The sequence below is a fragment of the Carettochelys insculpta genome, chromosome 7, assembly GCF_033958435.1.
Source record: "Carettochelys insculpta isolate YL-2023 chromosome 7, ASM3395843v1, whole genome shotgun sequence".
Classification (NCBI taxonomy): domain Eukaryota; kingdom Metazoa; phylum Chordata; order Testudines; family Carettochelyidae; genus Carettochelys; species Carettochelys insculpta.
In genome coordinates, this window is record NC_134143.1 from 48,855,067 (window position 1) to 48,927,155 (window position 72,089).

The window sequence follows — 72,089 nt, forward strand, 5'->3', positions numbered from 1 at the left end:
AAGGAATGGCTACTCCTGTTCCTGTCCAGTTCTGAGAAGTAAGAGTCCAACTCCAAGCCGGTTGCTTCTGATGCGGAGGACCAGGGAGGACTGTGCCGGTGCCTGCACTGGCACTAACTATGCTGGCACATGCATCGGCACTGCAGTTGTCACCTGCACACCCAGTGTTGAAGATGGTGCCCGCATAGCCAGCTTGCCCCGTGACGAAGGCTGGCTCCATATGTGCACTGATGGCACAAAAGTCCTTGGGGGTGAGGCAGGTGCCGTCATCCCCAGGAGACTTTGTGCCACCCAGAATATCTCTAGCATCAAGGGCACCTCTGGCAAGCGGGGGCTGGGTCTCTGAGTTGGCATCAATGCTCGGCTCTCCAAGTCATGCCCTTGCTGCAGATCAGCCGTCAGCATCTCAGGCTCATCCCTTCTTTTTGGCACCGCAGGGATCAGCCCCTTTTGTGCAGGGACTGCGATCTATGCCTTCTGGAAGGGTGTGGTGCTGGCCCATCACCTATGTGCCAAGCCTCTCTGTCCATTACCAGTGCCGATGTCACATTCGGAACCAGTGCACTGCACAGAGAGGATACCATACTCAGTCCCATCGACAGCGAACGCTCTGGTTGAAGCATAACTTCTATTAAGAGGACTTTCAGGTGTTATGCTCTTTACTTTAGAATCCTTGGTTTAAAAGTCCTACAGATCAAACAGCAATCTCTTTGATGGCTCTCACTGAGGCATTGTAGACAGGCTGAGTGGGGATCGCTCTTCGGCATGTGTTTGCCACACTCTTCACAGGCCTTAAAGCCTGAAGACCTTGGCATGCCTTGAGGGGGGCACCAGCCTCCCAACTTGGAGCCTGACAACTATGTATACGGAGAACTATTAACACACTAACTAATGAACTATGAATATCTTTAAACTATTTACAGATCAGAATTACCAGCAAAGAAAAAAGGGCTGCTTGCAGGAGCAGCAGCGAGTTCTGACAACCATCACTGTGGCGAGAAGGAACTGAGCGGGGAGAGGGTCAGGCAGTGTATGTATTGGCTGCCACAACAGTACCACTCCAAGTGGCGCCACAGTGACCCAATGGCTACCAGCAAGGGGAAGAAGACTTCCAGCAACTAGGCATGGGTGAGCACGCATTGGAACACATTCGAAGAACACCAGTTACAGAAAAGTTATCAGGGGGTGGCTGTGTTCATTCATATCTGCTTTTGTGGGCAAAAAAAAAAACCTGTGAGTCTATTAGGTGCCACAGGACTTCTCATTGTCGTTATGGAAAAAGGTGACTGTCTTCCCTGCCAGGACAAGCCTCTCATGTAGACGTAGCCCTAGTGCGTACCAGCCCTCTCCTCAGGGCACGGCCAAGCAACATTGTGATTAAAGCACTTCAACAGGTTGTTGCTACACCGATACGTGTGTGCAGAAATATGCAGCCTTCGAGACCCCTCGTGTAATTTGCCTGAGCGAGAAAGTATTTCCTGGGTAATTTTTATTTTGCGGCGCTGATGCGGGTGCACGTGGAGCCGGCCTGGGCACGGAAGAGGCCAGAGGCGCACACACCCTGTAGCTCTCCACAATGCACTTGGAAAAGCCGAGGGGCTGGTTGAAAAATGTACAGCGCTGTGCCAGCCCCGTCTGCCTCCGAACCCAGCCGCTGCGTGGAAAGTGTCTGTCCTTGCGCGCGCGTGGCCAGCTGTCGCAGCCTCTCGGGCTCGGTCCCTGCCCGGCCTGGGCTGACTGTGTAGCACAAGCTGCCGGGAGGCGGGGCCGAGCCGTCCCTGTCCCCGCCCCGCCCCAGAACCCGCCCGCGGCCCAGGCCCAGACCCGGCGCGCGCGCGCCACGGCCGGGGTTGAGCGCGCCCTGGCTCGTGCCTGGGGGAAGCGGGGAGAGAGCAGGGGTCGGCGCTGGGCCGCATGGAGCTGCAGGCGCTGCACGCGAGGCGGCGGCGGGGGGCGCTGCTCCTGCACGAGCCGGGAGACCCGGAGCGCGTAAGTTCCGCCAGCGGAGGAAGCGGCCAGGCGCGAGTACTGGACACCGCTGGTGTCGAGTGCACATCAGCAGGCCGAGCTTCAGGCCGCAGCCTCCAGCCTCTGCTGCGGCGTCGCAGGCTGAGTGAGCCGGACCCAGTGCCGTGAGCGCCTGGCAGCTGCAAACCCCGCCCCGCCCTGCCCTGGCTTGCCAGGCGGCCAGCCCCGCGTACGCGCACGTTTCAACCCGTTTTTTTTGTGGCGGAAAGGGGGTGAGGTCAGACTTGTAAACCTTCTGCTTCCCCTGCGGCCGATCGCTTCCCCTGCAGCCGGACTCAGTTTCCCCAGCTGTAAAATGGGGCTGATCATATTGACCTTTTTTAAGTTATGAAAAATCAATTATTTACCTGAAAAGGATTAACTCAGCCCGGGCTTTTGAATTTTCAGCGAGTTTTGATCTCTTGTGTTTGGTCTTTGCCACGCCTTCTGCCGTCGCCAGCCACAGGTCTATGTATGACACTGCTCAGGAGGACTCTTCCTGTAGCATAAGTTGCTGTACCCAATATTAACTATAGGTTGTGCCCATTCTTGCCATGTTTGCTGACAGGTGTCAAATTTACAATTCCAGGCAGTAAACAATTCTGCTTGTAATTTTACTCATGTAGCTGCATGTAAGTTCACTGACATAGTTCCAGGTGACTAAAGTTCCACATCTGCATGTTTACAGGGTTGGAGACCGAATGTGCAAGAAGCAATTTGTGTAAAAACTTCGGGCTCAAGTCCTTAACTGAGGAAGAGCCCTACAAAGCAAGCTTTTGTACAGTAATGGGTGTGTTCCCTAGAAATTCAATAGGAGTATTTGTGTTATAATACAGTAGTTCTGGAGTTGTGTTAGTTGTTGCTTAACCTTGAGAAAATACTGATATGAGAGATTAAAGCATTGTGACCATTTTGCTCTCCAGACATTTCCTGGAGGAAAAATGGAAAAGTCTCATTTATTTGGCTGTAAATTAAGTTTTTCATTCTTTAAGTCGGGGTGCTCAAAGTGGAGAGTGCCCCCCCCTTGTGGGGGCATGAAATTTTGTAAAGGAGAGTGCAGCATGTTCAGCTGCTGGGTCGCAGGCTCACCCAGCTCATTAAAAAGTTGAAATATGTTAGTTTTTACATATATGTATTCACACTTATATACCGATTAATAAAGTTTTTATATTCTACACCAGTGGTTCCCAAACTTTTTGGCATCACTCCCCCCCTTTTGATTTTTAAGAAACCCTCACGACCCCACCTCTTTTTTATCACAGGCCAACCACCTGTCAGCTGCCTGCCTGCCTGAGCCCCTCCCCTGCCTCAAAGCCAGGCACTGCCAGCCTCTCATCTAACTCCATCCTCCTCCTCCCCACCCCCCCCCCAACCCACACTCACTCACGTTTGCAGGAGTCAGCTGGCTCCATGTGGGCCTTCACTGGCTGCCTGCTTTTTATAGCAGGTGCGGCAGGTCGCCCACGTGAAATGGCAGGGGCTGAGAGCCGGAAGCAAGGGCTGGCTTTTTGTTTGGATGTGGGGAATGACTGGGGAGCTGGATTGCCTCATGCCCCCCCTGGAATTTCTTCAAGCACCCCCAGGGGGGCATGCCCCCCCAATTTGGGAACCCATATTCTACATGCTTATTTACTTACATATTGAAAGGTTTGGGGTTTTTTTCATATGAACATAGCTGAAATTTCTGTCAGTTTGGATTACACTAGACAGGATGGGGGGCGCTGCTAATTGCAGTGATGAAAAGTTGGGCCCTGACATAAAAAGTTTGCTTACCCCTGGTTTAAGTAAACACACTATATAGTTGGAGTGATCCATTAAAGTTAATCTGAGACTTTGCTCTGGCTTTAATGCACTTTGGATTAGGTCTTGTGGACAAGTGGAAAAAGTACCCAAAAAGTACTTGAGTAAAAGTACAGCTGCTTTGGGAGGAATGTACTAAAGTACAAGTTGCTAGTGTCCCTCTGGAAGACTACTTAAGTAAAGATATGCACACACGGCCGCATATTCAATGTAGATTTTACTCAAGTATCCAGAAGTGAAAGTGGCAGCACTTCTGCTCCAATAACTTTGGGTACTTTTTCCATTTCTGGTCTTGGGTAAACTAAGAAGTTTGTAACAATTAGAATGGTGGTATCTTAGGTTAAAGCAGTGATGGGCAACCTGCAGTCCACAGGCAACACAAAGCCCACTGGGACTCCAGCTGTGACCCACAGACCTCTTGGCTAACCCCCTCTCATGCACACCAGAGCCCTGCACTGAGCACAATCATCCCTCGATTTACGTGGAGGCTGCATCCTGGGCAACCTCCGTGTAAATCAAATTTTGCATAAATTGGGGAAGGTTGAAGGAGTGAGCAGCTGGGGGATATGGGGGGGCAGCCACATGGCCCCTGGCTTTTCCCAGCTAGGGGGCGCATAGCTGCTTGTGGCTGCAGTTTCTCAGCGCTGGGAGAACCAGCACCACTGACAGAAGTTTGCAGCATGGTTTATCAGGACCATGCCACAAGCCTCTGTCTGCAAGCAGCTATCTGTCAGGGACGGCAGCCTGACTCATGGCTGCCACTATTGACAGCAATGGCTGCCGCCCCGACAGGAACAGGAAGCCGCTCCTGTCAGGCAGCAAGAGTCGGGCTGCTGTCTCTTGCTTGTGCGTATCTCTGTGGGTTTACTATATGCTTCCCCCTCCCTCGGAGAACTTTTGGAGGATCTACAAATCGCCTGATTTGTGCTCCATCCCTACTCCTCCCCCAGCTTTTTAGCATCATTCCCACGCAGGGAGGGAGGGGCAGGAGTGAGGACAGAGTGGAATCATGCAACTTGCATGTTCCAAAAGTGCTGGGAGGGAAGGGGAGAGCATGAAAGTGCAGGACTCCAGTGCCCTGGTGCATGAGAAGTGCATGGGGGACGGAGACAGACAGGGTTGTCACAGGGCTGCAGGAGCTATCCCAGTGGACCATGGGCTGCTGAGGTCCCACTGAGATGAAGGGCCAGTCATACAGCCTACCCGCTATCCATGGTTGCTCATCTCTGGGTTAAAGGAATAGTGAAGTGTGACCATTCTGAGCTATATGCCACTAACTATTGGCGTTTATTCTGTCAGAGTTTTGGCTGTTAGCCCTTCGTATTACACACTGAAGTATTATAGAACTCTCTGACAGCCCAAACCTGCGAAACCTTCCACACTAATGCTTTAATTTGCATGTGAATGTGGTTGCAGGACTCAGCTTAGCTGAAATATTAAAGTATTTATTTATTAATAGCAAAATTAAAGTTAACATAGAAATAGAATTCTGTGTTTACATTCACACATACGGTCCTGTCATTAAGAAACTGCTGGTTTGAGTGTATAAACACCTAACGATGAGGATTCCCAAAATGCATGTTCCAGTACGCTCATCCCTTGTTAACGAGTACTTTACTAACGAGTACTCACTTAAACGACGGACACATTTATTTACCTTTGTTCACTCTATGAGTGAACTCCCCCCAGCTAATACGAGCCCCCTCCTCGTGGCTCCAACCCACCGCAGCCCCAACCTGCGGCAGCCTGATCCCGCCCCCCCACAACCACCGGCCCTGCAGCAACCTGACCCCGCCCTCTGACGGCCCCACGGCAGCCTGACCCCACTCCCCCACACCGCCGCCAGCCCTGCAGACCAGCCCTGCGGCAGCCTGAGAACCCCATCCAACAGCCTGACCCCCTTGCACCTCTGCCAGCACTGCAGGCCAGCCCTGTGGCAGCCTGAACCCCACCCTCCACTGGCTCCTTGGCAGCCCTACCCACTGGCCTTGCAACAGCCTGACCCTGTGCCAGCCCCATGGCCTAACCTACGGTAGTCTTAAACCCTCTGCCGGCTCCTCATACTGGCTCTGCAGCAGCCTGACCCCGCTGCCCCGATAGACCTAACCTGCCACAACCTGACCCCATCCCCACTCCCAACCACACACCCAGACTTCAGCAGCCTGAACCTCCCACTCCCCCCACGGACCCAACCAGCCATTCAGATTTTAACCATCCCTCCCCAAACTGCCCCCAGCCTTTAACCTTTTCCAACCCCCAAACCCAAGGTTCACTTACCGTTCTAAAGCAGCGCCACCTGCTGCCACTCCTTCGCCAAGCTCTAGGAGCCAATCAGAGACTTTTACGTGTATTTTAATGAGAATTTAGTGTCCCTCTTACGAATTTTTGCCTACGAGCAAAAAGTTAGGAACCAATTGTGCTTGTAGAGCAAGGGATGAGTGTACTTAACTATTTTCATAATTATAAGGTGTGTTTTCCTGTATGCAAGATGTTGCTGAGCTTTTCAATAAGAAAATTGGTAAGATCTGTCATGACTTTGCACTGCAAAAAGGATAAACAAAAATAGTGGAGGTTGAACCTCTCTCGTTCAGCACCCTTGGGATCTGAACAGTGCTGTACAAGAGAATTTGCTGGACTATGGGAGGTCAATATTTCTAGCACCTTGACAACACTTTCACTGCTTATTGTGTTCTAAGGAGACATTTAGTGGTAAATTACAGCCAAATAATACCACAGAACACTGAGAGTCAGGACTGTTGGTGATAAATTAACCTTATGGGACAGTGGGAAACTTGGCCATGCCCATGATAAGTGGTCATCTGGCAAACTAAAATCATGCCAGATTATGGATGTTGCCCGAGAAGAGAGTTCAGGATTAGAGAGGTTCAACCTGTATTTTTAATTCACCTCCTACAAGTGCTATAATGCAATCTCTATCATGAAAGTGCAGATTAGAATGGGAGGTGGGGTTTTTTGTGTGTTTTTTGTTACATGGGCGCACTCAAAAACAAAAGCAATGTAAAACTTTAGAGTCAACTCAGTCTTACTTCTTGTTCAGCTGGTCATTAAGACAAACAAGTTTGTTTATATTTACAGCAAATAAGGCTGCCCCCTTCTTATTTACAATGCCACCAGAAAATGAGACCAGGTGATTTGTCGCTGGCATTGCATGGCCAGATATGCTAAAATATTTGTATACCTCTTCCTGCTTCAGCAGCCATTCCAGAGGACATGCTTCCGTACTGATGCTGCTCATTTAAAAAAATGCAACACATTTGTTTCTAGAATCCCTGGGGGAAAACATCATGTCTCTGGCTCTGTTTTACCCACATTCTGCCATATATTTCATGTTACAGTAGTCTCAGATGATGAGCCAGCACGTTGTTCATTTTAAGAACACTTTCTCTTCAAATTTGACAAAATACAAAGAAGGTACCAATGTGAGATATTTAAGGATAACTACAGCATTCAATCCAAGGTTTAAGAAACTGGAGTCTAGTCCAAAAGCTGAGAGGGGTCAGGTGTGGAAGTCTAATGTGGAAATAACAGAACCCAAACCATCCAAGAAGAAAATCAACCCTTTGCTGGTGGCATCTGTTTCAGATGATGAAAATTAACGTGCATTGATCTGTACTACTTTGGATTGTTATCAAGCAAGATTTGGCATCGGCATGGACTCATGTCCTCTGGCTTGGTGGTTGAAGCTTGAAGGGGTATATGAATCTTTAGCACACATGGCATGTAAATGTCTTGTGATGCAGGCTAAACAGGAAGAGGTAGGGCTGCCAAATTTGGTATGCAGCTTCCTCTTATCATAATTTAAAGAAAAGAAAGAGTGTGGTTGTGCCAGGACTATGGGATGTGCCTCGAATCCTGTTGTTCCTCAGCAAATGAAAAGGGAAGACTCTGATAGCAGGGACAGTTACAGTTCAGAATGACCACAGGAGGGCAGAAAGCGCACCAGCCTCAGTGTGCTCCTCCCCATATCTCTCCACCCCCACTCTCTACCCTGATCCCCCCACACTCCACCCCCTGTCCTGAGCCCCCCCCCATCTCTCAACCTTGACTCGTGCACCCCCCACACTCCCAGCCCCCTGCCCTGAAGGACCCAAGAAACACCAGGTAAATCTTCTAGTCTACTATGTGTTTAAGAGGGTTTGTCTGTCTGTCCAATAACTCTTTCTAAGCGGTAAGAGCCAGGACCACCAAATTTGGTATACAGCTTCCTTTTACCATAACTTAAAGCAAAGTCAGAGTTTGAAAATTGGATGAACCTGGAATGGGATGGCTTCTCATAAACCATACCGAAATGAGACTATCTCTAGGCTGGTTAGGGCCATCCCCCTACCCTGTCTGGGACTGCCCCAGACTCAAGCCTCCTACTCCCTGGGTGCCCTTAGGTAGGGCAAGAGGGGCTGAAGCTTCCCCTCAGTGTCCAGTTCATACAGGGACATTGCTGGCTGTTCCCCTTGGTAAGAGCGAGGATCAAGGGCACAGGTTGCTTCATTTCACACTCTGGCTCAGGGCAGATGAATCTGGACCTGCCCCACATAGAGGACATACACCCCTTCCCCAGCTGTGCCATTTGGAGCTGCAGCAGCCATGGAGAAGCACTTCTCACCTGGCCCTAAACTGCTCCAGTGACAGCAGTCTGGGGCAGGCCGTTCTCCCCGGGTCTGCCTCCCAACTGAACCCCTCTTTTCCAGCCCCACGCCAGAGCAATGATTTAAAAGTAGCATGTACATTTTCATTTTATTTTCCAAAAAAAAACAAAAAACAAAAAATTAATTGAGTTAAGGAGCCCAAAAATGCCAGGTGCGTAACATGATCATGAGATTGAGTTCATGTGAGCCCCATTTGGGTAAACAAAGGTTACATTCTGATGTAGTGGAAACCAGGCTTTCTGAACATCTGACCGATTGGACCTTAGTAATCATGAACTTGATAGCTCCTGTATTAACTGAGTTCAGTCCACAGTCAGAATTGATTTATAGGTTTATTCTTCTTTCATGAGATGATGCTCTGCTGTCATAGAATTTGAGAATAATTTAGCCTTCTCTGCTGCCAACCTCGCTAGAAACTTCAAGTTCTGTTGGTATCAGTATGATAAGATTTTGTCAGCCAACTACTCGGTGTGCTAAATTTCTTGCTGATATTAAGTATCTTAAACCAAAAAAACAATACCTTGAATTTATTTTTGATAAGCCAAATTTCTTATGATGCATAGCAGTAAATCACTTCCTCCTTTTATCCATCTCATATATCTTGCTAGTTATGTTGCCGTTCTGGTATGCCACAGCTTTTAATAAAGGACAAATTTTACAACAACAAAGTCAAGAGAATGTTTTCCCAGTGGAGGAAAGTCTGTCTTTAGAGGACCTTCTCAGCCTTTCTTATTAGATTATGCACTTTCTTAGTACAATATATATTTTACTTTTTGATTTACCTTCTTACAAATATGCTTTATTCCTCAGTAGTGTTCTTGTTTCAGCTGTTCTCCACTGAGGTTCCTGGCATATTGATCCATTTTACTTTTACATAACAAGATTTTTTTATACGTATTCAAATTTTAAAATTTAGTTTCCATGCTTCAAGAGTCTGATTAGTTTGCCAGCAAGTCATCTCTTACCCATGCAATTCTTATGCTATGGGGAGAGACAGACTCTTTGACTTGACATTCCTAGTGAAGACTGACTCAGTTAACAGACAGTTTTGGGATCTGCAAAGCAGTCTATGCTAGTCGGCAAACATGTAACATTTATCAAAGCTATGGTATAAAAAAGAAAATATACAATATTACCTCATGGTACCACATATTAAAATGTTACTGTTCCTAAAAAGAAAGTTGGTTCAAAAATATTGTGGGAATTTTTCAAAGTTGTTATTTACAAGCCTAACTCCTCTTTTCAAAGATGACTTAGGGATTCTGGGGCTTAAGTCTCATTGAAAGTCAATGAAACTTAGACTCTGCAATGCTTAAGTCATTTCTGAAAATAGGATGAACATGCTCCTGAAATTTTTACCCATCCTCATCTTAGTCTGTAAAGCCCTCAATATTATTGCGCTTTGGACATTTTCTATACCAGAGAATTGAACTCAAGATTTGTATGTTATAGGTTTTGAAGGTTTTTTTTATTGCAGTAGACTGTGCTTTATGATGATAGCTAACTATTGCTTTTTATTCTTTTAGAAACGAGTATGCAAGAGTTTAGAGACCTTTCCAAATGAGAGTGAGTTTTGCCAACAATTAAATGAATGTGCTATGGATTACTGGACTATGGAGCTGGATTCTAAACAGAAAAGTTCCATAGAACAATTTATTCCTCAGACTACTAAGGAAAAGCAAAATTCAATGGTATGGTTAAATAATCAACAATAACTATGTTAGTAGAACGTGCTTAAAATATGTTTTATTATAAAATTGCAAATAATTGCTTTTTTTTATGTTTTGTGTGTGTTTTTGTCAATTAGATTTTTCAAAATCACGGAGGCAAAGGTAATGCCCAGCCTTGCCAAAGATGTATTGCAGGAGAATCTGTAAGTTTGTTAACCTTCTTACTGTGACATAAAAAATAGGTTTGTTCTTAAATATTAGATCCATAAAGTAAATAAAAATAGCAAATACATTTCTCAAGAATAAAGCATGTAAATAAAAAAAGGCGGATTGATTTAGTTTTTCCGAGATATGCTAGCAGAGTACAAACTAATACGTTTCCAGCATCAGGTTGAAAATATAGAGATTGCCAGCACAGTTTTCAAATTTACTCTAAAAAGCAGTTTACTGAAGTAAGTGAATACCTTTTTAAGTAAAAATAACGCCTAATCTCCTCTTTCCACTTGTACTTCTCAGTAAGATAGTCAGGAAAAGTAGAGTTCCTGAATGTTTTATTCAGCTTATTCAAAAGTATTGGTTACTATTTTTTAGACACTGAGTTGAATACTAGAGCTATGATGTGATGCTTCAGGGATTCAAATAGGCCAGCAAGGCATTCTTTCACCTCCTGCCCTGTAACCTTGGCTAATGTGGGAGGCCCAAGACAATATGGCGGCATGTTGAGGCAGACATGAAGAGAATGAACTACAACTGGGACACACTGGAAAAAATCACCAAAAACAGAAGTGGAGGACCTTCCTTGCTGCCCTACACACCAGTGGGCGTAATGGGCTTTAACTAATTAGCTAACTCATGAGGGCTGCATCTACACTGGCACAAAACTTCGAAATGGCCATGCAAATGGCGAAATCGAAGATTACTAATGAGGCACTGAAATGCATATTCAGCGCCTCATTAGCATGCCGTTGGCCATGACTCTTCAAAATTGCCACATTTCATTCCCATGCAACTCATCCAGACGGGGGTCCTTTTAGAAAGGACCTCACCAATTTTGAAATCCCCTTATTCCTATCAGCTTATAGGTCCTTTCGAAAAGGACCCCCGTCTGGACGAACTGCGCAGGAGCGAAGTGCAGCAATTTCGAAGAGCCACGGCTGGCATCATGCTAATGAGCCGCTGAATATGCATTGCAATGCCTCATTAGTAATCTTTGATTTGGCCATTTGCTTGGCCATTTTGAAGTTTTGTGCCAGTGCAGACACGGCCTATGTTTCTTAAGAAAAAAGCAGGTTTAAGAGATTTCAGGCTAGAATGAAAGAGTAGAATTGTGAAATGAAAGATTTACAAACAAAAAACAACATGATCCCTAGTGTCTAAAACTTAACTTTAACACAATATAATAACTTTGTCTAACAGCTTAAGTCATACCATGTTGTCAGGATCAATCTTTCATAAATACAAAGTGCAGGCATCCTTATTCTCAGCTAATGGACACACCCCAAAGTCTTCCAGCAGTTTCTTGGGCCAGCAAAGTTCATCTTTGTCCTTGAGGTTAGGAAGCCCTCCTAGGTACTTAGATTTCTGTGTTTTCTATGGACCCTGTGCCATTGTAGTTTTATAGTTCCTGTGATTTACAATGCAAAATTATATTCTTGGAATCTGCAGGGCAAATGAATAGTCCAGTTATCCATGCCCTGGTCACACCTGGCCTCATTTGCAGTTGAGACAAAGAGGCATTTGCCTTTCCTCTTTGTCTGGGGTTGGGATAAATCTGTCTTGCCTACTTTGTCTGTTTGCAGACTCCAAAACATAATAATACCTGTAATTTTCAAAACAGCATTGTAAAATGCATTGCACAATGATATTAAAGTCCAATTAGTTGTTAGTATTCAAACCATATTACAGAACATCTTTTAAATAAGTATAGTGGAACCTCAGAGTTACAAACTGACTGGTCAGTTGCTTCATTTGAACCATATGTCGATAGGCGGCAGCAGACACACACACAGCCAATCTAGTAGGTGTAAACTACCAATATATAAGGCAACATTGGGGCGGGGGGAGATTTGACAAGGTACAGAAGTTGTCTCTGGGCTTGTTTGATGTAAAGTGAGATGGCTAAAAGCAGCAGTTTTCTTCTGCATAGTAAAATTTCAAGTCAGTAGTTAGTTACAGATGTTTGAAAGATCTACCAACATGTTTTGTTGAGATGTACAAACTTTTCAGATTTACAAACAACCTCTATTCCCAAGATGTTTGTACCTCTGAGGTACAACAACAGTGTGTTACATCTGTTACATACAAGGGAGACACTAGCCATCTAGCATAGGGATGCTCTTTGGCTAGGTCCAAACTGCAGGCTTCTGTCAACAAAACTTCTGTGTTTTCTTGTGACAGAAGTTTTGTTGACAGAGCATGCTTGCAGAGTGCAGATCTATCAGCAGAGATCTGCCAGTTGGGAGCACTGTGTTGGCATCCCTGTACACCTTGTTCCACCAGGAAGAAGAGATGTCTCAACAGAAGGGGTTTTTCTGACATTTGGCCCCATGTGGATGGGCCAAATGTCCGAAAAGCTTCTCCCCACAGAACTGTCAGCAAAAGATATGCAAATACATTGGACAATTTGCATATCTTTTGCCGACAGTTCTCGGCAATCTAGCTATACCCTTAGGGTCACAGACAGGCAAAAATTCAAACAGGCACGTTTGTATATCTGTAGATTCCTATATGTCTTTAAAAATGTGCCCTTGACTGTCTTCTTATTCCACTAAAGGCACTAAATGTTTTGAGATATTTACTTTCCTTTTAGATAAGTCAGTCTTTAACCTCTAACATTTTAAAATGGTTTTCAGAATTAAAATGTTAGCATTAGTGTTAATAAGATTTTTCGGTTTTAATGGCTAGTGTGAAACTAATTTTTGATGAATTACACAGTTGCAGATTAGTACTAGAATACATTATGCCCAGCATGAGATAATATTTGTATATACATCTTCATTTCAACCAATTTTTACTTTGGCAGCAGTATTATAAATGCAATAGTTCTGTGCCTCTCTTCATTAAATTTTACATCAATAAATATAAGGACAATTTTATGAAGGAAGATAAAACTTCCCAGGTAAAATTTACCCCTCATGGTTGCATTTATGGAAGGCTAATACCATGGATGATCTCTTCATTTTGTTCTTATATTTAGTGTGTTCCAAAGTCATATCTGATAGTGGAAAATAATTTTCTTTGTCCTAGTGTATTCGTGTAGCTCTAGTTTTCCTATATAAGAACATCACAATTCCAAAACTGAAGATGTATTCCCCACTGTATATTTCTGTTTGCAAAACATCAGAATTTCTTATTATAGCTTTACAGGGCTTCTCTTTTACTCTTCTGGGTAGGTTTGCCAATCCTTAAATGGATAAATATATTTCTTAGTTAGAGCAGAGCAGTTTTAAAATGTCTGGATCAAGTGAAATTATGTCTTTGTTATGCCAGGAAGTGAGAAAGAACAAAAGCATTTATCTGTGCTTCATAAAGGAGATCATTGTGTCAATGGAGGCGGAGGTCCATGATTAAAATAGAATTTAGTTGACCTGAATTACTAAAGATCAGTATGTATAGTCAAAGAGAACACAATGAGTAAGTCTAATCAGTTACTTATGGTCAGTATCATAGGAGAAGAAAACACACACTTTAATACATTCAACAGGAACCAAACTGATACATTATTATCATTCACAAAACAATTTAAAAAGCAGTTTGTCAGACTACAGTATAAAGCCTTGCAAAGGTATTTTTACCTCAGCTAACTTGTGAGTTTCTTTAGAGTTCAAATTTCACCTTAAAAAAAGATGGAAAGGATTTTCATTCACTGAGATCCAATTTTGACACCTTTCCTAATTTTTACCCTGAAAATAATGCTCTAATATCTGATTGTAAGAAGGAGGAGGTACCCAGATTTGGAAAGAGGTAAAGCATGCCTTCACTTATTTTACAAGGAATAGCATATGTTAAAGTCATGTAAGAAGCTGTACATTCTAGAGTGAATTAAAGTAAAATGTGGCCACTAGATTGGGTAAATTAAAGAAAGCCTTATGGGCTGAGACAACACTTTTGTGATTAGATGTGGGCCTTGTACCAACTGATCCTCTGTAATCTAGCCCCCTCAGGACCTGACGAGAGAATTTGCTGGACCGTGGGAGATCAATATTGTCTAACAGCATTACCAACACATCCATGCTTACTGGGCTCTTAGAAGATGTTTAGGGATAAATTACAGCTAAATAAGAGCACAGAACACAGAGCCAGGACTGATGGCTGTAAACAAAGTTTTTGGGACATCAGGAAACATGGGTACACATGTGATAAGTGGTCATTCAGATAACTAAAATCATGCCAGATTATGGATGTTGCCGCACAAGATAATTCCAGGTTAGAGAAATTCAGCCTGTATTGCCATTGTATTTTGCTTTGGGAAATCCTGATTTTATGCATTTTTATGCAGAAGACCCGTTGGGATGTTCCCTGGTGTGCTGATCAGCCCACTGACACCTGCCTTCATGCTCTTTGGGGCTCCCCAACATCCTCTCCTACTGAGCCAGCTCTTCTGGTCTCCCCCAGCCAAGGCACAGAGCTGGAGTTGCATGTTGGGGTGTAATATAGCCCCTAGAATGCAGCTAGTAATATCTGACAATGTATAGGTACATTGGCATTTAGCCACCCATGCCATGAGGTGGTGTGCTTCAGTTTCTCCTTCCACACAAAAGCAGTGCAGGCTTGTTACACCTTTGCTGCTGTCACCTTATAGACTGTTAGTTTAAAAGTTGCCACAAGACTTCTTGTTCTCGAAGCTACAGACTAACACAGCTACGTCTCTGATAGTTTGCTGCTGTATCCATCTTAGAAGCTGCATGCCCATGGGACTCCTTCCTTTCTGCCCCTAGCGTGTACAAAAGCTTTTTCCCAAAATCATCTATGTTATACAGTTTCAAGGGGTTTACTGTTAATATGAGCTCCTTTGTGTTGATCCTTAGGTGGCTCAGGAAAAGACATAAAGTTACCAGCATACCAATGACAGGGTAGCATTTCCAAGTGTGGTTCTCGTACCACACCCTGTCTGTGGCCACACTTGGCCAAAATTTCAAAAGGGTCATGCTAATGGCCAAATCAGAGAATACTAATGAGGCACTGAAATGAATATTTGGCACCTCATTAGCATGCTGCCAGCCGCGGCACTTCTAAAGTGCCGCATTTTGATCGCGCGTGGCTCTTCCATACAGGGCCCTTTTCGAAAGGACCCCGCAGACTTCAAAATTCCCTTATTCCTATCAGCTGAAGTCAGTCTTTAACCTCTAACTTTTTTAAATGGTTTTCAGAATTAAAATGCTAGCGTTAGTAGTAATCAACTGATAGGAATAAGGGAATTTCGAAGTTTGCACGGTCCTTTCGAAAAGGGCCCTGTGTGGAAGAGGTGCGTGCGATCGAAACATGGCGCTTTTGAACTGCCGTGGCTGGCAGAATGCTAATGAGGCACTGAATATTCATTTCAGCGCCTCATTAGTATTCTCCAATTTGGCCATTAGCATGGCCCTTTCAAAATTTCGGCCAAGTGTGGCCCCAGCCCCTCTGTTCAAGCCACTCGTGTAGTGTTTCTTACCCTCTTCAGATCCTTTGTGCACCAAAGTGTGTACTCAGCTACAGATTTCTCTATTTCAGCAGTAAAGCATTTTAAGTCTAGTACTTCTTTGAGGTGGCATTCCCCATCTCCCCCTCTGGTGGTCTGTCAGCATACCCACATGATTTCCTAGACATCCTGGAGCTTCTACCTTCCTATTCCAAAGCTATAGTGATAGCTTTGCCAGGTTCTGCCACTTCAGTGTCTGACTCTAGGGTGATTTGACTTAGTAGGGTTCCCATTGATGTCCAAGGTTCTGCTTCCAAGGGACTAATACAGAGTCCCCACATCCCACCCCCAGGAGTCCAGACTCACCGTTCCCTCTTGTAACCTGATTGACAGGTGGGCATCTTGTGTTTACGGATACAAATCCAGTTCCTGGTCTGTCTTGCCAGAAACAGAGCAGCATTTTTGCTGCATCTTCTCTGGGCCATCAGCCACCCGTCTAGCTGTAGGCACATAGCTCCCAGCCGTGATAGAACCTCCATGTGAAGCCCTATGTACTTTCCTCTTTGTTCATTGGGCAGACTTTCAGCTTCCAGGCCCCTGGATGTTTTAGCTTCCCACTCAGAAAATAAAGCCTTATCCCACCTGGACATTCTAATACATTATATATTTAATCAAAGTAGTACAACTTCTAACATGCTAATGAGATGTTAAAATTGTCAATATATTGTACTATGTCCCTGGATAACCTTTTGACCTGGCAAGTCCTATCCAAAACAGAGCCTTGTTCCCAGCAAAAATTACCTTGAAAAACCTCTTTGATTATCCAGATTGATTCATTGTCCACTATGTCATTCAGGTGATCAAGGAATAATGTTTTTCTGTTGTACGTTGTATATTTATCTTTGGTCAAAGAGTTTCACAATGACAAAAATTCTGCACCAGTTTTATATTAGTTTGATGACATGTGAAACTTTGTCATTTCAGGGACACTTCAATCATATTGTAGGATTGTGAAAGAAGAGAACTCACAAAGCAGCAGTGTTCAGTTTGTTTTTAAAACATAAGAACGTACATATGTAAATGCTATACATCTGGATTTCTGTACACACCCATCCAATTCATGTGGATATAGATTTGTTATACGTTATGTAAGATGGTATGCATTGTATTGTATTTTTAATACAAAAATCTTTATTAGTCTGTATAGTTTAAGAAAGTATTAGTTCAAAATAACTTCCATCGTGAGCCCTCTTTTCTACCCATTGCCCGAGGGACTTCATGGTGTCCGGTGTTTCATTCAGACATGGTTGTAAAGAAAGTCATGAAAATAGGTTTGATTTTGCTATGTTATAAAACTTTAATTAGCCCAGTGTTGGTCCCTCTTGGTCCATCTTCTGTTCCTTGTGGGCACCCATTTGGACACTCTTAGTGACCATCCTTGTGCTCAGATGACAGCAGGGACTGCATTTGTGGCTCACCATTGTATAGAGTAACATAAAGGAGAGGTTCTCTTTATACCCAGGCCTTGTACACCTGCACACTCCTGCACAGAAGCTAATAACAATCTGGTGCTAAGTTTGTACTTGTTCATTACTCACCAAAAACATATCCAACCAGCTTAAGCACTTTCCACTTGTTTAAAAATGAATGCCATTTTACACACACATATATATCTGAAAGAGAAATATTTTTGCAACACTCCACCACATGAAATGGAATGGAAGCACCTGTGTTATGCAGTTCCCTGCTCAAAGCTGCTAAGAAAACAACCTGTTGTCCAGTGTTTGACACTAGTAGGGAAGACACTTGTTTTACAGTTGTTGATTTGACTTCGGAGAGCTTTGTTAATATAGTATGTTTGTTTAAAATGCCATAAGACATCTTAACTGGATCTTGGGCTCTGCTGAAATTGTTTGAACATTAATCTCCATTTCTTGACAGTATTAATTATTTACATTTCATTTTTATCATATGTATTCTATTAAAGACTTCAGGCTGACAATAGGGCTCAGTAATGCCCATGGAATGAGGATGAGGATCAGGTGCAGTACCCCAGGAGTTGCTCTGAGAGGAAGGAATTCACTGGTTGAAGATTCTGGTGCAAAGAAATTATAACCAGCATACCGGGCTCCTGCTTGGAAAACTGATGGGTATGGCCCAAACTCTTTCAACTCTCTCTTGCTGTGTCATACCCCAGAAGATGCACACACAAAGAAATCTCTTGGCTACAGTTGTGCCCAGCTTCTGCTCAAGGGAGAACTTCCTCTCAGCAGCCAGTCAGTTTAGCCCAAAACATTATGGACCGTCTCCTTCCCTCTAGTTAAACTACGATTAGTACGGGATTCAAAAAGGTAACGGCAGAGTTGGCCTTAAAAGAGTATTCTACCTTCACAAGTCTGGGAACATCCAGGGCCCAGTTCAACTCCCAGATAAACTTAGAATTGCAACTGTGAAGCTGCAAGTATACCAGGCTGGTAAGAGCCCTCTAAGAACTAGTATACGGCCAGGGATTTACAGGCACATGATGTTCAAACCAAGCACCCCCTCAAGCTCCCAGAATGCCCCTTGTGTTGGGCAGAGGTAGAAGGAGCAGGTGGTATAAATCTGGCTGTTCGATTTTAAAAATAGTGTTAAATAAATTGATTCCCCATTGAACACCTTCCAAAGAGAAAAGGCAGACAGGCAATAATAGTACAAATAGATGGTCAAAGGTAAAAATGCATCTGAAAGTTCAGCTATTGCACAGTGACTTGTGTTCTATTAAGTAAGGTCTGGTCTACAGTGAAAACGTATGTCAGCGCAGCTGTATCGCTCTAGAGGTGTGAGAAATTCACACCCAGTAGAGATGCAGTTAAGCTATTTTATGCACCCTTTCCCCCCCATGAAAGAATTTGTCCATCAACCTGGCTGCTGCCTCTCAAGGGGTCGCCTGCCTACAGCTGTTGAAAAACTCATTGTCTCACTGTAGCAAATGCCTGCACTTTTGTGCTACAGCGGCACAGCTGCAGCACCATAGCTGTGTCACTAGAGCACCTATGGTATGGATACTCAATATACGTAATCATGGCTAAAACAGTGTATAGCCAAATAAAAGACAGGGCTGAAACAATATGTAGCCAAAGAAGAGGTGGGGCAGAGGCAGACTCGATTCTGCTCAGGAATGAGTTTGCACCAGTGTATATTATAGCAATAGCATATCCCGTTTCAAAACATTGGAAGATATGTCCTTAGGTGTTATCAGCCCAGAAAGATGCATATTTGTTAACAAAGAAATGAATTCTTTCAGTGAAATATTGATAATGTCCATGGCTATTTTTTTCTATTTGGTCTCTTCTGCCCTTGAATTGTTTTAAGATGTGGCTAAAATGAGGGTCCACATATTGTTCACTGTGTCCTTCATGATTTTATATCACTTTCACACCTTACAGAACTCACATGGATTGGTCCCAGTGCTTAGGTATACTACAGAGGTTTCATTAAGTTACACAAGTATATGATTATAATGGGGTATTTTTATCAATGCTGCTGCACAGTGGGAAAATATTTCATTATGTTATGTCACTCCCAAGACATCATCCTTGGACTGGACTGTACCTGTTGAGCCCAACAACTGGAAAATTTTAGATTGATCTCACCACTCTTGCTTGTAATATGAGCATGGGCCTATTTCACCATTGCTCTGCATCTTGTGTAGTCACACCATTGTAAAGAAGGTATAATGTGCAAGCAAATCAGATTGGTAGCCCATGAAATTCTTTTGAACAGACTTATCCATTAGTGTTTAAGTGATAATGTTATTCATTTGAATAGATTTATATGTACTGGACATCTAAAAACACTGCCATTCAGAAAGTAAACTGGAAAAAACATAAAACCTATACACAAATTTCAGAATAGGTTGTCACAAAAATAGTTACTTTTCAATTATCTTTTGCCTTGTATAGCAACAATCTGAGATTTTTATATTTAGAAACAATACAGTACTATAAAACTATTGAAGAAAAAGCTCACCTTACTAAATGATGACAATTACAAACTGATCTAATATGCTGAGAAAATAAACAAAGTTATTTGGCACAGAAGGATGCTTTAACGTGTGAGAGAATGAACTCCTTCCAAGCTGTTTCTACCCTCATCTGCCACTGTGGGTCCCTGATGTTCTGTTGGACTTTTCACAGGACAGTCCCTGTTCCTAAGTATGGCTTTCACTGAAAAAAAAAATATAATTTCACTTGATTTTCATGAACTAGAAAATATGTAAAATCACATTGCTGAAATTGAATGGGTGATTTTTTTCATTTCTGTATCTGAAGCTTTAGGGGAATTGTGGGCTGCTTTGTAGTTAAGTTTACATGCTAAAATGATTGTAATTTTTTCCCCAATGTGTGTCTAAACAGGCCAGTTTGAAAACCTTTTGAAAAAATAGATGTTTTAATATATTGAAGGCTTGAAACAATAGCAATATTTTATATTGTATTTGTCATCCATTTTCAGGCTTGCCCTCAGTCATAAAGGCAAAGCTGTTGAAATGCATATAGACAAATAAAATACACATTTAGGCTACGTCTACACTAGAAGCATCTGTCTGCAGAAGTTACTTTTGGAAGGGATGTTCCAACAAACCTTCTGTCAACAGATCCTGTCTAAACATAAAAACAAAATGATCTTCTTATCCTCTCCCATCAGCAAAAGGCACCCCTGGAACATCACAGCTTTTCTAATCATCAGTTTCTGTTGACAAAATGCATTTTGTGTGTAGAGACGCGCTAGTTTTGTCTACAAAACCTCAGTTTTGTCTACAAAACTCTAGATGTAGCCTCAGAGTGGTAAGCATTCTTCAGAGTAGACTTGTGTTAAATCTGGACTAGAATCACATTGTTTTGAGAGTTTACCTTACCATATATATCACTGTGGTATTTTGATTTTTACAGATAATGGTATATACACTTTATATTTCTTAATGTTTATGCTTTTGTACACAAAGTAACCTGAGAGAGGTACACTTGCACATGTACAACAATACAGATTTGTTTCCTAGTTTTACTCCAGCTGTAACTGATACAATCTAATATTTTTATCTGATCTTTTTGAACTTTGTATTTTGTAACTTGCTGTTCATAAAAAACAGTAACATAAAACACCACGTTGGCTTAAAAATGCGAAAGTCAGTGTTTTTCTTCATGTTTCTATTCATAACCAATTTACACTGTTCAGGTATATTGGCAAATGTACACCATTTTTATTTTGTATACTGTTGTAGAGCCAATGTGCCATTTCTCCATCCCATCCCAGACAATTCATCTGCCACCCCTGCCCCAGGTCTAATGGTGGAGTTACAAAGGAAACTACTAATGTTACAAAATAAGCTCACTTCACCCAAGGTCTGTTTTAATAAAGTCCCAAACAAAATATCTCCTGCAAGTATGGAAGAAAGCTCTCATCCTAATGTTCACCTAACTCTTGGTTTCTTTCACAACTTCGTAGATTGACAACAGACTTAATGTTCCCCACAAGCTTGATCCTCAGGAGGAGCTATCATTCTAGAGGGACTAACAACAGGTCTTCTCCTTACCACAGAGACCTGCCAGCTCATATTTTCTTCACGTCTCCTCAAAGGAAAGCCCACAGATATGCTTGCTCTTGGTCTCATTGCCCAACAAAAGGACTTTATATCCCTGACTCTTTCCCCATCATACATTGTTGCAAGACCTAATGACCTTGACGAATTACCAGTCCTAGAATGCCCTGCACCTTGCTTCCATCCAAACAGGGGCAGCAAATGGACTTTGAACCCCACTTTAGCAGGCCAGCTTTATTACTACTATGGCCCTTTTCATCTTGAGAGATGTTGGTTAGCAGCAGCGGTAAGGATGTGTGGGCAGTGTTTGAGTCTGCAGCTTCTCTTGTGACTTATCCATCCAATATTGGATTTGCATGGTCGATTGCAATAACCACACGTCAGTCTGTTTCCAAATTCTTGAGGTTGAGAGTTGTTCCTTCCAAGACAAAGTTCTTTTGTGTGGCTAACACATATACTATTGAAGGATGATGTGCCCTGTCATAGCAATCACCACCAGGTATTTTGATCTGATGATGTAGATTCCCAGGATTTTGGATTGATGTTGAATTTTTTCATGGTGTTTTTGCATGTATCCTTGAATCTTAGGTTTGGTCTTCCTCTTGTTCTCAACCTACCGGACAGTTCGCCGAAGAAGATTTCTTTGGAAAAATGTTCATCACCCATTCTTCTCACATGACTAAGCCATCATAGTCTGCTGTTGAGGATTACTATGAGGCTGGATGTGCCAGATCTTGACAGCACATCTGCACTTGAAACTTTATCTTGCCAGTTGATATTCATAATTCTGCTGAGGCAGCAAAAATAGAAGCTGTTAGTTTTTTTCTCCTGGTTCAAGTAGGAGATCAATGCCACAGAACCATATAGCAGGATACTCAATACACATGCCTGGTAGATTAGTATCTTTGTTTTCATTGTCAGCTTAGGATTGTTCCATGCTCGTTTCGTAAGTCTGTCAAAAATAGTAGCTGCCTTCCCAGTTCTGATGTTCAGTTCTTCATCCATGGATAGTTTTATGGTGACAATAGAGCCAAGGTAACAGAATTAAACTGTAACTCTTGTCTGATGAATGAGAACATATTTTTAAAACTGATGTATGGGCTTGCGTTCATGCCAATTCTGGTGCAGATTTCTTTAAAAAGGAAACTCAAGAAAGGGAATATTAAGTGAACTACGCCTGTCTGATTTTAACCATTTTAAAATATCAGCGTATTATTTATTTGTGTTATTATAGCAATTAATAGCTCTAGTCATGAATTAGGATCCCAGGCTGTGTCTTGATTGCTGAAAACTATCAGCAAAAGATACACAAATTGCACAACACATTTGTGTATCTCTTGCTGACTGTTCAGTTAGGAGAGATTTTCCCAACATTTGGCCCACCCACCTGGGGCCAAAAGTCAAGAAAACCCCCTCTGCTAAGACATCCCTTCTTCTTCATGGAACGAGGAAGACAGGGGTGTTGACAGAACACTCCAGACGCAGCAGACTTCTGCAAAGAGATCTCCAGTCTTCTGACAGAAGCTGCCAGTTTAGACATAGCCCCATAGTACTATACAAATGTAGAATACAGTCCTGAGAATTCACATTTCTGAAGAAGGAATAACCTTTAGAATAATATTTGATACTACACTGGGAGTATAGCTCCTGATCATCTTGCCTAGCCCTTTACACTGGTGTGCAGTGCCTGTGAAATGCTGACATCATTGCAAATTCATCATAGAAAATGTAGGATTGAAAGGAACCTCGACAGGTCACGTAGTCCAATCCTGACTCAATGTAGGTGAGTAAGTATTATATAGACCATCCATTGACAGGGAATTTTTTGGGCATGGAGTGGGGTTGTTTTTAAAGATTGAAGGAAGGATTGCTTTGTGGTTACATTTTACATCCCCCTTGCATAGATGTAAATTAACAACACACCATTCAAAATAAATGAATCAGATCTTTACAACTGATTGGATATCCGAGTTGAACAACTCGGATGGACTGATCCTGGCTGTGTCTACACTTGCATTCCTCTTTTGAAAGATGCATGCAAATGAGGTAAAGATTTACATATCTGGCACCTCATTTGCATATTATTTCAAAAAAGCTTTTTTTGAAAGAAGAAAAACAGTGTAGATGCAGCTCTTTGAAAAGTAAACCCCACGTTTGAAAGAACCCTTCTTCCCATTTTTTTCAGGGGAAGAAGGGTTCTCTCAAAATGGGGTTTACTTTTGAAAGAGCCACATCTACACTGCTTTTCTTCTTTTGAAAGAATATGCAAATGAGGCTCCCGATATGTAAATCTGCACCACATTTGCATTTTCAATTTCCTTCATTTGCATGCCTCTTTCGAAAGAGGAATAAAAGTTGTAGATACAGCCCCTAAGTCATTTTTCAATAACCTGTTTTTTTACATTTATTTCTAATTCAGATGTGAAGTGCAACAGCAGCAAATCTAATATTAGAACACATTTCACCATCAATCCACTTGGATCAGCCGCAGGAGTTAATGGCAGTTTTATATACAAACTGTTGGCTGGATGTAGTCCTGATAAGTAGAATTTCCAGAAGTTTGACTGATGCAGCACCTATTATTTTAGCATAGTACTCTCTGAAAAGAAAATTATAACATTTGTACAAATTCAGTCATGGGTGCTACTCAACTGCTTAAGTACCTTGCTGAATCAGGGACTGAGTGATCGTGTTCTGTTTATAGCAGACTTGAACAGAAGTGTTAAGTGACCAATGAAATCTCAGAGTTTTGCAGCACCTGCTGAGGTGTCCTCAAGCATTTTCCAAATGCCAGTCTTGCTCTTTCACACATTGAGTGAACAGTAGTAGTAGTAAATCTCACATACTCATTTCCAGTTATTAAGGCCTCCACTAAAAGGACATGTCTCTGTCAAGCAGATATAGCTAAAAATCAGAGACAGAAAAGAGCAAAAAGTAAAAATATAGCTCTTCTGGTAAGTGTCAGCGTTCCAGGATTCTCAACGCCTCTTTACCTAATTTGTCAACCTCCAGAATGTTGCTTGCAATTATCTGAGACCACAGGTTCTGCTGGGAGCCACAGGCATACAAGAGAAGGCAGTAGGTAGGCTGAGATAATTCTAATGATTCATCTTCCCAAGTTCTCCAGACCTCTTTGCAATACGTTTCATTTCAGAAACTGTCCAAATAGAAAGTAGCATACAAAAAATAGCTGATTTTTTTTTAAATCAAGTATTAAAGTTACTTCCATCCTATAAGGTCAAATTGGCTATTACTAAAGTCACTGCTGATGTTTTATCCTAACCTGTTGACAAAGCCTGCATTGGTTTGTCCATTCCACCTTAGATCTCCTTTCACTTGAGTTTATTGTTAGAGGCCACAAATATTGTAGTTATTTCGTTTTAGAATCTGCTATCTGGGAAATAATATTCGAAAGGTAAGTAGGAAAAGATTCAGTGTCTGGTGTTAAGAGAACATCTGGGAGAGATTTTCAAAGCAGTGCATCTTTTGATCTTTAATGGAAGATGTGTAGCTAAATCTATTGCCCAGTTTTGAAAAACCTTCCTCCCTTGCTTATCAAAATTGTTAATAGGGGTGAAAAATCACTTCACGTGATTTTAAGAACATAGATATCAGGCCAACACAATTGGCATTAGGAAATCATCAGAGGTTATTTTTGCCCATTAAACTGAAGTTCAGAATATTTGAAGATCATTTGGTGAGCAAGATCTCTTTTAAAATAAATAATAAATTCCTTCTGATCGTGAAACTATCAAGGGATTAATTAGAATCAAAGAAGAAATGTTCAAGAAAAGGTTTCCTGTCTGAGGTGCTTATTTTTGTTCTGGGCTCGAAGACTTTCTCTAGGACGAATCCTGTTAAACAGATCATCCAGATATAATTGGTGTATTTCACACACACACACCATTCACCCAGAGTAGCAGATAAATGGCAACGAATTAGTAAGTTTATTTTCAAACAGGGCTACATCAACATTTGTGAGCATTCAAATTTCTTTCAGAAGGTCTCTTTGGAAGAGCAGGGACCTAGTCAGCTCTCCACATACTACTTTAAGTGCAAGTACAGGTTGAACCTCTCTAATCTGGAACACTCTCATCTGGCAACATTTGTAATCTGGCATGATTTTAGTTTGCCACACAACCACTTTTTATGGGTGTGGCCAGATTCCCATAGTCCCATAAAGTTTGTTTTCCTCCACCAGTGCTAGCTCTCAACGTTCTGTGTTATTTAGCAGACATTTAGGGGTAAATTACAGTTAAGAGCCTAGTAAGCAGAGAAAATGTCAGTAATGTGCTAGAAAATATAGACCTCCTGTAGTATGGCAAATTCTCATGTGACACTGGTCAAGTCTCGAGAGTGTCAGACAAGAGAGGTTCAACCTGTAGTATTTCTTTGACCTTCTCTAATTCAAGAGTATGCATATGAGTGTCATTTATAAAAATACATCCAAAAGAAAACTCTCCCCTGCATGTACTTCTCCCCCTTTAGGAGAAGGTGAGAGAACAAAGGCACAACTGACGTTAATTGTGTTGCTTAATGCATTAATGGATGGTGTTCTGGTACGAAAGGGGTGAACGCCACACAAGAACCTGAGTAGGAAAACCGACGGGAGAGAATGAGCTTGTGGTATATGGACTCAGAGCTGGTAGATCAAGATTTAGTGCCTACATATGCTTTGGGGTGCCTAAAGTTAGACACCCAAGTTTGAAAATGGTGCTGTGCTCTTTCCTAGTTTTAATTTAACCTGTTTCTAATTTTGAATGTTCAAGTTATAGTTGTGGCCTTCTGGAAATCCCAGGTAGGTTAAGACTTGTTTGATGTCTGGGAAATGGAGCCTGCCAATACAGATGACCGGTCCTTTTTTGGGCCAATGACATATTGAATTAGCTTCTGGTGTTGATACTATTTAATGCCTTGTCTTGAGATGTGTGTGTGTGATTATGGTGTTGTTACTAAAACAATGTAGGAATCGCTGCATGATATTTGCTTGCAACACAGGATGTCATTCATGAGTTATACATAAATGGCAGCTTTACATATTTAAAGCGAACATGGACTGCTTCATATCTGAAGTATGTTTCCCAAGAGATACCACCACCATTTGATCTATTTTGATTAAAATGTAAAAATTAAAAATTAAATCAAATGGTAGTATAACTCCTTTGGGAAAACCTACTTCAGTTATGAAGTATTCCCTATAGTAACCTTGAGAATCTTACAGCTGTATTGTCTCATCTGTAGGTGGTCTTTTTATGTCAGACATAATTAAAATGAATTGCTGTTTGAGAACCATACAACAGCATACAGATTGATGAACCTTGAGGCTCCTCCATTCAGATACAAACAATGATATCAGAAACTGTGAGCAGATAAGCAGCATAAGGACAGGTAGTGGAAAGTAAGATGTTTGCTGGTGAATGCTAGTTACCTGGGCCCTGAGAGAGTAGATCAGGTGCACGTCATAAAACATTAAAGAAAAAATTATTTCTGGAGAGAGAGATATTCAGGGCAGTTACATTGTACTGTATTTTGTTGTAGAGCACAGTTCTGTCTTCTGTTAAAATATTCTAATACCTTTTTATATACTAAAAATTGTGAAATTGGATTTACTACAAAAATGTACTTTACAAAATCTAATACAACTTGTTTGAATCAGGTTATTTTATCAGATTTGTCTCAGAATATGTGAATATATATTTGATGAGATTAGAGAGTAGCAGAGATCAAAAAATAAGACTACAGAATTTGCATTCACATTTTCACATATCTGAAGGACAAAATGTGATATTTATTTTTATATTTGGTTTTGATTCTTGGTTACATCAACATTGTCTACAATACTGATTTTTGGCTATGCATTCCAGTTTACTTTCATTAAAACTCTTACATGTTTCTAAAAATGTGAGCAGCAAGAAAAAAGGCTTAATTTGAATACGCACCACTAAACTTTTTCATATTTGGCAACCCCAGGACCGGGAGGTAGCCGGATGTTCAAATATTTTGGATAAAAAACAGCAGCTGCAGGATCCATGGCATGTGAGCAGGGGACCTCTCCAGCCCTGCAGCTGGGAGCTAGTCGGAGGTTGGGGTACTTCAGCAACCCCAGGCCTGGGATTCGGCTGGGGTATGGAGCTCCACTGTCAGCCCCAGGGACCCAGTCAGGACCCAGGGAACTCCGACAGCCCAGGGCTGGGAGCCAGCAGGGGTGCACAACTCTGCTGGCAGCTCCAGCCCTGGATAGCTGGACGGGGGAACCCCTGCAGCTCCAGGGCTTGGAGTTCCTCCTGCAGCTCAGAGGGAGGCAGGGCAAGTGCTGAGCAGGCTGGCTCTCAAGGGGAGGGGCATCGCTCCTGTGCTCCCAGGTTTGTGCTGGTTATTTGAGAGTTCTGGCAGAACAAATACCAGCTAAAACAGAGTTTACTGTATACCTAATACAGTTCTATACCATGCAAAAGTTTGGAAAACCCTTGTAATAAGCAGTAGGAAACAAAATATCAAAGAAAATGTCTCTGATCTTTGAGTATGGGGATGTCTCTTCCTAGCAAGTTGTTTTTAAATGTATAATAATAATAAAAGGTCTTGGACATTACAGGCAAGACTGCAGATGGAATATCGACCTGTAGAAGCAATGGGTTTCTCCTTATCAATAGAACTTTCAAACGAGAAGTCAATCCAAGATTTTTCTGGTATGTATATTCATAGTACACCATGCAGCACTGGTGTTGTCACAAGTGATTGCAAATAAAATAAAAACTGCAAATAGGTTTGATGATTAAACAGCTCTTAGGAAGCACTTGAAGTATCTGTCAAAACCTTAGAAAGATCATGCACAACAAACAAGGCCCCTTACTGTTCAAATCATGATTTTTCAAGCACATATGCTAGGAAGCAGCAACCACGTACTCGATCATTTGGGAGTCAGTCTCTCAAGTCCACAGCATCTTGATCAGCCATTTTCCTACCAGGCAATAGTACCCACAAATGGCATACCCTCACTGTGCATGGAACTAGCACCCTTCCATGCTTCCCTTCTCACACTGCATCTCATTCCTGTGCTTGAGGATGGTTGGCTTCTTCATCACTCATCCTAATGCAACATGTTGTCTTGAACTGCTGCACATAGCAAAAATACACCATCTGTAAAGTTTCTGGACCTCAAGATGCCAATCTGTCAATACTTTCCACCTTGTCCTTACCCACTGTCAGAAATATCTGAGAATCTTATAAGTCTCTAGAAACCAGCTCCAACCTAATCCCCCAGGTTTTCAGGTCGTGATATTATATGCTCTGGTAGTACAGTGATGAATGTATTAGAAATACCTATATTTTGGAGTTCAAAAATAGTGGCTATAAAGGAGTGACAAAAAGGATTCTAAAGAGAGTGTCATTTTAACCTTAGTTATAATGGGTAGGAATTGTTGTTAATATAATTGTTAATCAAAAATAAGTGGGAAATTCCGCTTAAATCAAGCATCCCATGTATTTGTATTTAACTAGTCCTAATATTTATCTAGAAGGAACGTAGTTATAATTTTGTTTTTGAAAAGATCATGGGAGCACACAAAAACATTAATCTTTCACTGTAAAAAGCAAAAAAAACCTATTTTGCAGAATCAGAGTCTGTGACTCTTCATTAAGAAAAGGGGGAGTTGTTCTCCAAATATTTTTTCAGTGTATGTATCAACATTTAGGTTATAACTGTGAGGTAATTCACTTAAGATTCTAACCTTTAACACACTTCTCTATTCTCACTAGATATTTAGAATTCTTATTACATACTGTTTTAGTCATAGCTGCCACCTATCTGTTCATGCAGTAGCTTGTGGATTATACCCCTGGTTTACTTCAGCAATCTTTCTGAGCCAGTTTTATCAACTGAGTGTCAAGCACGTGAAGGATGCTTGTGTGCTAGAAATATCATGAATTTTGTGCAGCTAAAAAGTTAATGCTCAGCTCAAATGATCACTTTCTTTAACTAAAATGATTATTCTCAAAATATGCAAAACACTGGTCACACTGATAACAGTTTCTTGATGATTGCATTATATTTGTAATATCAACACAATATTGTAAAAATTTTCTGTTATGTTATTTTACATTAAAAATAGAAATTGTCTGTTTTTGCCATCATTTGCTTTTTCCAATAATTCAGGGTCTTTAATGGACATTGATGCCCCAGTGTTTGCACATCAATAAAATAAAAAAATGGAGAGCCAGACATTGGGGATTTTGTGGAATTTAAGAATAAATAGATCAAGGTAAAATCATTTGTTTGGATTTCATCTCCTGTTGCAATCTGACACAATTCAAATATAGAATTTGGTTGAGTGCTCGGTTAGAATAGCATCAATGGTTAAAAAAGACAAGAATCATCATCAATTGAATACTAAGTTGCTAGTTATAAGAAGTGAATTTATCTGACAAGTTGGATTGGAAGAAAAAAACTCTGCAAAGGGTGGTGAGGGATATGAATAGTAGCCTCCCAAATATACAAGTTTTGAAGAAACGAGGAGAGGCTGCAGTGTTAACCACAACTGAAAGACAAACTGAATGTATAATGGCGTTTCCATCTCCTGAATAACTGGTCTCCAGTTCAGTCATTTTTATTTGATTCACAAATATATAATTGTTTTCACTAAGGAAGTCACATCACAAAATAACAAAACAGTTTAAGATGACTAAGCTCTGACTCACTAATGTCATAAAAAAGATGTCAACATTGTCAACTAGTTAATCATCAAAATGGATATCTGCTGACTGTGATGGGAAGCAAGGATCTTGTCAGGAGAGAACAAATAAATTAGGGGCATAAACATTATCCACATAATAATCCTGTAATTCTTTTGCCTGCAGGTTTCTCACTCTAATCAGTAGGGGTGTGTCTACACGGGCACAAATCTTCAAAATAGCCATGCTAATGGCCATTTCAGAGATTACCAATGAGGCGCTGAATTGAATATTCAGCGCCTCATTAGCATTAGGACGCTTCTGGCTGTGGCACTTCAAAAGTGCGCGGCTCTGCGTGGCTACACGGGGGTCCTTTTCAAAAGGACCCCACACCTTTCAAAATCCCCTTATCCCGATCATTGATTGAAATAAGGGGATTTCAAAAGGTGCGGGTCCTTTCAAAAAGGACCCCCGTGTAGCCGCGCCACGGCCGGAAGCATCCTAATACTAATGAGGTGCTGAATATTCAATATGTATATTCAATTCAGCACCTCATTAGTAATCTTCGAAATATGGCTATTTTGAAGATATGTTCCCGTGTAGACACAGCCTAGTTGTTTTAAGTGTCAATAGATGGCGGGATCAGAGCCTGTTACTGTTATGGTAACAGACCAGAACCTTAAATAGTAGTTAAATACTCAAATTTCTATCACCATTTGTATTTGAGCAAAGTTCGTAACATTTTGCAAGGGCAAGTAACTGTTGATATATTTACTATAGCTGAGACGTAATGACTTTGTTCAATAAATTCATAAGGGGCCAAATTCTGTCTCTTTTTAATCTCTGGGAGCCTCTATTTTGATCTTGAGGGCAGAAGTAATCTGTGTGGAAACAAAAGAGACACATTCTTAGCTGGTATACACTTTGTAGCTGCACTTACTTCAGTGTAGTTATGGCAATTTTTCCATCTTATGATGTAGCTACTCCCTAGGCCTATGTTTGTATAGTAAAGCGGTTCCCCAACTTTTTCCAGTTGTGGAACACTTGGGTATCACAGTGGTCTCTGCAGAACACTATATTTTTTACATCATCATACTGACTATAAGGAACATTACTAACTGAAAAATATTTCATAATATCAATTAAATTATTGTTCCGTAAATGCAAATCAACACATAGTAATGAAACCAGACATTAACAAAATATATAGCAGGGATGACAGATAAAACATAACTAAAACCAGCATACTTAGTTAATACATTTAAGCTGTTAACAGACACAAGCGATGATGTGACAAAATAAGTGCTTGTTGCCTGTCAACAAGCAGCAGTGTTAAGAAAAATTGGTTACTGTATAGTCATTTTAAGAAAACTGTAAAATCAAGAAAATTCCATCCCAATTTTTTTTCCCTGAGAATGGGGAAGAGACTGTCATTACTCAATTTCAATGGCAGAACACTTTGCCATAGCTCACAGAACACCAGTGTTCACTGAAACATAGCTTGGGAACTGCTGGTATAACACAAGGCCCAGACCAGGAATGCCATCTCCATGGCCCAGGGAGCTACAGGAACCAGGGAAATTAAGTACGAAATCTATGGGTGTGAGGGAAGTCTAGAGCAGAATGTAACAACTGTGTTCTGCTTAGCCTTCTCCATGTTTTGGATTTCATTCTGCTGTACTCATGTAAATGATTATGTGAAAAAGAGCAGATTAATAAACTGTACTTTCTGGATATTTCTACTTCAACATAAATATAAAAAGAGCAAGATCAGGGCTTCAGATGGGAAATGTAGAACTTACAATTACTGTATATGACCAAGTCAGTGCTAGTCTGCTAATACTCCCTTTAGAGCTCATCAGCTGAGACAACAGATTTCAAAGTGTGAATTCTGGCACTGCATAACCCCAAGGCTATTCATTACATTATACAGTTTCCTGTCTGTTTTATGAAAGGTAGAGATGTATATCACAGTAGTTTGCAGGGTACTGTTTCATTAATAACCTCATCGATGTTTTTAGATTATTTTAGTAATTACTGCACATAAAAAGACTACCAAATATGATTGCAAATATGTCTTTGTATTCATTGTCTGCTTGTGTGGTGAATGCCAGATGTCTGAAGTTCTTGACTTTGTTTCACAATATAAATAATGTTCCCTGAGGTCTCCAAATGCCTTGCTGTGACCCCAGGCTATATAACTTTATGATAACACCTTTACCAACTAATCTGCAAACTGCCCAAAGTTCAGAAATTGACCCTCTATTACATAGCAAAAAATACAAACAAAATCACATTAAGGACCAAATACCATTCTTTTGAAGATCTGCACGTATAACTTGCAAATTACTGAAAATTTCCATACATGTCCAAAACAGGGGAAATAATATCAGAGTCTTTCCTTAGAATTTTTTGTACCATATTTAAGAGCTGGCTACCTGATAAGTCTCAAAATGTAAGTCTAAATGGGGAATCAAGGAGCAGGTGTGTTTCCAGTGAAGTCACACTTGGATAGGTTCTTGGCCCCACACCATTAATGTTTTGTAATCAATGACATTAAAGAAAGCGTAAAACCACTGGGGAGTTGGGGGAGGTGGTCAAAGAGGACAACAACTGCTCTGGGACCCAGAGATTCAAAAGGGCCTGGGGCTTCTGGCTGCCTCCATCACTACTGTGGCAGTGATTAAAGCCCTGTGCCCTTTAAATCACTGCAGAAGCCCCACACAGAATGCTCTGGACAGCACGGAAGCTGCCTGTGGGAGGTTAGCCCTAGTCTCCCCACTTCCACTCAAGTCCTGGTGCCTTACCCAGGGGCCCAGCAAAGTTGTCAGCCCCACAGAGTAGGGGATGCTCCATCTCTGACAACTTTTCAAATTCAGATTGGCTGCTTTCCTAACATACAGTCTAAGAATTATGTTAGGGAAGTTCTGTGGCCTGTGATATACAGAAAATAATAGTGGGCATGATCACAGGGGTCCATTCTGGCCTTTGAATTGATGAATCTACTAATCTGCATGTATGGATTTGGCAGTAGGCAAGGTTTCCACATCTTCATTTCTTTCAGTTATAATCCATTCTTTTGCTACTTATGCATTTGTTGCATGTCTACCATGTTTGTCTCTAATGTCCAATCCAGAATCAGTTGGCCAAGCTATCTCCAACTGAACGTAACAAAGACCTTTACAGTACAGAAGAGTCTTGTATAAGAAATAAACTAACATCTCCCAACTCCTTCTCCAACATAATACAGTTCAACTTCAATTGTTTAATATATGGCTAACCAAAATTCATAGCTATCTATGAATATATATGTGTGTGCGTGTGTGTGTGTATGAATGTATATGCCCCTTAAGTTTACTGCAAAGCTGACTACAGAACTGTTGGTTTCCTTTAAGTTTGCTATCTGAAGATGCCTAGAGAGAGATCAGCCCATACATATAGTTTTTTCTAGACATATCAGATCTCTCTCATACTATGCACAATTTCCAAGAGTATCACAATTCTGCATGGTGCCTCAGAATGCTGAAGTATGCATATGTATTCTCTCCTGTAGCTGAAAAAAGTGGGAAAATTCATGTAGATAATTGCAACTAGATGATGTAGTTTGATAAATCCAGAGATAACTTATTTTTTCAAAAGAGAGCTGTAATTTCTGCTCACTAAATTGAAAACTGATCTTCCTTTTTCTGCCAGTAGCATAATAAATTACGTTTCATGAAAACCTTCCTTGCTCAAACTACACTTTCTTTCGGAAAACCACCATCATGAAAGCAAAAGATCTGACATTGCACACCCACAGTTGGACAATAGAATACCAGCAGACCAGAACTTACAGAGGCTGCTGACAGCCTCTAGCTCACCTAATGTAGGAGTGTGTGATATGTTTTACCCTCATAAGCCATTGATGTAAACACAGTGTCAAGACAGCTGCTGAACAGTAGGCAGGAGAGGAAGATTAGAGGTCAGTTGTTTTGAAGGGAGAGTAAATGGGAAGAAGAAAGAAGCTGAAAATCAGGAAGGGGTAAGAAAAACAATAAAGAATATCATGTAACAAGGAGATACATAAGACATCCATTTCAGATTGTACCACATCCAAGTTTTGGGTTTTTTGGGGTTTTTTTGGTATAGTTAAGAGCAAAAATTGATCAGCCCTACATTGCAACAGTAACCTTCCTTTCCAATTAGAGATGACAGATGCTTCAATAAAAACAGGATTGCTATCATTGAGCTCATTTAACTTTAGGCCACAAGTCTCAGGTTGTCTAATTGTCCTTTATGTGTTTGTATTTAAATCTTTTTAACCTCTCTAGACATTGCACAAACGTTGCCTAGTGCATTTCATAAAACCATTCAACTGCTTGTTGGTGGGAGGACATGGGCTAAAGATTTTTTTGTGAAAAGTAGGTAAAAGATTGGAAAGGGAATTAAATATGATGGGACTAGTGATTAACATTTGTCTGAGTAATTTCCACCATTGATGCAGAGATACTATTGGGGCCTTCCTTGTAAGTGTTCATTTCAAATATTTCCATCTTAAGGATTTGTTCTCCAGTGTGAGCCACTGGTAATTCCCCCACCCACACACACGCACCCCATTTTAATTTCTTTACATGTCAGAACAACACTGCATTGGCAGGAGTCTTTTCCAGCATTAAATGTGATCATTTAGGAATCCCATTGTGTAGAGACTGCGGAATGGAAATCTTGGTCCTACAGCGGTGATGAAAATGAAGAAGATGAAGGTGTACAGATGAAGCTCTTTCATTTAAAACATTAAGGAATTATTTCACTGTTATCACTTGGGTTTTCTCCAGGACTCAGCTTTGCTCTTTTTGTTCTTGATTATATACAAGGGTTAGAATATTTTCAGTGCATAGACTAAAATGTGATATACCCTCTAAAATCTCTACAGAGCCCATACACAATGGATCTACATACTTACAATACATTAGGCTATAGTTACACTAGCAAGTTTTGCTGGCAAAACCCCAGTTTTGTCAACAAAATTTGTGGAACGTGCACACACAAAAATGCATTTTGTCAACAGTGTCTGGACAAAACAGCACTTTTGCAGGCAGTATTCTGCCTCAAAGCTTTGAGGCACAATGCTGCTATTGCAGATTCTGTCACCAAAAAGGTCTGTGGCTGCACGGGGAAGGGGGGAAGGGTGGCCGGGAACCTTCCTTCCACAGACAGGGCATCCAGAACAATGGGCAGCCCTGTCTGCTGTGCTTCTGGGTGCCTGTTTTGTTGAGAAAGCAGGGGGGCAGTCTGGCTGCTTTGGCAACAGAGCTGAGTGCTCTCCCAATTGGCTTTTGTGAGTGGCTGCATACTTCCAACAGAAGTTTTGTCAGCAAAACACTCCTGACAGTGACTTCTGTTGACAGAGCACTGTAGTGTAGCTGTAGCCTTAATGTTTAGATTTGCTAATTGCACATGCTCTGTAGTGAAGTCAAATATGCCCACAATTTTAAAAGTGACCTGTAGGAAATGTTGGATCCTAACACTAAAAGGCTACCCAAATTAAAACTATTATTTCAACTGAATGTACCATATTCACTTATTTCCTTACATTTGGACATTCTGTTTTTTTATGCTGATAAACTGCTGCAGTGTTCCACACATTTCAGTAGTGGATGAAGTGATTTTCTCTATATAATATATTGAACAACCTAATTTTCTCTCATTTTTTTTTCCTCAACCACAGTATCTAGGCACTGATTCCAACGCGACTGACAATTCAGCCATTGTGTAGTACAGTGGGTGCACCTCTGTGTAAGTACAATTTTATAAATATCATATTTTAGAAGCAGATTTGCTCTAAACAGGAAGTTTAACTTGCTGTGTGGAACCTGTGTTTTGTTCTTCCTTCTCTCTCCTTCTGTTGCTCTTTGTCAGCCTCTGTGTCAGTTTTCCCTCCATTTCCCACCCTCTCTGCCACCCTTGTGCTGTACAAGAGCTGTTATCAGAGAGCGGGGAACAGAGACACAGAGAGGGTAAAGGGAGTCGGAAAAGAGGTGAGGTGCAGGATTGGATATTCACAATGGCAGCGCAACAGTAACAATGACAGTAATAAATCACTGGAACAACCTACCAAGAGTAGTGGCAGATTCTGCACACTGACAATTTGGAACCACAATGGGGTGTTTTTCTTTAAAATACTCTCAAGGAATTATTTGGAGGAAGTTTTATAGCCCGTATGCAAGAGGTTAGACTAGAGGATCACAATAGCCGCGTCTACACGTGCCAGCTACTTCGAAGTAGCTGAGCCAACTTCGAAATAGCGCCCGCCACATCTACACGTGGTGAGCGCTATTTCGAAGTTGACATCGACGTAAGGCGGCGAGACGTCGAAGTCGCTATCCCCATCAGGGGATGGGAATAGCGCCCTACTTCGACGTTGAATGTTGAAGTAGGGCACGTATAGCCAATCCACGTCCCACAACATCGAAAGAGCGGGGTCCGCCATGGCGGCCATCAGCTGAGGGGTAGAGAGACGCTCTCTCCAGCCCCTGAGCTCTATGGTCGCCGTGTGCAGCGGCCCCTTAAAGTTCCCTGCCCCCTGCCTTCCTGTGCAGGAAGCTGAGAGCACGTGCAGGCAGCAGCAGTAACACGCAGCTAGCCTGCACGCCTCCCTGCAGCCCCAAGACAGCCCCCCGCTGCGATGGCTGCCCACCAGCCCCCCAAGCGCCCCCAGGGCACCCCCCCAAAAGGGGAGCCAGGGCTCCCAGGCAGCCAGCCAGCCTGGGAAAAGTCAGCGGGGCCTCTCCTGGACGGAGGCCGAGCTGCGGGACCTGCTGGGGCTCTGGAGCAAGGAGGAGGTGCTCCAGGTAATGGGGAGCAAGAGGCGGAACGCGGATGCGTTCACTCGGCTGGCCGAGGGCCTGGCCGCCCGGGGTCACCCTGCCCACACTCCTGACCATGTCAGGAGTAAGGTTAAGGAGCTGCGGCAGGGTTACGCCCGGGCCCGGGATGTGGCCAGCTGATCTGGGGCCGCCCCCGCCACTTGCCCCTTTTACAGGGAACTCAGGGAAATCCTGGGCCCCCGGTACACCTCCTCCCTGCTAGCTACTCTTGACACCTTGGCCGACGAGCCCCAGCAGGCCCTGGAGGCAGAGTCCACCCCGGAGGCAAGCCCCGCACCGCAGGGGCCCCCCCAGGAGCCCACCCCTGGGACGCCGGAGGAGGAGGAGGGGGAATCCTCCTCCAGCGACGGGGGGCTCCAAATAATCCTGCCGTCCCGGAGCTCCAGCAGGGCGTCCACCCAGAGGGTGTCCCCCGACCGTGGGAGCGGACCATCAGGTATGTACCCCCCCGGTGCACACCCCCCGGGGTTGAGGGGCAGGTACAAGGGACATGACCAGGGCCCTCCACATGCCCAGATGACCATGGCCCCAAGGACAGCAGTGGCATGTCCCTCAGAAGAGTGCATCAGCCCCTGCCCCCCCAGCAGGACAGTGCCATGCCCCATCCCTGGGGATGGGGGGAGTGGAACCTAGGGTCCCCCGGAGGGGGGGACACCCAGCAGCAGCAGCAGCAGCATCTCCCGGGGACGGGGATGGGGACCCAGCAGCAGAGGGGTAGGGGGACAAGGGCCACAGCTCAGGGGCCACACTAACAGCTGTCTCCACTCTGCTTCCCCCCTATGTTCTGCAGCTGCACCATCGGAGGGCCCGGAGAGCGCCGGCAAGGTGTCAGTGGTCCCGGACAGCCCACCAGGGCCATCGCTGCAGGCCAGCCCCTCGGCAGAGCACCAACCAGCCCCAGGGTGGGGCCAACGGCGGAGCCACCACCAGCAGAGGACGGCGACGGACCCCCCAGCTGCTCGCGACCCTCTGGCGGCAGCTGGAGGTGTCAGAGTAGTGCCTGCGGGTGGACGAGCGGTGGCTGCAATTGCAGGAGCGGGTGCTGGCCTGGTGCCAGGAGGCATGGGGGGCCTTTATGCACACTTGTGAGCGCATAGCGGACTACCTGGCCCCCCATGCCGCGCCGCCCGCCGCTCTGGCCGCCCTGCCCACTGCTCCACCCACTGATCCGACCGCCGTCCCACCGCCGTCTGCCACCCTGGGGCCTTTCGACACCCGCCAGCCGTATCTGCCGGTTCGCCTGGCCCCCAGCCAGCCTCAGCCAGGGCTGAGGCCGAAGTGAAGGTCATGCCCGCCAACCCCAGGCGCTGGACAGTAGGGGGTGCGGGGCCCAGGACGTGGCCCCCCCTACCCCTTTGTACATATCCCCCATTATATTTGTATATAGTTTGTGTTAGACCCCTGTTCTTTTATGGTCCCTCCCCCCCCATGTAAATAGTTCCCCCCTTTTGTTCCACTATATATATATATGTATAGTATTAATAAGAGAATTCACTGTTTTTTGGTTTCAAAAACAACAAGTCTATTTTTATTTGCAAGAAAAGTGGGGGGGGTGCTCTTGGGTGCTCTGTGGTGTGGGCGTGGGGGCAGGGAATGTTGTGGAGGATGCGGGGGTGCATTGGGGGGCCTGCTACTGTTCACCCCGCAGCCTGGTCGAAATGGGCCCACAGGGCCTCCCGGACCCAGATCCCCTCGGGATCCACCTGGTGACTGGGGACAGCGGGTGGCTGCACGTTGGCCCTGCCAGCCTCCACAGCCCAGCCCTGAAAGAATGCCTCCCCCTTGCTCTCGACCAGATTGTGGAGTGCACTGCACGCGCCCACAATCTGGGGGATGTTGGTGGGGCCTGCATCCAGGCGGGTGAGGACACACCTCCAGCGCCCTTTGAGGCAGCCAAAAGTGCGCTCAACCACCTGGCGTGCATGGTTCAGGCACGTGTTGAAGCGCTCCTGGCTGGCTGACAGATGGCCTGTGTAAGGGTGCATGAGCCAGGGCCAGAGGGGGTACGCTGCGTCTGCGACGACGCAGAGGGGCATGGTGGTGTCCCCCACAGGGATCTCCCGCTGGGGGATGTAGGTCCCCGCCTCCAGCCAGAAGCACAGGCCCGAATTCCTGAACACCCAGGCGTCGTGGGTGCTGCCAGGCCAGCCAACATAAATGTCCAGGAAGCAGCTCCGGCTGTCCACCAAGGCCTGGAGGACCACCGAATGGTAGCCCTTCCTGTGCAGGAAGCGTCCTCCGCTGTGCTCCGGAGCTCGGATGGGGATATGGGTCCCATCCAGAGCCCCAAAGCAATTTGGGAAGCCCAGGCTAGCAAACCCCGCGATGGCGGCATCCGGGTCCCCAAGCCGCATGAGCCTGTGGAGGAGCAGGGCGTTGATGGTGCGGACGACCTGTAGGGGAAGGACATGGGAGAGCACCAGTGAGGGGTGTGCAGGGTGTGTCTGGCCCTCCCCCGCCAGAGCTGCCCTCCACCCCAGGGCTCCCCTCCCGCCCCAGGGCTCCTTCTCCCCCAGGGCTGCCCTCCCTCCCAGGGCTACCCTCCACCCCCAGGGCCCCCGCCCATGGGTCCTCTTACCTCCATGAGGACAGCCCTGACGGTGGCCTTGCCCACGCCAAACTGCTGCCCCATGGATCGGTAGCTGTCTGGAGTGGCCAGCTTCCAGACAGCGATGCTGACCCGTTTCTCCACGCTGAGGGCACGCCGCATGAAGGTGTCCTGGTGCCTCAGTGCGGGGGTGAGCCACTGGCAGAGCTCCAGGAATGTTCGCCAGCTCATGCGAAAGTTCTGGAGCCAGCGGTCGTTGTCCCACTCGCCGAGCACCAGCCGCTCCCACCAGTTGGTGCTCGTGGGGTAGCTCCACAGCCGGCCACATGTGCGGTGGAGGGCGGGGCGGAGGACAGCAGGGTCTGGGGCTGCTTCCTCCTCCCCTGGGGGCAGCTCCTCTTCTGTGACTAAAAGGTGATCAAGCTGCCTCCTGCATAGCATTGAGCAGGGCAAGCACTGCTCCTGCAGGGGCGGCTGTGTGGACCTCTGGCTGCTGCTGCTGCTGCTGCTGCTGCTGCTGGGGGTCCATACTGCTTTGCCGAGGTGTGCGTGCCTCTGGCTCTGCAGACCGTGTGCTGTGCAGGCTGCGTGTGTCTGGGAGGGGCCCTTTAAGGGAGCAGCTAGCTGTTGCCCCGGAAGTGCTAGTCCGCCCTATGACCCTGTCTGCAGCCGTTCCTGGCACCCTTATTTCGATGTGTGCCGCTTTGGAGTGTAGACACTCCCCTGCAGCGCCTACTTCGATGTGGTGCTGCCCAACGTCGACGTTGAACGTCGACGGCACCAGCCCTGGAGGACATGTAGATGCTATTCATCGAAATAGCTTATTTTGATGTCGCTACATCGAAATAAGCTATTTCAATGTAGCATACGTGTGTAGACATAGCTAATGGCTGTTCCAAGTCTTGGAAGCTATGGATTTTCCCATCACCATGTTGCCCATAAGCATGTTGGCAATGAGTGGGCAGGTGTACCATTGGGGGCCAACTCTCTTTTTTCTCAGTGTGATCCCTGGTCTAGGCTAATACTCCAGCTCACTGAACATCCAAAATTCTCTTTGGAAAGGGTAAGGTTCTTCGCTATTGACTGACAGCCTTGGGATGGGCACAGTGACCACTCCACTGCTTTAAGGCTAAGGGGCTGGGAAGCTGTCACAGTTTCCAGGCTGTTGAGGGGTACTTGAGAGGTGCTGTTGAGGGGTACTAGACAGGCATTGGGAAGTCCTTAGAGCATCTCCATCTAACTAAGTAGGAATCCCTACAACACAAATTGAATTAGTGTTGCTGCGGATGAGGCTCTCTGTTTCCACTCCCCTATTCCCTTTTGTCTGTTCTCTAAGCCTGAAAGGAGAACAGGATAGTGACACCAACTTCCTAATCAGATCTATCCCAGAGCTGCCCAGCAACTGCTGGGAACTTTGTTTTTAGCCCTTGTTTCAGTCTTGACGTGATTGACAGGACCAAAGGGTTGACACCAGCCATGCTCATCACTATTTAACCTCTCCATCAGAGATGCTTACTGGTCAGAAGGGGTTCCTGATTCCCTGAGTGCCAGGGAACATTTCTTTCATTCTGTGAGCACTTACAGGGCAAAGAGAGGAAGACTTGCGGGCAGATAAAGCTCTCTTGTCCTAGTCCTCTGGTTCTCAAACTGCAGTCCACAGACCCCTAGTGGTCCACAGGCACCTTGCAAGTGCATTGTAGGCTCAGGGCAAGCGGGCTGCAGGTCTCCGCCTTCTTCCACCTGCAGCCAGGAGCCCACACTGGCATTTCAACCTCACACCCCCACCCTGTGAGGTTGGAGTGCCAGTGCCCCAGCTTCCTGCTTAGGGGCGAGGTGGAAGGAAGCCCCAAGCTTTACAAGATCCAGCACAGGCAGGGAGCAGGTTGCTCCATGAGCTGTTTCTTCCCCTCCCCTCCCTTCCCTCCCACTGGGGAAACAGCAGTGTCCAGGTGTACTGCCTGCAGGCTTTCCCGACTGCTCCCACTGGACGTGATTCCAGAATCACTGTCAATGGGAACAGTGAGAGGCTACACCTGGGACATGGTGCCTGTGAGCAATGGGGGACATTGTTCCCTGAAAGCTGAGTGGTTGACAGCCACCCATGAAAGATTCAGGTGCCACCCAGCTGATTAGCAGAGTGCTCACAGCCACTCACAGTGAGCAGCATGTGTTTAGTGGTGGTGCACAGCTGTACTTGCCTTGATCCACATAAAATTTATTCCACACATGGATGGAAAAAAATAAGTGGGAACACTTGGTTGGGGAGGGGGTGAAGGCAAGTGCTCCTTCCCCCATTCTTCTCATGCTCACACCCTGCACCCGCATCCCTTTCATGGATACACCCCCCTACTGAGACCCCACATCCCAACCTGATCCTGCACCCACCCACCCCCCTCCACACTCTACACCCTCCTTTGCTCCTGCACCATCCTCCTGTCCAGGCTCGCCACCTGCCGCCTTCTCCTCACTCCTGCACCCTCCCCAATGGCCATACACTGCACCCTCACTCCTGGCCATACACTGCACCCTCCCTCTCTCCTGCACCTTCCCTCCTGACCAGATCCCCACTCCCAGCCCACTCCACCACCCTCACACCCACCCACCCTCAACCCCATCCTCAGAGCCTGGGGGAGTCAAAAAATCTGCTTAACCCAGGACCCCAAAAGTGTTCATCTGGTCCATGGGAAGCCTTGAACTTTGGTCTTCCCTGTCTCCTCCCACTCCCCACGCCCCATGAGGTGAGAGCACCAGGGGAGTGAAATATCTCAGTTGGAGACCATATCAATGAAGGTTGGGGGGCTGGGATTTTTTGAGGGGGTTGCTTCTCTCTTGTGTGGCCCCTGACTGATATTCCAGTGGGTTAGTGACTCCCAACCCAAAATAGGTTTTCCTTGCCTACTATTAAAAAACTCAAATGTTGAAATCTTTTGTTTGGGACATAAATTAATATTACACTGTATTTAAAATGAAGCTTCATAAACTAACATGATAAAGCACTTAATCTGTTTAATTATTTTGATGTAGATTATTAATATTTCCTTTCCCACTGGTTATATATACCCCATTATGCTATAGCTCCAGTAGCCTAATGCAAGTAATTTAGTATTTAAGGTATTTAGAGATAAACAAAGGCATTTTGTCATCATGGATGTTTGTCTGGTGGTTCACAATTGAGTGCAGTGGGCCTTGCGCCAAAAAGTTAGAGAACCACTATCCTAGTCTGACCTTCCCACTACCTTGGGCAAACATTGTTCAGTATGCGTAGCTTCCACCTGTTGAGTACAGAGTGCCCGCTAATGACTAATGAATGTCTCTGCTAATCATCAATCGTTATCACCATAATACCAACCTTTCAGAAACTAGAAGTCCTGTAGCACCTTAAAGACTAACAAATTTATTTATTAGGTAATGAGCGCTTGTGGGTAAGACCCTCTTCATTAGGGGATGAAAGTTTTTTGTTGGTAGGAATGCCAACAGTGTTTACACCGCCTGACTTTTTGCCACAGCCGTGTTGCTAAAAGCTGTGTAGCATAGACAAAGCCCAAATGAAATCACTTTGAAAGAGCATTCAATGTCACTCTTCCCTGGGGTTCAGCCAGTAGGGTGCAATTTTAATCTGTTTCACCAACACACACTGCTAGGAGAATGACCTGGCCCCATGATACCCCTCACTGGTGAAAACCATCTACATGTGGAATAGTGCTGGTGCCCTTTTGTTCCCCCATCTCATGAGACGTCATAGACACTTTACACTACTACAAACCATTCTCCCCAGGAAGGCTTCTTGAGAGCATGGACCTGAAAACAAATAGAATCACTATCACAGGGTGGTTGGCCCCAGTAAACAAAGCAGGTCCAACTTCCTTGTCCCAGAGAAAATACTCCAATTCAGCCAGCAAAGAGGGCAGAGCAGCAAGTATCCCTGGGGCTACAAAAGATCCAGGAGCAACCCCATGAGGGGGTGTCTCAGTGAATCAGATCTAACTGGTTCAAGTCAGATAGGGCAGCTGAGAGCTGTCAGAGACTGGAGGACTGAGGAGTCCTGGACAGAAGCAGAAGGTGGTTCCTAGCAGAAAGATGAAGGTAGGAGAATAGCAACAGAGGGTTTTCTGGTAGGTGTCCCCAGTCCAGAAATAGGGTAAGAAGGCTGAAGGCTGGGGAGCTTACCTACTGAAATTTCTAAGTCAGAGAGCTGAACCCATAGGAACTGTGAGGGCCAGGAGAATGAGCGGTGTTCCCCTGGTAAGAATGTTCCCCAGAAGAAAGGCTGGGCACCTTCCAACTGCAGAAAGTGTAGGTACAAGGACAGGAAATTATCATGAACTCACCCAGGCATGACTGGGAGCATCAGTATGTGGTATCTGGGCATGGAATGATGTGTTGTCTTGAGCTCTGATGACTGGTTGCACTGACATAAAATGGACTACATTTTGGACTTTTGTTATGGACGATTTGGACTATCTTCTCATGATAAACAACCCTGGGTAGTAATGAAAGCCTGAAGTTACTGAAGTGTCTGAAGTAGGAAAACTGAGACAGGCACACCTGTTAAGCTCCAGGTGAGGCTTGTCTGATGACAAGTCACATACTAATACATCCCTGAAAAGTAGTAACAGTAAAAATTAATACCTTGTTCTGCTATAGCGCCTGGCCTTTGAGGCTAGCCAAGTGCTTTCAAACAGGAACAATTTAAGTACAAGGTCACCCTGCAGGATACCTAAGTATTACTGGTTAAATAATACACATGGGAAAACTGACCAAGAGTGACTTTGATAAAAATACATGGCAAGTATTTGCATCACTCACTGCTTGCAAAATGGGAAGCACAAAACCAAGAGGTCCTGAAATGCAATCCTGCACGTCAAACATAAGACCTTTCCCACCACCATTACTCTCACACCTTCTCTCAAGTGTGTCCATTTTCAATCCTCAACACCACAACCCTTGTCAAGCATCATCAGTGAATGTGATGGGATAAAATGGCAGACTCCTGAAACTATAACATATATGATAGGGGTTAGCATAGTATTACAGTATAAACCACTATACATTTGTATGAGATAATCAGATGCCTGACATAAAAATTACCTAGCTAAAAATCAATTCCTTGTGCACAGATGTATAACACCAGCTTTGCACATGAGATTTCAATATCTATTCCTAAAATACAAATGAACCATTCTAAAGTGGAAACACAGTGAAAATGGAAAAATAAATGAATAAATCTGCTATTTCACCACTGTCTTTTCTATTGCATTTCATTTGGCTCAGGTGTGTGCTGAATATATATACCTGTTGGAGGGCTAGGATCATTCTTACTTCTTACTGCCATGACAGAATTAAATACAAAATCTTCTGTAGGAAGCAATTGCGAAGTGTGGAAGTTTCTAGTCAGGCAAATAAATTGGATTTAAGTATATTACAGTCATAATCTTTTCTGCCTCTCTCCAGACAGCCTTTGTACATGGAGAAATGAGAATGTATTCGCAGACAAATCTTGACCTGAGGGAGAAGGCTGCAGGAATCTGGATTTTCAATAACATAAGACAATAAAGCTCAGACTTCTAACCTGCTGCAATATGGTAAAAGTATAAAGAGCTTAGCAACTAATAAAAGAAAAGGGTCTTCCAACTCATATTTGAAGATCTAGACCCCCAAAAGGACACTTCATAAAGATCATAATGGGTTAGTCGGTATCTAACAGATACAATGTACCTTGTTGACCAATTGTCTGACAGTTGTCTTCTACAGGTCTGGATATTAATAAGTCTTGTATTGATTTCCTTTGGGTATTTTGTCCTCATAATTGTACATCTACTTGTTGTGACATCGCAGCATGTTATATATTTATTTAATGTGAGTCTCATAGTAAAATGTATGTATGCTATTGTTTCCCTTAGATGATATGCACATATTGCAAATTTTATCTCCCTCTAAGGTATAGTGAATCAAAGTAGTTACAGAGCAAGGGAGAGTACATGATCTTAGGGCAAAGAGGAAATCCACATGCGTTTTTCCCTAAGGTCTGAACACTGTCTTACTCTTCTCACACTATATAGGGAATATAAAGGAATTCAATTATCCCAGCATTTTTATTTTTAATAATAATAAAAATGTGCTCTAGACAGTATATTCCAGTTAATATTTTGACAGATAATGCTAGTGTAAAGTAAGTGTCACTCACACAGTAAGATCAAGGGAAAATAGATGCATAAGAAAGATCATAGAGTGGCTTATGTAGAGAAAATGAAGCCTGTTAAAAACTGCTCTTCCTAACAAAACAAAGAACCTATCTTCAGTTTGATCCTCCTCTCTCCATTCTCTGTAGATATAGTCTCTTTGTAAAACTGAAATATTTAGAGATTACACGTTTATATAAAAATTGCAGTTTTCCATGTAATCTCTAAGACAAGCACTGTATTTTTGAAATATATTATGGCAATGTAATTCTACCAGTGTCACCGACAATGACTTCGCATCCAGGTAATATCAAAATTGGGAAGATACAATGGCAGCTTTAAATTATGCCATGCTTCATCCTGGGGCAACCCTATAATGCTATGGGACTAATGCAGCAAAATCAGTCCTGCTGAAGGGTGGGAAATGGTCAAAGGACAGCAGGTTCCTGCAGGCCCAGTGTTTCAAAAGGGCCCAGACCTCTGGCCACTTCTGCTCCTACTTTGGCAGCAGCAGTGGGAGGGCCAGCACTGCAGTTTGCGTGGCAATGAGGGCTCACTGCCCTTGGTCCCGCCCTTTCCCACTTTGCCCTGGGGCCTGTGGCAGGGGTCTGAGTTGCTGAGCAAGATGCACAACATTTAGGAGAAAACACTGCTAGTGCAGCTATTCCTTTGTGAGGTGTGTAGGTTTAAAAAAAAAAAAAGATTGCAAATCTTCATTGACCGAGGCACACTAAAAGGCAAACCCTGTTCTACTTCCACAGATGTGGAAGATTCTGGGTGAAGTGAAGTCGATGTGGACTCACTGTTCATAGGCAGCAGGATTTGGAGAGCCAATGCAGGAGCTCTGCACAACACAGTTGCATGGGAGACCCCAACATAACACTATGGAGGCTAGATCTAGGTTGAATGTGAATAGTTAAAAGAGGAAGGCTGCAACTACTCCAGTTCATCAGCCTCATTGAAACTAGTAAAAGTCTTTCCACTGATTTTGGTATGTGTTGGATTAGTCTTGCAGAGGAGGGCCACTGGGCAACGTTACAGTTGTCCAATTCTTCCTACATGCCCAACACAGAATTCTCTGTATTTTCTTTTAGCTTACAGACTTCCAAAACATACAACCCCATTGTTGTTAGGAACAAAATTACTTCGATAACATTTAAAATGTTTCATTCCCTTTTCATACAAATTTGAATGTAATATATCTGGGACATGGCAAAATAATATCAGAGAAAAGATAAATTCAAATTTTTCCAGATTAAAACAAGAAGTCCTGTGGCACCTTATAGACTAACAAATATTTTGTAGCATAAGCTTTCAAGAGCAAAGACCCACTGTTATCATGGAGACTGTGGGGCTGTTTCCAGATTGACTCTCTTGTAACTAACGCAGCAGAGGAAAAACAACCCAAAACAAGGGGAAGGAAAATCTTAGGAAGTGGTAATGCTGAGAGAGACCTGGGGGTAATAATGGACAGTATATTAAACTTGTGTGTCCCATGAGATATGGCAGCATTAAGAAGAGCCACTGCCAGTAGCGAGGTGCATAAACGGAAGCATGCTGCAGTGGAGCAAGAAAGTAATAGATCCTCTCTGCGTAGCTCTGCACCAGTGGCACTAATTAAGGGATCAGATGGGTGCATTCATGCCCTCTCTCCCCAAGGGTTTTGCACTTGCTCAAATTTCATACACCATAAACCTGTGGGGAGCATTGTCTGACAACTTTAACCACTCACCCCATACTAAATCAGTAGGGCTGCTGCTGGAATATAGTTCTGGATGTGTAGTCACCACACCACTGAAATTGTACCCTGTTGGCCCTCTGTACAGTTGGAGATGTGACCAGGCCAAATACTGCAGAGACAATCTGTTTCTGTGTGATGGAGCACAGAGGAGTCCCCTGAGAGTTCTGCTGTTAGTGGCACCAGCACATGCAGTGCATGGATAAGAGGGGAAACTCCCTGGGCGAGGAAGCCCTAGAGTCCTTTTGGGAGAGAGAGGGGTGGGACGAGCAGAAACTGTAACAGGTTCCTTCTGGAAGGCTGATCAGGAAAGAGGGCTGGAATTTGCCTCCCTCCTTTTATCTGAACTGGCCCCACTGTCCTGTACAGAATTCTAATTAACAGAATAAGGAAAAGTTGGTGAGAACAGAAAAAAGAGTAACAACATGATGCAGTAAACATTTACTTTCAGGAAAGATTTTAGAAGAGCTATTTAAAAAGAAGTTAGCTGAGTGCTAAGTATTAGAAAGGACATTCTAGTCTATATAAATTCTAAATAAAAGTTATAGAGAAGTCTCTCAAGGTAAATAGTGAGCATTCAGCCACTGGTAATTTGGAAAGTGAATCAATATTAGGAAATATTCTGGAAGAAAGAATTCTGTATTGGCCAGGTTTTGGACTGGTTGATGCAGTAAGTCTTTTTCACTTTTAACATCTGTTAATCTAGAAACGTTTATACCATTCAACCTCAGTTTCCTTACAGGAATCATACAAAATAGAACAGTAAGAGTTAATCTAAGAACAACATCATTTAGACAATGAAATTCCCCACTAGTAACTGAGCTCATTACTTATTTTTATATAGCCTAAAAATCCCCACATGCAACAGGTTTACAAGCCTAGAGTGACAGACTGATAGTCATGTTAGTCTGTATACTATCAAAACAAAAAAGCAGTCATACAGCACTTTAAAGACTAACAAAATAATTTATTAATTTAATCTTAGAGTGAGTTTAATTAAAGTTAATGGACTACAAATATTAAAGCTAAATCAACATTTTGAACCTCAACCTGTAAGGACTTTGTTTGTTTATGCAGTGTGAGAGAACATTGGAACTGACATCTATAATGTGGCATTGAGGTCAAAATTTAGCTCTAAGCATTATAAGGAGTGTAGCGTGACTTTTGTGAATGTTTATTTCTTAATTCCCCTTTCTTTACTTTTGTTGAGTGGATAAGTGTTGAAGAGTGCTTGTGTTTGTTTCTCTTCCTAGCCAATTTTTTTAAAGAAATAGAACTGTGCAAGATAACAAATTTTAGCTTTCTTTGAAGCTGATGAAAAGTAGAGAAATAATCCAGTTTATAGTTACATAAAATTATATGTGAAGAACCCATTACATAATATCTATTGTATATTTCTATCATAAAATCAGAGTATATTAGTTCAAAATAATTTCAAAAGGGAAAATAACAATCTTGCTTTGTTCCCTACCTGATTTACATTTTTACACACACCACTGGTTCCCAAAGCACTGCTCTAAGTTATAAATAGAATAATAAATTTCTGTGGGGTATCCCTTCCCAGCCTATAGGAAACACCTTCATTCAGTGGTTGTGTTTTGGTGCGTTGTTATTGGAGCTTTGGAAGGTGAAGGAGTTTGGTTTTTTCCCACCTGCTTATGCTTTGTGTATGGCCTTATTCTGTGTCTTTATGTGTGTGAAACAGTAGGTCTATATACAAAGTTATTTTGAAATTGGTAAACCTCATTCTATGAGGAATAGCGCCTATTTCAAAATAGGCTCTATGTATGCAGACACTGTATTTCAAAATGCATTTTCTGCGTAGCTGTATTATTTCAAAATAAGCTCTTTTAGAATAGCTTATTTCAAAATAAGGCTGCTGTGTAGACATACCCAAAGTTACTGCAGGAAAGTTAATAAGAAGGGATTATTTTTGCTTTTAGTCTGAAATTAACTCCAAGATCATTCTGAGGAGTGAGTTCCATAGCCTTATGAAACCACAATTCTTATATAAGCTCTGTCTCTGACGTTCACATGTCTCCTTCTAGGCTATGTCTATAGTACAGAGATCTTTCAAAAGAAGCCCTTCCAGAACATCTCTTCCAAAAGAGCGCACTCCCACATAAAAAAGAGCAGATCAAAAGAGTAATCTGCTCTTTCAAAAGACAGCATCCACACAGCCCCTACTCTTTTGAAAGAACGGGCAAGGGATCGAAACAAATCAGTTGCCATGAGGGCTGCTCCTTCAAAAGAAGGGCCCTGAGGAGTGTCTACACGTGCTTTCTTTCAAAAGCTTTCAAAAGAAGGCATTCTTCCTGAAATGGGAGTGGAAGAGCGCTTTCGAAACGAGAGCAACATTCTTTTGATTTACTTTCAAAAGAACGCTTTTTGTGCGTAAACGCTTTGCAGGATTTTTCAGAAGAACTTGCCAGTGTAGATGCAGTCCTAATGATCTGGATTCACACAGCAATTATGGTTCGGAACAGTTTTTTTGAGGTATGACTTTTGTGGCTTTAGTGGTCTGGGACAGGTCAGCTCTACTTTGAGCCTTGGTCTGTCTGCACCAGACCATTTTCTGGTACCACTGTTCTGTTTTTTTCCCCCATTGCTTCCCCCTTATCCCAGATTATCTGCGAACCACAACAGTCTGCATGGGCACAGGGGACACTGGTGTTAGAATACATATGGTAAGCCTCAGGACATTTGCTGTGGCTCAAGAAGGGGTGATGCATGAGAGCGGACAAGGAGGGTAAAATGCACACCCCTGTGTCAAGGCCTCCAACAGCACCACACTGCTTCTGCTGAGTGCGGGGAAGGAGTTGGGGCACTGTCCCTACACTCACCAGAAGCAGTGCTGTGCTTCCACAGGAAAAGCAGGTCAGGCAAGACACAGGAGGAGACAGGAAGGGACGGGCGTGGGCGTGGAGAGTGTAGTGCATGGACACTTGGCCAGTGAATCATCCTTTCCCCCAGAAATCCCACACTAGTGGCCACTGGCCTCATATATGTCTGCACTCCAGTCGGCCTGCTACAGTGCTCCTGCCTATGCTGATTGGAGGGGTTCTTTTGTCACCATTAGTAATCTACCTCCCCAAGGTCAAAGGAAGAATCCTTCCATCAATCTAGCACCATCTACATGGGGGCTTAGATTGGCTTAACAACATCATTCAGATGTACATTGCACAGTGACAAGTTTCAGACAGGCAACTGCGTTAGTCTGCTTTAGCAAAAACAATGAGGAGTCCTGTGGCACCTTAAAGGCTAACCAATTTATTTCGCACAAGCTTTTATGGGCCATAGCCCACTTCATCAGAGGCATGAAGTCGAAAGTACTGTTTGGCAGAGAGACATATACACATGTGGAAAGATGAGGAATGCTATGAGGAAGACAAGTGCTAACAAGGCCGATTCAGTCAGATTGGATGCGGCCCAATCCCCACAAATTTTCCCACTACTTTGGAAAGAGAGGCTGCTGAACAATCTTTTATATTCAAATTTGACACATTAACACGTGGTTTGAACCAGGATGCAAATTTTCTGGGTCATTATAGGGGCTCTTTTGCAAACTTGGCTTAATCTAATTCTTGACTCCTCCCCTCCCCGCCCCTCTACTCTCTGATTTGCTCACCTTGATAATTTTTTTTCTGATTTGTCAACTTTGATTACTATTTTTGGTTCTCTATGCCTTAAATATTGAATCTGTTCTGATATAGCTATGATCTGAAGAAGTGGGTCTGTCTACTGGACTGCTTCTTTGTTTTGATAGTATATAGACTAGCACAGCTTTCTCTCTGTTACTAGTGCACACATCAGTATGTGATCATTACTGCTAATACATGCAGTATTTTAAGTGAACTGCCCCATGAGGATTACTAGCTATAGACCCTGACACAGCCATAAAGAATGTCACACACTCTGTCTATCTCCAGTCATTTCAGGTCTGCAGATGAGCTCCTACATTCTTCTGTTAAAGTTGCACCATATGGAAAGTCTCATTGTTCTTGCTCACAGTTTATGGCCTTGGAGAGATTATAATACAGGTAAGTATAATCCTTACTCAATAGTTACCATTTTGCAGTATTTTCTCAATGCTTTAGTTCCAAAAAATGCTGTCTAGATTTTTATTTTAAGCCCAAAACTTTATGCTGTTTATAGAAAATAAATGCCTAAAATATTGTTTCTAATAAATTTCAAGCCATATAAAGCAGAGCAGAAACAAGTAACCACTTGATCATTTTTTAACCTTTCCACTGAATTGCAACTTGTGTGTATATTTTCTTATGATAATGTTCAGTATTTTTATTTTAATGCTAAAAAGGGCTACATCTTTACACGTTCTAATGATTAATTATGTGAAAACAGAAAATATAACCACAGAAGGGTCTCAACATTCATGAGGGGTCCGTGTTTAGAACCTTCACAAATGTTGATTTTTCACGAATATGGGAGGTCCCTGGGACCCCGGGGGGAAGCGAACACTCAGCCACTTGTGAATAATTGAATTTGCAAACATTAAGATCACAAATCATGAGACTCTACTGTGTATACAAAAATTGCCATCAAGGCAAGTTGGTATTTTGGTGTATTTTTCTTTTATATTTAGTAATGAAAAGGTATAGATCATGATTTCCCATGCTGGAGGAGGGGCGTGAAGAAATTCCAGGGGGAGCACAAGGTGACCCAGCCTCCCCCAGTCTTTCCGCCCACCCCCAAGAAAGAGCTGGCCTTTGCTTCCAGCTCTCAGGCCCAGCCATTTTACTTGGGCGACCCAGTGCAACTGCTATAAAAAGCAGACAGCCAACGAAGACCCATGTGAAGCTAGCTGCTTCCTGCAAAGGTGAGTGAGTGTGGTTTTGGGAAGAAGAGGAGGCGCAGGACAGAGTTAGCTTGGGGGACTGGTGGTGTCTGGCTCAGGGGATGGGGATGGGGATGGGGTAAGAGCAAGGGGCTGATGGTGCTTGGCTTTGGGGGAGGGGAGGGACTCAAACAGGAAGCTCACAGTGCTCGGGCTGCTACCCCAGCAGTGCAGAGCTTGGGTGACTGGGGCTGGCCCTTGCAGCGTGGGGCTTGGGCAGCTGATAGGCAGGTGGGCAGTAGGCCCTGACAGATGGTAGGTGGGCCAGTGACTGGCCCCGGTGGCTGGCTCGCAGGCAGGCAGGCAGCTGGCCCCTGTAGCACAGGGTTTGGTCAGTTCGGGCAGGTGACTCTGGGCTCAGGCAGTCAGGCTTGGGCAGTCAGCTGGCATGGGCAGTTCTGGAGGTTGGCAGGGGCTCAAACAGCTGACCAGCTGGGGCTGAACCAGGCACCCACCACGGGCCAAGAAAAACTATTTGTGCTTATTTTTAATTTTAAAAATAACATTTTTATATAAAGTTTTTGTGTTTATTTTACATTACGAATTGAATTTTTTGTTAAAAGGGGGTTGGATGATGGTAAACACAAGATGGGGGCATGAGGGTTTCTCAAAAATCGAAAGTGTGGAGAAATGCTGAAGAGTTTGGGAACCCCTGGTCTAGATGATAACCAAATGCAGAGAGCGTTGTGTGGTCCACTATTTAATACATGGGCTATTGCTATAGAGAACCTTCTAAAACTGTTTAATGCCAACTTGCCATGTGGTAATTTTCCAGATAAATGGACAGTTGCTTCAGTGGATCCACTGTTGAAGGTCAATGACCCACATAATACAGACAATTACAAAAGTATTTCCATTGCAGACTCAATGACAAGTTTTAAGTGCTAGACAACAAATAAACTATAGTAAATGTTTAAAGATCACTTAGGTAAATTTGAAAGCCTGTGCCCTCCTCCACCTCTTTTATCACTGAACTATGGTAGCTAGTTCTCCCTTTCTCCAACCCCAAACCCCACCGCCATTGCAGGCCTCCACAGCAAATGAGTACTTGTTTCTGGTATTGTTGTTGCTATTTCCTTTCTTATTTATTGTGACAATTTTTAATCCTTTTGATATTGTGTCTAAATTACCAACTCATTGCCTTCATGCAATTAGTTATTTCCTTGAATTCTAGCTCAAAGTTAAACACTTGGCTATTTTATAAAGATTCTCTAGGGCTGCCAAAGGAAAAAAAAAATCAAATAAGGGAAACTCTTTGGTAATTGGAAAAACATGGAATCCCAACAGATTCACAAACATAAGCATGTCTAATTGCATTTCAAAGAAAACGAGAGAAGTGTTTTCAGAGTGTTTGTGTTGCTGATACACTTATAAGGGCAGTAAAAAAAGCTAATTTAAAACTTAGCTAACATGTTAAAAGTTTATTTATTGGAAAGAGGATTCTAAGAAATACATGGATTGAAATAATTGGTTTGTGTAATGACATGGTCATGAAGAAATGAACGTACTGCTCCTTCTATGACTGTAGATAACATTTTATCATTACTGAAATGTACTCCAAGAGAATAGCTATATGTTTTTTTACAACATACTAATACTGTAGGCATCAACAATATAAAATCAATACAAAAAAGTCTGTCAGCGTAATTAAGAATATGCCAAAGTTACTCTCCACTAATATTCACATTTGTTACTCTGACATTGTAGAAACAAAAGAATAGTTATTTGAAAATTTGGCATTTGCTTATAAAGGGCCTACGTGCAACAACAAAAATGTAAAATATACAAGTGCCTTTAGTCACATAAATGTTGTAAAATTTCAACAATAAACACACAAGACCCTAAAAGACTTTTGGAATTTCTGATGGGAATACATTAAACCTGTAGTAGAACGTCCCCTGTGGATTATACCACTGTTTCAGTTTAGTTTACTGCTGCTTTTACCCATCATGTAAGAGATGGGATGCCATTTCATTCCACTGAAATGAACGGAAAGCATCAGTAAAGAGCAACCTTAATGGTGGTGAAATTCACCAGGGAAGATCTTTGACTTGTTCGAGAACCCATTTCAAAATTTAAGCAGATTTTTGCTAAGAAGAAAAATGAAAGAAAAAAGTTAAGATGTTGCAGTCTAACTTTTGCATATGTATGAAAAATACATTTTTTACTCCTGCAGCTGACTGTCTTCTACTGATTGAAATACAAACCACTTCCTAAGCTCACTTTGTACAAAATGTTCTCAGGTTGTTTTCAAAAATCAGAAGTTTTGGAGACAAAAAACGAAAAAAAAACCAAAACAAAAATACACAGAATTGCTTTAAAGTAAGTATAAAAGTATTTTACACTACAGATTTTTTTATTAAAAGAATGATACTTTTCAGTAAATGAGTTGATATAAGATTCCAAAAGAAGTGGAATCATAGGTATCAAGTTTATTTCAAGGAGTCTTATGAAATAATACAGTAAAAATTCTTGTTTCTTCTCAATAAGATCAATGCATGAGTAAATAGACCTTGCACAGGAGATTTCCATGGAAGCCAAAGGACTGAAGTCCTCCAACCAGCTCTTGGTATAGTATTGGAATATTATCACCCTGCTGAAGATTTATAGCCTGCAGGATAAGGAGATACAGCCAACCACCAAACAATTTAAAAAAGGTCTACAGAAAGTAGAATTCTAAAGTTCACTTCATCTAAGTGTGGGCACAGCCATTTGTGGCGTGACCACGACAGTATTGCAAGCTGTGGCCTGCACGCACCCCGTGCATGATCAAGGCTTCGCTACCCAATCAGAACTTGACATGCCAGCGTGCATTGACAACCCCCCGCAAGGAGCTAAGGGCTCAGTCACATATACGGAAGTGGGGCCAGCTAAAGGCTTAGTCAGATATGTGGAAGCGAGACCACCGCCTCACCAAGCATTAGAAACTCCTAAAAAGGACAACTCCTAAAGGGGACACAATGCATTGGCCCAGCAGGTTGCTTCTGTGTCCAAACCCTAATAAAAGATCAACTCACACCCCCCTGGCCCAAATCAGAGATGTGTGTATCTTGACAAGTCCATCAGCTGGCCCGACTCGCTTGTCTCTTCTGCCAAAAATCCGGATCCTTTCAGCTAGATATTGGTGTGGGTTCTGCTCACCATCTGTGGTTTGGTAACCACCCCATAAGTACAGGCTTTCCCTGGTCCATCACTGGACATTGCGTTGGGGTAGACAGCTAGAGCACGCTAGGCATCCCTTCTTAATTTCCCTCATAACATTGATTAAGCAATCATTAGTAAAGCTTTTTTACACTCACTACTTCTCTTGTCTTCATCCACCACTCATCCAGTGAGCCCCTTTCACTCCCGGAACACTAAGTCAAGACCTATTGTGATTAAGCTGCACTGATTGGTAGAGATTTCCCCATTGTCTGAGGGGGCCAAAAAAAAAGGAGAGACTGTAGTTTAGAAAGTGAACACCATGACTTAGAAATTGTTTACTCGTGTCAGAATTCCAGAAGCTAAGGGTTCTGCCACAATGTAGGATTTTATGCCTATTTTCTTTATTAAATGTACATTTTAATATTTGTTATTTAATTTATATCAAACTGTGGAAGATGTACAATATGGGCCAATTAACAATATAGGTTTTAAAAAATCGTCATTATAAAAGAGTTTTGCCTTAAAACTGCATTAATGCTAGATTTTGTATAAAATATTGGCAATCATTTGATCAGGGAAAACCAGTTATAATGCAAGACGACAAGAAGGCTTCATGAGTGTGCTTATTATTTTGAATAAGATTAACTAAAAAATTTGTAAAATACATTTGCAGCTTATAAAAGGAGATTATTTTTATTTATATCCCAAATAGCTACAGTCAGGGCAGAACAGTGAAGGCCTAGTCTGTGAGCCTCAACCCTTTCTAGAATTATCCAGACCAAGGACACAGAATGAGTAATTCCTTCTCTTTGTCCTTAGTTCCTTTGCCAAGATTTTCAGTCAGTACTGAATGTAATGGTGTTTTGTGACTTGATAATTGCCTTCTAGGATCTAGGCTAATATCCCCCAATTCCTTCTACAAACTGCAAGTCCACTAAACAACTAGCAAACAGCAATAACTTTACCTAGAAGGAGATTTACCTATTTATATAACATTCATCACCATAGTATTTGAGTACCTCATAAATCATGCAATTATCGCAAAAGACATGGAAGTATTATCCCAATCTTTAAGAACTTAGTCACAATATATAAGCTGCGTCTACACGTGCACGCTACTTCAAAGTAGCGGCACCAACTTTGAAATAGCGCCCGTCGCGTCTACACGCGTCAGGCGCTATTTCGAAGTTAACTTCGACGTTAGGCGGTGAGACGTCGAAGTCGCTAACCTCATGAGGAGATAGGAATAGCGCCCTACTTCGACGTTCAACGTCGAAGTAGGGACCGTGTAGACGATCCGCGTCCCGCAACATCGAAATTGCTGGGTCCTCCATGGCGGCCATCAGCTGGGGGGTTGAGAGATGGTCTCTCTCCAGCCCCTGCGGGTCTCTATGGTCACCGTGGGCAGCAGCCCTTAGCCCAGGGCTTCTGGCTGCTTCTGCGGCAGCTGGGGATCTATGCTGCAGGCACAGGGTCTGCAACCAGTTGTCAGCTCTGTGTATCTTGTGTTGTTTAGTGCAACTGTGTCTGGGAGGGGCCCTTTAAGGGAGCAGCTGGCTGTTGAGTCCGCCCTGTGACCCTGTCTGCAGCTGTGCCTGGCATCCCTATTTCGATGTGTGCTACTTTGATGTGTAGACGTTCCCTCGCTGCGCCTATTTCGATGTTGAGCTGAGCAACGTCGAAGTTGAACATCGACGTTGCCGGCCCTGGAGGACGTGTAGACGTTATTCATCGAAATAGACTATTTCGATGTTGGCTGCACGTGTAGACGTAGCCATAGTGAGAGACTTGACCTAGATCAAACAGGAAGTCAGTGGCTAAAACAGAAATTATACCAAGGATTCCCAAGTCCTAGTTGAGTACTCTATTCACTAGATCATCCTGCACCATTAAAAATCCAAATTCGGTCTGCTCTACCCCAAAAATATATTCTTAATTAATAAGTATTACAATAACTTCTTAGTTATAATCAATAGTCACATACAAATGACATGCACGTCCTCCAGCTGAATTTTCAATTTTAAAATGATTAATGTTTGTCATTACCTCATTGTAGGACAACTAACCTTACAAAAAAGCTCCATAAGTGAGGCTAGACCAGTGAATCTCTACATACCATCAGGGTGCAATAGCAACTGAGCAGCTTGTCTTCTCATACCAAAGTCAAGCTCTAGAGAACTCTAAGAATACTTGTCACTTTACATATAGGCTATGTCTACACAGCACTCCCCCTGCTCCCCAGTGCTTCTGCCAGCAGATCTATACAAAATGAGCTTCTTGGGATTGCAAATGGCATGCCATTTGCATACTCCTGAAGCTCATTACCATAGCCCCGCAAGAGTTCAGCGTTGGCAGAAGGGAGTGCCAGCACTGCAGAGGCCGTGTGGACATGCCTCTGCTGGCTAAACCCCCTTCTGTTGCCAGTCCCTTATGCCTCAAACGTTTGACAGAGCAGGGTTTAGCCAGCAGAGGCACGTCCACACAACCTCTGTAGTGCCAGCACCCCCTTCTGCCAACACCGAACTCTTGCGGGGATGTAGTAGCGAGCCTCAGGAGTATGCAAATGGCACACCATATGCAATCCTGAGAAGCTCATTTTGCATAGCTCTTCCAGCAGTGACGCTGAGGAGAGTGCTATGTAGACCCAGCCATAGAAATAAAGTACAAGAGTTTTTATTTAAAATCCACATCCAACATATTTTCTCTTGTAATAATTACATAATCGTGTCATTTTAGGAAACTGCATATAAAGTAAGTTCTTTTATGATTAATTGTCCCAGTGGTTTACAGTAAAATTTTCAAGTTCCAGCTGGTCACACAGGGTTTAGTTTAAAAGAGTGTTGTACATTATTAGATTTTCTTATCATGTGCTCTTTTGTGATTCAGCAAACCTCTTCCTCTCCACACAACTGCCATCCTCTTTGTTATGCACCCAAGAGGTACGCAAGTCAAAATGGAGTGCACTCGGATGAAAATAAAAAAAAGGTATTCCCAATCAGACAGGCAGATTATAAATAACTTATGCTGTATAAACAAAACACTGAGAATTACAAAAGTTGCAGTGTGAGAAGTATGCTTATTACATGTGCAAGATTGAAAAAAAAAAAAGGAGGGGCACTGGAAGTTTCTGTATGGTTTTACTATCCTTCCCATAACAGTGTAAAACTCCCTAGCACCACGCTCCTGTTAGCCAAAGTCCTCACTCCTTTAATCTTTTTGAACTAACTCTCTTTAATATTCCCTTACATTTACTTTGACAATGTTGGGGACAAAAGAGAAAATAGACAGAATCTATGCAGAATTTTGTACAGTAGTATTAACTCTTCCAGAAGCAATCATCACACTTCAAGCCCTGCTGATTGCGTCTCTCCATATTATTTTATTTCCCACTCCAAGAACATTTACTCCAGATTTAATTTACCAGCCCCCAAACTATATAATCCCTATGTGAACTAGGAAAGGGATTGTAAAACTACATTTTCTGAAGACAATGGAAACAAATCTTCTGCATGTCATCTCCATAGGAATGAGGAGAAAACATGACAAGAGTTAATACTTAACAGCTGGAAGAGAGGGCAATGTAGCAAACAGAAGAAATGAACACGACAGACTGCAGCTGCTTGATTCAGTCATATGTAAAGGGCCAGACCCAGAAAGACATGCTAAGGAAAAAGGTTTATACAAAACTGTAAACTACAAAGAGTCTATAACAACAAGGCACTTACAAAGTTAAATGCTCCTAGGAATAGGAACGGGTTCTCTGTGTTGCCTGTCATCTCCATGGTTCAGAAACAGAAGCTAAGATATTTCTCATGAAGTTCAAAATCCTGCAATTGGTGCACCTGTCCCCTACCCAATACCTATCAACCAGCCTAATGACCTCCCTGATAGGAGATACCATGATGGCAATGTTTACTTCAGCCACCTGTTGGAGATTCCCACATGCATATAAACATAGCAACCAAGCAGATTCAAGTTCTTTAATGTCTGCAAATCACACGGGGAAAGAGGATAAATTTATCTTAACAGTCCCATGTTCATCTTATTGCTAAACCTCCATTTCAGGCTTCTCTAACCCGACTTCCCCCTAAAAAAAAAAATGGAGAGCTACAACATTAATGTACAGAGCACACTTTGCTCAACAGATGGGCCAGCCTTCTCCTACCTACTACAAAAATAGGCTTATCTTCATGCAAGATTTCTCAAGTCCCTTGGGAAAATCATATATCAAATTTTACCCAGATATATGAAGAACAACATTCTGAGCAGAAGGACAGGTCACACTAGTGTAAAATAGACATAATGCTAATATAGAAATAACTCTAATGGCACAATACAAATTAGTATCCTTTTATCCTTGAAGTACTAGAAGCAGTGCTTGTTTTTTGTTAAAAGAGCAGCTGCTACAGCTTCTCACCTCCCACCTGCCCTGGGTTCTCATGGCTGGGGCTGCCAAAGAGGTGGTGGGGGCTTCAGTTCCCAGCCCCTCCTGCTGTGGGGCAAGCAGGGGCTCCGGCTCCCAGTCCCATGGCAGCCTCCCTGTCCCCATGCTCTGACATAAAGTGCCGTGGCTTTGGCTCCCAGCCCCATGGCAGCCTTCCAGCCCCCATGCTGCTGTAGGGCCAGCCAGGGGCTCTGGCAGCCCTAGCCACAGGAACTGTGGTGAGAAGGTGCCGGTATGCAGGACTGACACATACCACCACAAGATATCCCTGACTAGAAGCATATTTTAAATCTGTTGTAAAATTCTAGTTATGTCTTTACCTTGGTTGATAGAGCTGTTTATAGAATGAGCTCAAAGCCCCATTCTCAGTCCACGTCTCATTATTCCTCACTCATTTTAGATTCCAAAGAAAGCAGGATTAGAAAGGGCTTTTTAAATCCAGCCAACCAATCAACAGTTTAGCGGTCACTACTTCCTAACTGATGCAGGTTTTGCAGACAACAAAATTATTATAAACTAGATTATGCCTTTAGGCACAGCCCTGAGCAAGAGTTAGCATGTAAACTACATCATGCCAAGAGGCATTGTAGCTTAGATACAGTTCCACTAGATGTATTAATTTACTGCTGTTGTCCTCCACTAGCAGCAAATCACTACCTCCCTTCTCCCCAGGCTAGCTAAAATGTGCTGGCCAATGAGGAAGGGACAAAGCCAAGGCTCTGCCCATTCCACATTCCTCCTAATCCTGCTTTTGAAGAAGGGGTAAGCCCTATTTTATCATGCTTGTCCACATCCAAGGTCCGGTTTGCTTGTGTACAGAGATTCTTATTCCCTCCAAGAGGCAATAGGCCTTCTGGTCAGTGTAGTCCTGAGATTCCCCCAACTCTAGGGCACGACTGTCCCCCCGCTCTGGTCCCACCTCCACTCTGGCTTTACCATCATCCACAGTTCTCTCTCCCACCAACCACCCACAGTGTAACCCATTTGCAGCTCTGCACCTGGTCTTGGCCCTGGCCCCAGCTTCACCCCATCCCCAGCCTTGGCCCAACTTAATCCTCTCTGCATCTCCCCCATACTCACCCCGGGGGCTGCGGCCCTGCTCCTGACTCTGGTGGGGAAAGAGGGAGCTAGCAGGGGTTGGGGGTACAATCCTGAAAAATCTGGGGACCACTGATCTAAGCCTTTTGAATTTGTCTTCAATTTCTCACAGAAAAAAAGAAACCCCAAAGCTTGTCATTCAGACTAAAAAGTTAAGTCAGTTTTTCCAGTGACTCTACTATTTACCAGAACAGGTATCAAAGGCCATTTTATTTTGTTCCTGATTTGACTAAAATGCCATTTTTATTGTCATTTTTAAAGTCGTTCTGCCACGGCCATATTTCAGATAACTGATTTCAGTTATTGCACTCAAACAGCGTGTACAAAAGTCATCCTTAAGAACCTCCCAATTGTCTTAGGTAACTAGATCATGTTAACTCAGTACTTAACTTTATCCTTGTATTTATTACAGGGAATACCTACTGAGTAATGCAAAACAATGAGGTAATGTTATGTAGTTAACCAAGGCAACTAAAAAGATTAAGGGCAAAACACTATCAGTGAGCTACTTTTTCCATCTGCTAACAAACATCACTGTCAAACATCCACTGGTGGTTTAAAAAAAAAGTTTTTACTCTTAGAGCCACCATTGTTCTCGGGCATCCTAATAAGAGTATCTGAACCCCTTTCACCCATTAAATATATATATATGTATGTATATACTCTGCTTTATTTTCTTTTCAATCGTGTAACGAAGTGACAAATACACTGTATCCTCTTTACAGCTTCCTTGCTGGAAAGGCACATTATGAATGCTGTAACAAAGTATTGTCATAATTAGACTAATAGCAATAGGGTTTTCAATTTCAAAGAGCCAACATGCAGCTGCTTCTTAGTATGGACAGATATAGCACAGAGCTTCATAATGAGTAGGGGGGTTATGCATTTTAATTAATGTTGTATTAAATAACCTCTACTATGGAAGCTGTAATTTGTATTTCACGTTACTATATAGATAGAATGCGCCATTAAACACTTAATACATTGAAAAATAACGTTAACCAGACAGTGTGGATTTAAAATAAAATATAATATCCTGGCAGTAGTATAGCAGTTTCTGTGGTTTAGGAACAGAAAAGTATGTTATTCAAACGTTTGGCAGAGAAGCCGCAGGACTAAAACACTCATCTCGTTTGACATGTAAAAGAAACAGCAATAACTGTTTGTCTATATGTGGCACAGTGCTCCTTAGATGTCTCTACTACTTTCTAAATACCACCTATAATCAGTTTTCCTCACACAGCTCTGAATCAACACCAGTCCTCCTTCTGAAACACTGTATTCTATAACAAGCATAAAAGCAAACTGATTTTGTGATAGCTGTGTACTGATGTACCTCTTCAGCAAGAACTTGTTCCTGGCACAGACCCCAGCAGTCATCCTCAGGTTTTTCAGTTCTTTTTTCTCCTTCTTATATCAATCACTTTAGTTTTTCATTGTTCAGAGAATGAGTCTAGAAGTTAAGAGCAAAAAGATTAGAAATGCAGCATGTATATTATTGTATACTGTGCTCTATGGAACAGTGTATTATGCTTATTACCATTCATTTGATAAACAGATATACCCTAAGAACAATTTATTCGTATATTAATGTCTCATATGGGAGACATAATCAGCTTTATTAGAAGACATTATTATAGTAAATCCCTGCAAAAACATCTTGCATAACAAGAAAACAAGATCAGTTTTAAAAACCCAGCATACGTGAACAGTACCGATAAAAGATAAAAAGGTTTACAAATATTTATTGGTAAGTTCTCTGAGGTCTTGCACACAAAATGGCAGCATTAGTCTACTGTATTTCATTGAAATGTAGGGCTGAAAGGGACCTCACTGTATGGAGGCAGGGCCAAATACACAAACATCTGTCAGAGAAGATCTAAATTGTTCTTTAGACCCTCCAACACTAGGGATTCTACAGCCTCTAATTATTCCAGTATTCAGCTATCCTTATTATGGAAAGGATTTCCTAATGTCTAACCTAAATCTTCCTTGATGTAGAGTAAGCAAACAACTGATTTGTCCTGCCTTAGGTGGACATGGAGAATGATTGAGAACCTTCATCTTTATAAATAGCCCTTAATATCTGAAGATTCACCAGATCACTTCTCAGTCTTCATTTCTTAGGACTAAACCAGTCCTCAGAGATCAGATTTCCTAAGCTTTGTGTTGCTTTCTTCTTGACTGTCTCCAGTTTGTCCACATCCTTGTCAAAATGTGGCTCTCTAAGCTTGACACAGCACTCCAAACGGGGTCTCAGCAGAGCAGAGCAGGACTATTACTTCCTTTATTGTATATAAGACATTTTTCATCTTTTTTGGCAACTTCATTGCCTTATTGGCTTCTAGTCAAATTTGTGATCCCTTATAACTCATAGGTCCCCATCTGCGATATTACCACTTGGCTTATTATTCTCCATTTTGTATTTGTGCATTTGATTTGTCCTTTCTATATGTAGTACTTTGCATTTGTCATCAAAGCTCATCTTGTTGAATTCTTCCCAATTATCCAGTTTATTAAGATCATTTTTAAAATCTATTCCTGTCCTTGAAAGTGCTTGTAATTCCTCCTACTTTGGTGTCACATGAAAATTTTACACGCATTCTCTTTGTTCCATTATCCAAGTCATTAATGAAAATATTGACTAATAGCAGACCCATGGACACCCCACATGATACCTCCTCCCAGTGTGACAGCAAAGTCAGACTTGTAACTAATAGATGTCGAACTTGTCCCTTCATTGCAGCCTGTCCATTAAAGGATGCTTCTGTCGCATCCACTTCAAACAGAAAGCACATGGTGGCAGCCCCACGCCTTTTTTTTTCCAAACTCTTATAGCTGATGAGACTATACAACTTAGACTATGTGACATAATATGCAGTACACAGTAAATATATTAGCTGCTAATAGTGTGGACTTTACAATTTATTGGAGAAAAATTGTTTTCCAAACACACTGAAGGTTTGTTATGGTATCGGTTAAAACATACAAATCACTTTTTCCCTGAGATGCCTTCCCCAATGCCCCTTCCCTTGTGTGCCCATCCAAATATGAATGGGACCAGAATTTCACCCTAACTGTCTAATATTCCAACTTTCATCTTCCCAATTCCTTCACTGGTGACACAGCGCAGACATAAACAGAGATGTGCCACAACTAATTCTTTTGCAATATGCTTTTAGGTGGTCTTCTCATTTTTCAATGTACATTTACTGGTGTGTCCCTCGCTTCAGCTGATGTATGTTAGTGTAACTACTGTCTCTGCAGGAAAAGATGTGTGAGTAAACAACATTTTCAGACTAGACATTAATTTTTTTCAAGTAATATTGACTTTGAAAGATTATACAAAATGCAACAGCAGGATTGGATTTAAATATTGTGATTATGGGCCTGAAAACTCATGCCGGATCTGGCACTCACAAAATTGCTGTTGACTTCAGTAGGACTTACACTGCCCCTTTTGAAAATGCACAGTGCATCTCTTTACAATTTAACTGAGTATCAAAATGGAAAGGTGAATCCCTAGTTATTCTGCACTTTTCAGCACATTATTTGGGAACATTTTCACTCAGTTAGACCAAGGAAACAACTGTTGCCAATGAGAAGGCTACAACAGCCCATCCTTATCCCTAGCATTCTGCCTTCTTAATAAAGGAAGCACCTTTGAAGATACCAGGCTACAGGAAACATAAAATTAAACAGATGCATATTGCAATAAGCCTTTAAAACCTATACAAGTGAAAGGCTTATATTCAATGTTGTAGATCCTGCCCTGGCTAACTGAGCCACATCTGGGGATTCTCCCACTAAATTATAATTGGAGATGTGTACCTCCTAGAACTAGAGGGGACCTAGGGATATCATCTAGTCCAGTCCCCCAGCAGGGCCAAGTACCATCCCTGACATCTATTTGCCCCAATCCCTAAATGACCTCCTCAGGGATTGAGTTTGCAACCCTGAGTTTAACAGGCCATGAGCAAACCACTGAGCCATCTCTTCACCTGAATAAAAGATGTTGTAGAGCCAGAATATCTCTCAAACCAGCTCTTTTCCTGGCAGCAGTGACCTACGAACCCTGGCTTTGGAAAAGGAGTCAGCCAGGGTATCCCCACACTCTGGATGTCCCAAAAAAACCTTCTGGTTGCTGGCAATTAGCATAACTTAGAGCAGTTTTCAGAATGGCAACACCTGAAGGGCCCCAGGGTCAGAGCTGTCTTTGCATTTTCTCATGCTGAGCTGTCCTTACTCACAGCTTAGCACTTGGAAAAACATGTTAAGAATCTGGTGAAATACTAATATCTAAGTCAATATGAACAAATGTTTGTCTTTCCTTCACAGTATTCTCACAGAGTCAAAATCTGCCCTTCTATACATGTAGGGCACATCTACACAGCCCCAGAGCATAGCACTGCTGCTGGCAGTATTATGCTAATGAGGTTTCTAGAAATTGGAAATAGTTCCCCATTTCCACAGCTGCGAGAGATTTCGCTCTTGGCAGAGGGGGCTGCTGACAGTAAAGAGGCCATGTGGATGTGCCTCTGCTGGCTAAAACCTGCTCTGTCGCTAGCCCCTTATCCCTGAAATTCAGAGAGGGGCTTAGGTGGCAGAGGTACATCCACATAGTCTCTTAACTGCCAGCAGCCGCCTCTACCGAGAGCGAAATTTCCCATGGCTATGCTAATTAATTGCATAAGTATGCAAATGGAGAACTATTTGCAATTTCTAGAAACCTCATTAGCATAGCACTGTCAACAGGTGCCCTGTGCTCTGGAGCTATGCAGATGTAACTGTACATATGCAGATGTGACTGTACATATGCAGATGTGACTGTACACAACTCACCGAGCCTCCATCTGGACTTGTGGATGGGTGTCTGAAGGCAGAATTTGGCAGACGGCAAGTCTGAATAGGAAGAATCTGTCCTGTGCAGATATTAAGGTTGTAGCACCTTTTTGTGGGTTCATCGATTCCTTACACCAGTTCAAGTTTTGAAGTCTGTGGTGAAATTCCCATTGCTTCACTGGGGCCACAGTTTCACTCTAGGCATTTCAAACTCTTATTTCAGTAAGGATAACATTATCTGAAATATATCGGTTCTAACAGTGCTCTAACTAAGCCTTCCTCTCCAGAGCCAAACGAACACAACATTTGAGACAAAGACCATTCAATTCCTTTCTTTTTATTATTCAGGCCTTTTAATTCTTTGTTCCAATTCTTGAACAGGTTTTTCATAAAACAAGCATTTAATAGCAAAAAATAAAAATAAAAAAAAACTGTAGGATTGCACACAACTAATTTAAAAAAGTCTTGAGAGAAAAAAAGCAGACCAAAGGGATAACAAAGCAGGTCCCAAAATAGAGCTATTATTTTAGTTTGTAATTTAGACAGGAGAAAGTATGACCCCAAATCATAATGATTTGTACAGTAAGTTGAGTACACTTTGTCTAATTAATGAAAACGTACCACTCAAATTGGACTTAATCTTTCAAACACATATATATGTGAGTAATCACATGGGAGCACTTACATACCTGGATAACAAGCAGTCCTGTAGAGTCTTAAAGACTAATAAATGTATTTATTAGGTAATGATCTTTTGCGGATCAGACCCACAAAAGCTCACTACCTAATATATAAATGTATTAGTCTTTAAGGTGCTACAGGATTGCTTGTTATTTGTGAAGCTACAGACTGCCATGGTTTCCCCTCTGAGTCTATTATTAACTAGGCAAGGCACTGCATTTATACCAATACAGGTGTTTGTAGGGTCAAAGCCATCAACCAAACTAAGCACGCACTGCAGTATTGCTAACATACTCTCCAGTTTGATCTCACTGAGATCCATAATATTTGAGAATTTTAAAACTTTAACGCTGTGTTCAGAACATTTGAGAAAGGAATAATGAAAAGATAAATCAAAACTCCTAGCACGGGAGCACACATAGCAATGAACAGTTTCAGTGGGTGAACTCCCCCATTCCTGAAGCCCTTTTCACACAGAATACGCAGGAATTGTACATAAGGGCTGTTTCAGTACTGCAAAGCTGAGGTATTAGATAACTAAAAAAGCCACATAAAGCAAGCCTGAGGAAAAATCTTGCTCTGTGCTTTTCTGAAGAACAATGGGAGACTATGTAGGGAGCTTTCTTTTCCGCTCTCCCCTTTGTGAGTAAGGATAGGGTCCTGCCAAAGCACACAAATGCACGCTAGGAAAGTACATGCATTTTACATCAAGGCATATACGACATCTCCCCAAAGGCATGATTTCTAGTAACAGGAGCATGTCCAGCTGTTAAGCCCACTGTCATCAGCCACAAGCACTAGCCAACAGTAGTAAGAACTCACCCATTCATTGCCTGTACTTAGAGGAGTATTGGGCTGGCTTCCTGTGAGACATTCATCCCTGCACCAACAGTATGGCTGAGGCCATGGCTGAAGTCCACCTTCCTATTAACCCCCCAACCCCATGGATATTTGCCACCAAGGCACTATTTGTTTCTGTTGCAAGGAACTTGTCCATGTGCACACTACTCTCATATACGAGATGGAATCAAAACAACTTAACTATATTTCACAGCCCCTCTGCTGAAACCAGAGAAGTAATACAGGTTGGGCCTCCCTGGTCTGGTACTCAGGACCAGACCAATCCTGAACAATAAAGTTTGCTGGACCAGGGTCAGTCTGGCATCCAGGCTGGGATCCACAGCTGCTGGGCTGACCCCACTGGGTTCCACAGCCAGTTCTGCTGGGTTTTGTTTTCTATGGCCACCAGGCTATCCCTACTCCTGGCCACCTACAACCTCTGCCACTAGGGCTCTCTAGTCCAGCAACATCCATGGTTCTGTTGGACCACAAATGTTGCCAGCCCAGATTCCCAACCTAGAGTTTCCTTTACCACAAGCAATAGTAGCTTTTGGTTTTGCAGGACTAGGACAGGAGTTCTATCTCTGCTACTATTATAGGGTACAGCATAACTGTTTACAGTGGTCACTACATATTCACAGAAGTATAAGCTCTATGTTCAGATAAAGGGATCCATTAATGTAGTTTATTGCATCATTAAACAAAAAAAGCATTGCTCCCTTCATTAGTAATACACTCATGTGTTAGGCCACCTGTTTCTTGAATACAGCCATGTTATTCCTGCTCAGTTATTCATTTTTGGTGAGACAAGTTTTAAAAATGAAAAATTATTCAAGAAGAGAACCTAGGGTAGATCAGGTTATTGGATAGTGAAATTCTGCATCATCTGAACAAAGGGAAGCAAACCTTTAGACTTTCCTGGACTTTGAAATTCTCTTCTTCTCATATAATCAGATTATATAAATCCTGAAGTCCTAACATGATCTGTAGCTTGATAAAAAAAATCCATTAATTTCAGTAGGATTTAGAAAGAACTGCAAATTAGGTTCATAAAACAAAAATCTGGGGAAGATTAGAAGTTCCAAATTCTTAAGTGAAAAGCTGCTAATGAAGGGAAAATATCAGCTATTGTACATATCTAATAAGACATTAGAGATATATTTAGAAATATAACCTTTACTGTTTTATTTCTAGAGTGGAGTGTGTTTGGATATTATCTGTCATTAGTACATTTAGCAGATAGATCAGTTGTGAATGAAAAGCAAATATGTCGTTGAGAACTAAAGTGACATTCATTAAGCCAACTATATGCATAAATTTAAAAATAGACAGCCACAGCCACTATGCTATACTGCTTCACAAGAGGTTGGAGGAAATTCTTTTAAATCAAAAGCAGATCTGGAAAAAGGCATTTTCCCCTGCTCCTGTTATGAAAGTTGTGATCCATAGATAGACATATGCTATTTACTCTGTTAAAATGATGTGCAATAAGAGAAATAAGCGAAACACTTACTCAGTATAGCTATGGCTACATTACAGGGATTTGTCTGCAGGAGTTTTTGTCAGAAGATATCTTGCGACAAAACTTCTGTTAATATATGACATCTAGACCACCAAAGTGGATCAAAAGAGGGATCCACTCTGTCAACAGAGAGTGGCCAGGCTGCCCAGCTGCTCTGTCAGTAAACTGGCCACTCAGAAGTACAGCAGACAAGGTTGCCTGGTGCCCTGAAGCCTTTTCTGTCGACAGAAGCCCCTCCCCTGCCCTGCCCCCTACCCCACCCCCAAAACATCCAGACCAGCTTTTTGTCGATAGATCTCTGTCAACAGCGGCTTTCTTCCTCGGGGCAAACAGGGTATGGCTGTCGACTAAAGTGCTGTGTTCTATCGACTCGCTGGTGACAGAATATGCTTGGGAATCTGGACACTCCACAGGTTTTGTTGATGAAACAACCATTTTGCTGACAAAAGCCTTTAGTCTAGACATAGCCTATGATTCTTTCACTCTGGATCTCTCAATTTGGGGTATAATTTATACCTGTTATGTATCTATGCTGCCCGATGCAGCTGAATACATTCTCCCTAGTCTTAGCTTCGGTAGCTCTATAAAGAAAGTTTGAGACATTTCCATACGGGCTTACATTTTAGGCACTATGAGCTCCTGCTGGTTTTTAAAAAAAAAAAAAAAAATTAAAAGCAACCAGTAGATGGCAGGCCTGCAAAGCTTGATAAGATCATTCAACGTCTTTTATTTTAGTAAGACACACAGAACTATATTTTCATTCAACATTCTCTCACTTTGAAGACAACTGTTTTTGTATTTTAACTACCCTAGCAGGATCTATTGGTACACATTTAGGGACATTTTAAAGACTTATGAATGCAAAAGGAAAAGCACCATGCCAAACAACTTCAATCAAATCCATTCAAGCCAATACTTCTGTATGTCAAAAGTGAACAAAGCAGCACACAAAAAGTACTAGTAATTTCCAGTATAACAATATTCAGCTCATTTAAGATGTTCACCAAGTTCATTATTCATTACTACCACCATCTTCTTTACAAAGTAAGAGATGTATCACCAAGAAAACCATTTACTGTATCTAAGTTTGGCTTGCAAGAATAACAAACTGTGTATTTTTTATTTAATCCTTTGATAATTCATCCAGAAATTAGAATTATGTACAGTATATGCAAATGTAACATCACTGTAATAATTTTATTGATTATGTGTGGTAGGATTCTGTCTCCATGCTTTGTAATACAGGAAATGGGGAGAAAATATTCAATGTAAAAATCCATAATGTGATCCGAAATTTCTATAAGGAACTAACAAAATTTAAAGTTATTTGTGGACCCAGTCCAGCTTACCATCATTATGTGAGCAGACTCCTAAAGAAGTTATGAGAGTAAGGCAAGCAAAATTTATCCCTATTTTCATCAGGAGAACATATGATGAAGGAACCATCTATCTATCTCTACATCTACAGCAGTGGCTCCCAAACTTTTCAAGACAGCAACCCATTTTGACAATTCAGTAAGACTTTGTGACCTAAGGCAATTCAAAATTGGGATGAGGTTCTCCCCTTGGAAATTTTCTTTTATAAGTCTTGATTCACCACCCGCACCCCAGGCTTAAACCCCTCACAGCCCCAAACTGCTCCCCCACCCCCTGGCTTAAACCCCTCACAGCCTCAAACTGCTCCCCCACCCCCAGGCTTAAATCCCTCACAGCCATGAAACACCTGTCTGCCCCCAGGCTTAAAGCCCTTACAGCCCTAAAGCACCCCCCACCTAAATCACACAAGCACTTTCCAAACTTCCATCCAAGTCTGCTGTGCTGAAAAAAGGACTCAATTTTATAGCCTAATCCCTCCTGCCAATTAAATTAAGTTCCATTTCAGTGCAGCAGGACAGGGACTGGAAGCTGGAAGAGTGAGCAGCAGGAGCTACAAATGGCTCCTTAAAAAGCCACATGCGGCTTGAAGCCACCCAGCCAGCAACCCGTAAAAAAACCTAATGACGACCCAAGTTTGGGTCCCGACCCATAGGCTGGGAATCCCTGATCTAGATTGTTCCTGTCTGTGCTACATTTGTTCTGAGAATGCCTCTTAAACCAACAGAGCTGTGATCATGAAATTTGGTATGAAGCTTCCTCTTACCTGAACTTAAACCAAAGCTGTGGTTTGGTTGTGCCTGGAAAGTCAGAAATGCCTGAAATCCCAGGATTTCTCAGAACATGGAAAAGGAGGGAGGCAGAAGGAGGAGGGAGAAAAAAGGAGAGGAGCACAGACAGGAGGGACATGATTCTGGCCCCTGGGTACAGCTACAGCACCAAGAGAGAAGCCAGCATGGCTGGGGCTCTGCCATCTTGCCTGCCACAAAGACCAGGTAAGTAGTTCCCCTGGCCCTCACTCAGCTCCTGCCCCCCATGGAGAACTTACAGGTTGCAGAGGGAGCTCCTGGAGGAGGACAGTCCCCAGACAGTCTGTGGGCCATAGGAAGGGATGCGGGATGCTGGGGGCAGCCCCCAGAATCTCACCCCACCCAGAAAGCATGCAGGCTGTGGAAAGGCTGCTGAAGGGGAGCATTCCATCCAAGTCTGCCCATCCCCACCCGACAACCTGGAGTCCTAGGGGACATCTGAAAGGGAGCAGTCTCTGGAGACTGGCCCCTCCCCAGACAGCTTGCAGGCCACAGAGGAGCTGGTGGTGGGTGTGGTGACCCCCAGAGCCTGTTCTGCTCCCCTCAACAGCCTGCAGATGAGGGGTATCCTGCTGGAGGCAGCTCCAAGAGCCTTCCCCCACACACAGCCTGCAGGCAGAATGGGGGCCACTGGAGGATGGGGGCAGCTCCAAGAGCCATGCCCCCACTTCAACAGCCTACAGTCCTTGAGGGGGTGGTCTGCAGGAGGAAAGAATAGCCCCAGAGCCGGATTTCCCCCAGAAAGCTCATAGGGGGCACTGACTGTGGGGGACAGTTCCAAAGCCTGGCCAGCCCCTACAGCACCCCACCAATCAAGCTGCAGGAGGAGAGGGAAGCTGGATGCCCAGGGTAGCCCCCAAAGCATCACCTCCCCAAACCAGTGCTGGGATGGGGCGGCGGCAGCTGGAGACTGCTGTCAGCCCCCAGAGCGCTACCCCACCCCCATCAGGCTGCAGGATGGGGTTGCCACTACTCCCTTCCCTGCCTCAGGATGGGATGGGGCTGCCCCCTACTCCCTTCCCTTCCTCACCCCTGAACCCTCACACCAGCCTTCATTTTTGAAAAATACTGTAATTGAAAACAGCACATACATCTTTCATTTATTTTCAGAAAATTACTTCAGTTGAAGAGCTGTGCAATGTTGGG

General features: G+C 43.0%; 1 protein-coding gene across 5 annotated transcripts; it reads left to right on the forward strand.

The window, feature by feature from the left end:
• Positions 1 to 1,832: 1,832 nt before the first annotated feature.
• C7H10orf143 (chromosome 7 C10orf143 homolog) lies at positions 1,833 to 47,556 on the forward strand. Of its 5 annotated transcripts, none has more exons than XR_012646310.1 (5): positions 1,833 to 1,989; positions 9,998 to 10,162; positions 10,279 to 10,344; positions 16,743 to 16,914; positions 17,746 to 20,913. XR_012646310.1 is itself a non-coding variant. In XM_075000447.1 (5 exons), the coding sequence occupies exons 1-4, from the start codon at positions 1,915 to 1,917 to the stop codon at positions 35,756 to 35,758; spliced, it is 354 nt and encodes a 117-aa protein (XP_074856548.1). In that variant the 5' UTR covers positions 1,833 to 1,914; the 3' UTR covers positions 35,759 to 35,778; positions 44,869 to 47,556. The 5 variants fall into 5 exon arrangements, 4 of the variants coding, with proteins under 4 accessions (XP_074856548.1, XP_074856549.1, XP_074856550.1 ...); XM_075000447.1 differs by lacking the exons at positions 16,743 to 16,914; positions 17,746 to 20,913 and adding exons at positions 35,711 to 35,778; positions 44,869 to 47,556; XM_075000448.1 differs by lacking the exons at positions 16,743 to 16,914; positions 17,746 to 20,913 and adding exons at positions 35,711 to 35,778; positions 44,873 to 47,556.
• The last annotated feature ends 24,533 nt before the right edge of the window (positions 47,557 to 72,089 follow it).

Excerpts from the sequence above, each read along its gene's own strand:
- C7H10orf143 (XM_075000447.1), top strand. The coding sequence starts at position 1,915 with ATGGAGCTGCAGGCGCTGCACGCGAGGCGGCGGCGGGGGGCGCTGCTC. Across the intron at positions 1,990-9,997 it reads AGCCGGGAGACCCGGAGCGC|AAACGAGTATGCAAGAGTTT; the intron begins GTAAGTTCCGCC and ends TTATTCTTTTAG. Across the intron at positions 10,163-10,278 it reads AGGAAAAGCAAAATTCAATG|ATTTTTCAAAATCACGGAGG; the intron begins GTATGGTTAAAT and ends TTTGTCAATTAG.